Source organism: Danio aesculapii, chromosome 17 (assembly GCF_903798145.1).
Source record: "Danio aesculapii chromosome 17, fDanAes4.1, whole genome shotgun sequence".
NCBI classification, from domain to species: Eukaryota; Metazoa; Chordata; class Actinopteri; order Cypriniformes; family Danionidae; genus Danio; species Danio aesculapii.
In genome coordinates this window covers 25,604,673-25,676,761 of record NC_079451.1, presented here as the reverse complement: position 1 = coordinate 25,676,761, position 72,089 = coordinate 25,604,673, and the positions used below count along the sequence as shown (strand labels likewise).

General features: G+C 36.5%; 3 protein-coding genes across 4 annotated transcripts in view; 2 read left to right on the top strand and 1 right to left on the bottom strand.

Moving 5' to 3' along the window:
- The window catches only part of grhl3 (grainyhead-like transcription factor 3), a 12,097-nt gene extending 8,616 nt beyond the window's left edge, over nucleotides 1-3,481 (top strand). Inside the window, exons 12-15 of the mRNA XM_056477121.1 lie at nucleotides 1-38; nucleotides 127-212; nucleotides 315-379; nucleotides 2,477-3,481. The exon at nucleotides 1-38 is cut by the window's left edge and continues 80 nt beyond it. Of these exons, the coding sequence (XP_056333096.1) occupies nucleotides 1-38; nucleotides 127-212; nucleotides 315-379; nucleotides 2,477-2,594 (307 nt within the window). The 3' untranslated portion in view covers nucleotides 2,595-3,481. The remainder of the gene's footprint in view (nucleotides 39-126; nucleotides 213-314; nucleotides 380-2,476) is intronic.
- Nucleotides 3,482-6,776: 3,295 nt separating this feature from the next.
- cldn23l (claudin 23-like) lies at nucleotides 6,777-11,935 on the top strand. Its single transcript, XM_056477226.1, has 2 exons — nucleotides 6,777-6,964; nucleotides 9,648-11,935. The coding sequence occupies exon 2, from the start codon at nucleotides 9,692-9,694 to the stop codon at nucleotides 10,364-10,366; it is 675 nt and encodes a 224-aa protein (XP_056333201.1). The 5' UTR covers nucleotides 6,777-6,964; nucleotides 9,648-9,691; the 3' UTR covers nucleotides 10,367-11,935.
- A 3,131-nt stretch (nucleotides 11,936-15,066) lies between these two features.
- On the bottom strand, nucleotides 15,067-71,595 carry cnksr1 (connector enhancer of kinase suppressor of Ras 1). Of its 2 annotated transcripts, XM_056476966.1 has the most exons (21): nucleotides 71,376-71,595; nucleotides 68,609-68,766; nucleotides 61,008-61,210; nucleotides 60,797-60,881; nucleotides 47,384-47,425; nucleotides 44,801-44,920; nucleotides 40,715-40,774; nucleotides 37,838-37,906; nucleotides 37,439-37,558; nucleotides 33,174-33,262; nucleotides 31,335-31,447; nucleotides 28,823-28,941; nucleotides 28,553-28,586; nucleotides 28,280-28,455; nucleotides 25,306-25,379; nucleotides 24,869-24,940; nucleotides 21,314-21,378; nucleotides 20,363-20,436; nucleotides 19,544-19,646; nucleotides 19,255-19,433; nucleotides 15,067-15,993 (listed from the first exon to the last, which is right to left on the bottom strand). In XM_056476966.1, the coding sequence occupies exons 1-21, from the start codon at nucleotides 71,425-71,427 to the stop codon at nucleotides 15,667-15,669; spliced, it is 2,334 nt and encodes a 777-aa protein (XP_056332941.1). In that variant the 5' UTR covers nucleotides 71,428-71,595; the 3' UTR covers nucleotides 15,067-15,666. The 2 variants fall into 2 exon arrangements, with proteins under 2 accessions (XP_056332941.1, XP_056332942.1); XM_056476967.1 differs by lacking the exon at nucleotides 40,715-40,774.
- Between the last annotated feature and the right edge of the window lie 494 nt (nucleotides 71,596-72,089).

Sequence of the window (72,089 nt, the reverse complement as noted above, 5' to 3'; positions counted from 1 at the left end):
GCCAAGCAAACAACCCCGCCGAGACGAGCAGCAGAGAGGTACGGGACAAGTCTCTAATCAAATTAGAGATGCAGGAATCTTTTAACCCCACAATGTTTTGATGCTAGATTCTTTTTCCCCCCGCAGTTCTCCTGTACGTCAGACGAGAATCTGAGGAAGTATTTGATGCCCTCATGTTGAACACGCCAAACCTCAAGGGCCTTAAAGAAGCGGTGAGTTTTCAAACCTCTCTTTCCGTTAGACATATTCTCACCTCAACCCTGGAGAGGAACTGTACCTAAGACATGACTCATGTCCCCTTTCTGCCTTCTCAGATTTCAGAAAAGTATGGCATGCAAGAAGACACCATTGGGAAAATTTTCAAGAAGTGCAAAAGAGGGTGAGTGTGATTATTTTTAAGCCGAACTCCGTTGGGCGGAAACATTTGGGGACAGTTAGACGCTGTGATGAAGTCACGAACAGCAGATAGAGGGATGTCGAAACGCTGAGACGTTAAACCCTTTTTCTTACAATCTGAGCTCCATCTCGACAAGCTGCCAGGAAGCAAAGTCGACAGACCGGGTTGACAGGAGATCTATAGAGTTTGGAATGTGATGATTGCTGCTCCCCTTCAAAAAAAAAAAAAGATAGAGAGAGAAAGAGAGAGAGGGTGAATTAAAAACAAAACAAAAGAAGGACGACAGGATTTCAACAGGTAGAGTCATCTGACTGACTGAGGTAGTATCTTTTTTTATGTGTGGTCTATGAAGCTCGGAGAGAAACAGTACAGATTAAGGCTCTGATAGGCTGGCGTCTGGTTGTGTAAGAGACACTACGTGCAAACTAATAAGAACAGCATTTATCTCTTTGCTTGTTGATCACCCATGACACCATTTGCGCTTAGCTGTTCACTCATCCATTTCAGAGCATGTGTGGGAATAACTCACCTCGGTGCATCATAAAGTACAGGCATTAAAATAAAGCGTATAATTTGATGAACGTATTTCACACGCCTGCTAGAGCGTTTAAGGAGCGCTTGACCTAGATTGGTCAAAGAAACATGTCCAGGACTCTATTAAAGGCATTTTATCTTAATCATCCTAGCCTAGAGCTGTGTAACTTGGAGCTCGGCTTTCCTCAGGCCGTTAGTTGATGATATGGCTGAGGGAAAGCGACAGGTCGGGCCACATTCTCGCCCCAATCTTCAATCAGACTCCCTCCACCCTCAGGGCAGGGAGAGCTAGCACACAACCTCGCATTTAGTCTGTCATACAACCGCACACCATGCACACATTGGCCAGTGAAGACGACTGTTGTGCCAAATAATTGTTTGCGCAAGTCATGAGATAAAGATTTGTGTTTTTAAGGAACTAAATCAGGGTCTGGCCCCAGGGAAGGAATGATGAATGTATTAGAAGATTGTACAGGAATGCATTAAGGTTTCTTTCAGCAGTTGGTAGGCCACAGTTCATCCACACATCAGTCAACAGCTAAACACAGTCACAATGACTAAAATAAATATTGTGGAGTGATGTGCAAATGTCAGCGAACAAGTGTCAGAATGAAAGCGCAAATGCTTTTGTGTTGGTGAAAAGCACTCTGCAGTTTGGTTTTCGTTATCATATCAGATAATTAAAAAAGGATTTAATTTAATGGTACATGAAAAAAAAATCTATGTTTATATTTTGTTTTCACAAGTTTACATTTTGTAGTTTACACAAAGAAAAATCTGCGTTGTTTTCAATTTTGTGTAAATAAATGGCAAAAAACAAAAAGCATAAACATATAAAGCATTATTATATCAATTATATTTTGAAATGGAGTAGATATAAATTATTTGATGACATTAAACCTAATCTTTAGCAAATCTCAAAATACCCAGCAGGCACAGGACATCAACATGATATCAGATTGGGGCTATGCATTTTGTTTGGAACTGAACATCGGGTTGATGTTAGAACACAACACCAGGCTGACGTCAATGTCCAACGACCAACTTAAAATCAACCAAATATCAACGTTTAATGCTGTTACAGCTTGACGTTACTAATATGACGTCTATCTGATGTTGGATTTTGGTTGCCATACCTGACGAATAAATGTCAGTATTTGACGTCAATATGACGTTGGTTTAAGATGTTGCCCGATGTAGGATTTTGGCCACTTTCCAACAACCTAAAATCAACCAAATATTAACATATATCAATTATTTGATATTATGTTGTTACTGGACATCAAAATAACGTTGTCCTTAAACTAGACATTGAATTTTGGTCACCTGACATCACAACCTAAATCTAATATTAATGTCTTTTGACGTTGTGTGCCTGCTGGGTACATATAAAATTTTATTCTTTGCTGCATGTTGTCTAATTTTATTTGTAGCATTTCAAATACATAACATTTTTAGTGTTTAATTTTTTTTTCACTGATTAAAATAGTTTCAAATATGGACCAGAATTTTAATGACTCATTCCTTTTCTCTTACCGTCCACAGGATCTTTGTAAACATGGACGACAACATCATCGAGCATTACAGCAACCACTCTGCCTTCCTCATAGAGATCAGTGAAGTCATCGTTAACCACTACCAGGTCACACTTATGGAGTTATAGATGACATCATCGACTAACGACACCACACCTGGTGCTGCTGGCAGCCTCTCCATCAAAAAAGCAGGACAGCGAGCCACATTGCTACTCACCTGCCAGCTATAACATCTTCACTTTGACATCACTGCTGACCTGTGTACATATCATTTACCTCGTTTGTACCTTTTTGTTATTTTATCGACAATTATTTTATAACGCGAGCAATTATGATCAATAAGGTACATGAACTTTGTAAATATTTATTGTAAATAGACGTAATTATGATAATGTCGTGTGATGATATGATTTTAAAAGAGTAATATGTTATTATTTCAATGACAAACTTGCCTTTTTTTGGAGCTGACTCTTTGCTGCTTATGATAGGCCCATCATTTCCAGGACAGGATGTGACGCGTTTGTATCGCTTTTTGCTCTGATGGTGGTTTGCATGTTTATTATTCTTGCCGTGTGTTACTTCAGCATGCTTCCAGTCAGGGTGCTGTAACTATCAGCCTTTTAGTTTCACATCTGAGACACTCCACAGACACAAGAGTGTTTTAGACTTTAAAGTCGCACATTTCCACCCTCAAAGAGCCGCATGTCTGTCAGTGTTTCACTACATTTTAAAAACTGGCTCCACGCATTTCGAATCTGTGTGGCTGTAAGGACAACCAGCCCCTTTGTCCTCCAACATTTAGACGAAAAAAAGTTCGGATGAACCACTGCAACATCGAACTTGCCCCAATATCAGCTGAAATAATGGTGACTTTTCATTTTGTGTGTTTTGCTTCACAAAACTTGTACATTTCAAATGCTTTGTATTGCTGTCAAACAATATTGATATACTAAAGCTGTTTTCCCTTTTTTACTGCCTCTGCTTTTATAAGGAAAATAAAATCAAAATTACTTTACGTATTCGGGTCTTTTTGTCATTTGTTTTCTTTCTGGGAAAGTCATCCAAACATGAAAATTTGCTGTAGGGGAGAGCGGGGCACAAAGTAACACTTTTTGGTTTTGGCCGAATAATGACCAAAGTAAAGGGGTTAGACAAACCATTTTTTTACCAACAGCACACAAGCCTCTCCTACAAATGTGCACTGAAACTATGATCCCCGGACCTATGGTTTCTGTGCAGTATCGCCAAAAGTGCCAGGAGTAAAAATGTTACTATTTACCCCAGCTGCGGGGTCAGTTGTAACAGACAGAGGGTTAGTTGTAACATGCTTAAAAAGGCAAATTTTACACAGTTAATTTAAATTCCATTTGAATAGTATATTTCCTCAGTATTTACCTAAATTTCCTTTTATTCTACATAGCATAGCATGTTTATTTATTTAACTATTGGATAAACACATTTGCATTTATTTGCAGTATTATCCATTATTATACAATGCATTTATTTGCAATATTAACAATAAAATATATGTTTTTTTAATTAAAAATATTTTCTATTAAACTATTTAAAAAGTTCTCAACATTACACTTAACATTCAAACGTTATTTTGTTAGTTTGGTTGGTGTCCAACAGTGTGTGGCTCATTTGTCACACCTTGTTACAACTAACCTCGCTGTGTTGTTTTCTTCAAAACTGGCAAGCAGTCACTGTGTGTTTTTTACGTCTTTCAAAATGGTTCCATCTTTTAGCCTAGAAGACGATAATCGCAACAATATAAGATTTCACTAACATTTTCACAGATTTTTTAATATAAAAAAATAGCGATTGCCATATAAATACTTTTATGCTGCAAAAATGGTTTCTCCTGTGTTTCTCCTCCAAATTTCGTCAAACTTTTTCAATAATTGGCAGGTAGACGTCTGCTGACACTGTGGTGAAAACCTCGAAAGCATGGCATGGTTAACCTTGAGCAAATACCTTAAATCTCTGTGTTATAATTTACCCTGCGTTACTTTGTGCCCCGCACTCCCCTATTAGAACATTAAAGAAGATCTTGAGTTCAAAGGATGTTCTTTGTTGATTAATGAAATGCAAGTTGACAGATACTGGCACTTTGAAAAAAATTAAAAATAAATAATAATAATATATATATGGTATGTACTGGATATACTGGAAAAACTAAATTGGCAGCATCGTGTCTCAGTGATCAGCACTGTCACATTACAGCAAGAAGGTCACTGGTTCGAGCCCTGGCTAGGTCAGTTGGTGTTTCTGTATGGAGTTTGCATGTTCTCCTCGTGTTGGCGTGGGTTTCCTACGGGTGCTCTGGTTTCCCCCACAGTCCAAAGACATGCGGTACAGGCGAATTGAATAAACTAAATTGTCTGTAGTGTATGTGTGTGAAAGAGTGTGTATGAGTGTTTTCCAGTTTTGGGTTGCAGCTGGAAGGGCATCCACGTAAAACCTATGCTGGATAAGTTGGTGGTTCAATCCACTGTGGTAACCCCTGATCAATAAAGCATCTAAGCCGAAGGAAAATGAATGAATGAGAAGGAAAACACAAATGGGTTTGAACATGTGAAGGGTGAGTGAATGATGACAGAAATTTCATTTTTGGGTGAACTGCTTTTTTAGCTGTGTGGGTCACATTAGGTCGCGCAATCATTGACTGCTAAATTATTAAAATATAAGAAATATAGGCTACTAAATTTAGCGTAACAGGTGGGTATTGTTGTACTTACCTATTTCTACACATGTGCACTCAAAAAATGACTTTTTGCTGCTTGTTCAAATGACTTATTTAAAATGAGTTGAAAACACAATTCTTAAGTTTTTTTTGGAGAGACAACTTAATTCTTTTATGTTCAAGCAACTTAAACTTGTGAAAATGATTAAGGTAACAGCTGATTTGTGTTGAGACAACATGAAGGAATTGTGTGAACCCAGCATTTTTTACAGTGTGTGTCGGAGGTCACAGATAACAGCAGTGTTCTCATCACAGGCATGTTGTCCATGACAGATTAATACAGGTGTTCTCTTGCAGCATATTTTTGTTTGTGAGCAATAGAGAAATCTCTGGTGCTGTTTTGTCTTGTTTAAATATTTCTTTAGGGCTCTTTATGACATATAAAAATACCATATAAGTCATATTAAAATTTATTTAGTATCCGTAGGTTCAGTATTGGGCGACATGGTGGTTCAGTGGTTAGCACTGTCCTCTCACAGCAAGAAAGTCACTGGTTTGAGTCCCATCTGAACCAGTTGGCATTTCTGTGTGGAATTTGCATGTTCTCCCCATGTTCGCATGAGTTTCCTCCAGGTGCTTCGGTGTCCCCCACAGTCCAAAGACATGTGCTATAGGTGACTCGGGTAAGCCAAATTGTCCGGAGTGTACGTCCTGGTCCTCCAGGTTGGGTGTTGAGCGATGGGCTAATGACCCACCTCATAAGAATTAAATGTTAAGAAACACCAACATGGTGCAGCTAAATATAAACTTTGATATAAACGGGAGTAAGTAGGTAAGGTTCAGTATTAAAAATGAACCTGCCGCTGAGAATGCAGCTCTGCACAAGACGTTTGGCCAGCGGAGAAATTAAAATGGTCGTGCCCAACTGAGTCTGGTTTCTCTCAAGGTTTTTTTTCTTCACTTCCACCAATTAGTGAAGTTTTTTTTCCCTCTCCGCTGTCGCCACTGGCTTGCATGGGTCGGGATCTGTAGAGCTGCGCATCGTTGGATTTACTCTTCAGTGTTTGGACTCTCAGTAGTGATTATTAAACCACACTGAACTGAGCTAAACTGAACTGAACTTAAACACTGAAAACTGAACTACACTGTTCCTGTTTACTATCACCTTTTATGTGAAGCTGCTTTGACAATCTACATTGTAAAAGCGCTATACAAATAAAGGTGAATTGAAATTGAATTGAACGAACCTGGAGTAAATGTATCATTTTTAATGTATACATCATTTCTTCCATTGAACCAAAAAGAAAAAAAAAAGAAAAAAGAGAAGGTTAACTCATTTCAAAAGATGGACTAAATACTATCAAAGACATTAGAGGTCAAATGCATGTTTGTTCAGCAGGCAGAGTCTCCCTAAAGGTGAAAGTGAATGTACATCTACTGATTGACTTTTGTTGTTGTTGTTTTTTTACTACAATATGGTAGAGAGATTAATAAAAGAGCACGGGTTTTTAAAATCCCCATCCTTTTCTTTTCATGTCTCTGTTTTTTTCCCCTTTCATCAGATCATCTGGTTCAGCAGCCAGTCTGCATATTGCAGTCAGAACACGTTGGACTTGCTGTTTGTTCTGGTGCTCTGGTGCGTCTGTCTGTGTGTGTGTTAGAAAGAAGGACGGGGGTGTACGGAAAGCCTCATACACAAGACTAAAGAGAATCAGTGAGCGGGGGAGAAAGAAAAGACAGAAAGCAGAAGGATCCGTCTCAGAATTAACAAAAATTCAGCAGCTGAATGATCCCTCAGTCTTCTCCAGAGAGGTGAGTGCATGACTTCTCTCTTACGTCTGATTCACATAGACATGAAAATGTTGTAAGGTGAACACACAACCAGCTCAGCATGCATGTTGGTTTTCTCTCTAATGTGTTGATCAAGTCTAATTTTCTTGCTCTTACTCATAGATGGACTCTTAAAAATAATTTTGTAAACACTAAAACTCGGCTACTGCTTATGATCAGAATGCCATGCTGTTTTTCTAGATATTTAATAACTAGTATGGCTTGAAGACAGACGACAAAAGTGGCAGGTGCTTTCAGAATGGCAGTAGCCACATTTTTGTTAGTGTGGCAGGCTATGTAGTATGTTTTCATTAACACCCTGGTGTCAATGCGTCCTCTTAAATGTTTGTTTTTGGGTTGCCATGCAACACTAGTAAATAGAACAGGAAATCGATGAGATGTCATTTAAAAACATGCATTAGTTGACCAATATGTTAAAATATCTGCCCACACCTGTATCTAGGAGATACACCTGATGGTCATATTGTCAAGATGTTGTTTAATGACCAATTAGATGATGAAAACGCTCTGCAAGAAATAGAGGGTACACGTACTAAAAATATCCACTTTTTATAGCATCACGTCATTCCCGCTTTCTCATTTGTGATTTATGTGCGGAACAGGCATGGGCTTGCTCTCTGAGCACCCAGCCGTCTGACTTCCCGTCTACATATAATATCTCCGTTTCAAAATGTGTTCACAATCTCAGCTTGTAGGACAACACCACCACACATTTGCGTCAGAAGGCGATGCTCAAAGTCTAACACCTGTGGCTGGTATTTTAAGAACTGTTTCAGATGTACCACAAAAGATGCAGCTGTACCATCATCCAGGTTACTGTCTCTTAGCAACAGCGGGCCATTCACCTCCACTCTGCTTGTTGCCAGGAGCGACGATGTTTCTTAGAGCTCAAAGGAGAGCTGTCAGAAAACAAGCCGCGTATATGTGCACGCGTTCTCTTCCAGATCTGTAAAAGCAGGAGTATATTTTTAATGATGAGTATCTTCTAGAATCTGTAACCAGTGTTTCGCCATAATTTTCGTGATGAACAAGTTTCTACCAACAAAAACCAGACAAAAACTAAATAAAAATGATGTGATGATGACGACAATAATAAAAATGTACTGACATTTTCGCTGACTAATAAAATGAGACAAGAATGCGATTGAGGGATGTATTTTGGTAAATATCCAATGAGAATTAATCTTGGTGTGTGATGCATGACACACACACGCACATTTGAAAAGTAACTGGTCCACAGTAGACACGGGATACTACGTCATTACTAATTTAATCAGTGCTATAGCGAGCACCATGTCTTACAACACCAACTACAACAGTACAGCTTGGTATAGACCAGTGTTTCTCAACCATGTACCTGGAGGACCACTAGCTCTGCACATTTTCAACGTCTCCTTAACCAAACACACCTGATTCAGATCATTAGCAGAGACTGAAAGACCTGTGATGGGTGCGACTGGCAAAGGAGACATCCAAAACATGCAGTGCTGGTGGTCCCCCAAGAACATGGTTGAGAAACATTTTGCAAAAGTGGACTTAAACTACTTTAAGCCCTTTCAAAGATTTAATGGCTTGAAACACTTAAGCAGACTGGTCAAAAAGACTCGTAGTTTACCACATGAAAATAAAGGCTTCGCTGAATAATTGCACACTCCCGTTTTTTTAGATGGCTACTGTTCTCACAAGTGGATTGATTGCCGTCACATAATTTGACATATTACTTATTATATAAATAAACAATGCATACCTAAGTTTTTGTCCTCAATGGAAAAGCTATATTCTATATTTTAATGAGACTTGGAATATTTTATAATATTAGTTAGAATATTTTGTATACATAATTGTATACAATATTTTATTAAATTACACTTAAATTAAACCAAATATATTTTAGTCAACAAAAGCCCCTTTCACACAGTGATACGGTAAATATCCGGAAAATTTCTGGAATGGCTTTACTGGTAAATTCATAAAAACGGTGTTCACACAGGCACGGACGTTCCGGAATTTTTCCGGAAAAGACTATTCACACATCCATTCCAAAATACCGGTAAATTTTGACAGCATAAACACACAGCGGTTTATTATAAGCATTTTATCAATAATTTTGCACACAGTTGGCATTCAGAATGAACATAGAAACAATATCGGACTAACAACTAGCAGCTAAATGTGTCTGGAAAAATATTCAAAGACTTTTATTTTCTAAACAGCGCGGACGTGAATGCATCTGAACGATCTGATTGGCTGTAGACGTCTCACATCAGAGTGTTCTAATAGTGAACGAGCTCTTTCTAGCAATTTTCCTTCAGCGTTCAAACAGCGCAGCCTTCCCGCAAATTACCGGTAATGTTACAACTTCTCTTTCTGGAAAATTTAACAAATTTACAAAACAAAACAAAACAAAACAAATTTACCGGTATTTTCAAAAAGGGCCTGTTCACACAGACCTTTCCGAAAAATTGCCGGTAATTTTCCGAAAAGGTCTGCATGTGTGAAAGGGGCTAAAAGCTAAAATGAATCAAATATGACTAAAATATAACTAAAATTAAAATGGAATTTTAGTCAAAAGATAAAACTAAATCAAAATTTACTGTCAAAATCAACACTGTCTGTAACTAAATCTGATTTATTACATCACCAGGTTTTTGACAGTGGTTTCATCTTGAAGATATACCCATTGACGAGATGCACACTCCAGCATCCATGCTGATGGGGGTGGTGTTCGCCCCTCTAGGCCTTGTGCTGGTGTTCACTGCTGCCATCACGCCACAGTGGAGGGAAGGTCAGGCGCGGCTGGGTGCGGCTGGAAGGGGCGGGGCAACGGAGCTCCTCCTTCTCCGCTCGGATGGCCTCTGGGAGAGCTGCCTGCAGGTGGTGCACTCTGAGGTCAAAGAATGCTGGCCTGTGTCAGGGTCCTACCAGCGGGACTCTCGGGTCAGAATGGTCCAGGGCATGGTGCTGTCGTCTCTCTTCCTGTGCGGAGCAGGGATCGTGCTCGCCAGCATCGGTGTCCGTTGCTGGACTGATATCCCGCTGAGGAGTGTAGCAGCAGCTGGTGGCCTGTTGGTGGCGCTGGCTGGTGTGCTCAGTCTGGCTGCATTAGGGGTGTACACACGGCACCTTTCCAAGCTGGGGATTGACGTAGATTCGAGTTTATCAGAGACACAAGGACTCAATGCGCACAAGCCACCCCGGCTAACTCTACACCCAGCCGGGTCGCTGTACTTCGGGTGGGTGGGAGCTTGTGTACAAGTGCTGGGAGGGATCGCACTGCTCTACGGGTTCAAAGACATGAAGTGTTCATCCTGCCGCAAGCAGAGACTCAAGGACAGTACTGAGATGTATGCAGTGAACTGTTAGATGAACCAAACATTTCAGAGAGCTCAAGAGACTCTTAGGGGGCTTTCATGCTAGAATATTTGATTCACAACTGGGTGTCACGAGTTTGGATCAGGGTTGTCCAAAGTTGGTCCTGGAGGGTGCCTGCATGTCCTGCAGACTTTAGCTTCAACACACCTGTATTGAAGGTACTAGTAAGACTAGCAAGACCTTGATTAGCTGCTTCATGTGTGTTTGATTATAGACCCTTTTCACATTTTTGGGTTTCTCAGTAGCGGAAGTCGTCATAGTTGGGAAAACTTAGAGCGCAGTGAATGGGAGAATATAACAAATAATTATTTACAATCTTATTTGGTGAAATAATAAAAGAAAAACTCCACGATGATGTTATAAATACTTTCAGAAACTGAAAAAAAAATTGTGTGAGATTGATGACGGCAGCCAGAGGAGAGAATAACGTCAAATTCACTGTCCTGTCCCATAGACGCTGCATTAGAAACGCCTCACACAAGCGGTAATTCGTCTTTTGTAATTTGAAGCAAAGATTATATAATACATACATAAATATGTATAAATGTTCATACGTTTTATTTTTAAATCAAAATAATAAACTAATTAGTAACAGGCTTGTGACAAAGGTCCATAAGGATGGAGCTAAAATATGCTGGTCAGTGGCCTTCCAGGACTTAGATTGGATAATGTGACCTCTGAACTCACGACACACCTGTGAACTGTGTGGACTGGGATATGGGTTATGTAAACTCTGGTAAGGTTCACTTCTAATATGAACAGAATTATACTAGATCGTAGAAGTGAGCTATTATTGGTAAAATTGGTGGTTATTAGTTTACTCACTTGGTTTCCTGACACACTGAAAGAAGATTTTACCTCATTTCTGCTTTCAGAATTGCCATTAAATTTACGATAAATGTACATGTTCCATCCTATAATGGTGCTTTGGAAACTTACAAACTTACAATTTTCAAAATAGTAAAATTAAACAAGAATTGATTCATATAGACATCTACAGCAAAGATGATATATAGCAACAGGGCTACATTGCTGCTACTCTTATAACGCAAACGTATCATGGAACCAAATACCACACCATGTAAACACAATCTAGCATGGGCAAGTAAGGGGGGTGCCAATCAAATGCTGGTTGGGACCAGGCAATCAAAGCAAGTGTGAAAGCACCCTTAGAGTTCAAACATGGCTGATTGGAGTGCAGCTTGTAGTGTTTATGAAGTAATGTGAAACAGAACAAAAGCTTACTGAAGTATTAAACTGTTACCAGAAGCTTTAAAGGGATAATTCATTCAAAAATGAAAATTTTGCAATCCATTTCTTACTCTCCAAATATGTCAGAGTGTCTTTCCTATGTTAAACATAAAAGAAAATATTTTGAAGAATGTTGCAAACCTGTGGCCATTGATATAGTAATTTTCCTCAGTATGGATGTCAGTGGCTACTAGTTTCCTACACTGAACTGAACAGAAACGAGTTGAGTGAATGGTGAGTAAATTTTCATTTCTGCGTGACCATCTCTTTAAGCTCCATTCACACTTAGAATGACAAAAGTAATAGCCATATTAGCCATATTATTACTACGCGTAACAGCAGAGTAAATTCTGATTGACTCAATGTTTTATCATTCATCAGCAGCATAAATCTAGCTTACAATGATATTGTTCTGCTGTGTTGTTATGTTGATAAGTGGCGTTTGATAGGTAGTGCGCTTGAATCAGAAATATTAAAACATTTAGGGTATCATCCTCAGTGTGAGTGGGCCTTTTGGAACGGATCTTGCTGAATGCATTTTTGCATTCAATTAATTTAATCGTAATTCTGTGTAAACCAGCACTAGATCTTTAAACTACATTTCACTGCTTTTATGAATGTACTGCACATAAGTGCCATATTTTTAAGATATTACATCAAGTCTCGTCATCTTTGAAGCGTGCCTCACCAACATGCTATTCTTAATTCTGCAGTGACGTAAAGGAAGCACTCTGTGTTAATGGTCAGCAGATAAGGCCATAATGAATGTATGAGCTGTATCTCATTTAGAAGGCTGTGCTCTCTGAAGGTCACATATGCCATCTGATTTCAGAATAAATATTATAACATTATATTTAATATCATAACATTACAAATAAAAATGTGTAAAAAAAAAAAAGGAAAAATTTCAAAAAAAAAAAAAAAAAGACAATTTACTATAGGTCCCAAGAAATAATTAGCATTTTTATAATCACTGCGGGAGACGCGGTGGCGCAGTAGGTAGTGCTGTCACCTTACAGCAAGAAGGTCGCTGGTTCGAGCCTTGTCAGGGTCAGTTGGGGTTTCTGTGTGGAGTTTGCATGTTCTCCCTGCGTTTGCATGGGTTTACTCCGGGTGCACCGGTTTCCCCTACAGTCCAAAGACATGTGGTCCAGGTCAATTGGGTAGGCTAAATTGTCCGTAGTGTATGAGTGTGAATGAGTGTGTATGAATGTTTCCCAAAGATGGGTTGCAGCTGGAAGGGCATCCGCTGCGTAAAACATGTGCTGGATAAGATGGCGGTTCATTCCGCTGTGGCGACCCCTAATTAATAAAGGGACTAAGCCGAAAAGAAAATGAATGAATGAATAATCACCGCTTTTCTAAAATGAGACCTCCAGAGGGATAATCCTTTCCATATGAGACACAGCAGATTTTACTGTTCATCATGACAATACTGTATCATTCTTCCCAATGTTGTGCAATCTAAGCTATATGCTTCTGTCACAAGGTTGTAGGTATTTTGGGCTTTTCCCACAAGTGTGCGTGATCTGTGTATCGTGTCACTGTACTCAAGCCTTATGGCTGATAAACGTTTCATATTTGGACCAATGGTGAGCCTCTGTAACATGCTGATCTGTTATTAATTACTACCCATACTTGATAAATCGTTGTTGTAAATATTGATTAAATCTGTATGCGTTAGGCTAGTGATTAAACGTTTCAAAGCATGTTTTTTCTGCGTCTAATGTCATGTGAAAAGTCAGACTGCTTGACATATTTCAGTCATCATGCCTGCTCAGACTATTTTTGGCTTGTTATGCTAACTAATAATGATTTTACATCAAATGGCTTGTTTTGGTACATACACAACAGCCTGACCTGTACATTCCCACATTACAAGGAGCTAAGATCACAGAACATCAACATGTTTTTTTAAACAGGTCTACTTCTGTTTAGATGTGCACATGTTTTGAACTGAGACAATAACAAATTCGACTTGATTTATTAGGCTGATAGGTAGTTACACTAAAATATACACCAAAACATACCTGTTTGTATATAGCTTATAGTTTATTAGCGGTGAGAATAAACTATTTAAGGAGCATTTCAATTCCAGAGGAACAGATTGGCTTTGGCTTTGCTTAAATACAGTAATTGTACATTTTGTATAAACATAAGGCAACTGACTTAAATCTTATGTTTCTATTTCATCGTTCATTTTTATCTGAATGTCAATGCATGTGTATAAACTAAAATGAAAACAGCAGGATGAAATAAATTATAATATATATATGGGAAATCCAATTGGTCTACAGATGCAAGACTCAAAAACATGAATTATTTAACACTCACTGTTCACTTTCTCAATTTTCTCTTATTTGATACAACAAAATAATGACTTGATGGCTAGTTGTTGTCTTAAATGAAATTAAAATATAATTAAGTTTAGCTGTTGACATTTTAGAATTAGATAAAAAGAGAAGATTCAGGTGCAACAATATGAACATACAGTGCATATATGCACAAACATACACTTGTGATAAACACTAAAATTCTCAAAGGAAGATGTGTCTGCTCCTCGTGAACAAAACACCAGCGCCACTGTGTGGCAATTGTGGGGAAATGACCATTTCTGGGCATTCAATACAAACACTATGCACAATGAGGTATCCATTCTTTTCCCCAGGAAATATACTTGCTGAGTCTAACCTTGTTTTCAGGATCTGCATTACCAGAAAACTTATAGGCCTGTTTACAATAGGCATTAGGATGAGTTTTGTCCAAAAGATCACAAGAAGATGAAGTTTTACACTTTTAAATACCAGGTTTTGTCCACGTTCATGCTTTTTTTAAACAGTATTTGCTTTTACTGATCTTTTAATCTAATATTACAAATTTACATACTTTCATTTCTGCTCTGTAAGTTAGTGTCACAGAACAAGAGAACATTGAGGGTTTTTTTTACATTTTACTGCCTGAAAACCAAACATTTAAATCCTGTTTTGCTAATGTGGATTAAGAAAACTTTAAAGGGCACCTATGATGAAAATCATCTTTGGAAGCTGTTTGGAACTGAGTAGGTATAGTGTGTCCACAGTCATACTGGGGTGATATAAAGACAATAAGTCTCTTTTTTAAAATTTCCTGACGTTAAAATATGATCCAAATCCCTCCCGTTTTGAGGCCCACCGCAACATGATGTAGGAGTTGTTGAGATGTTAATACGTGGCTGTCAATCAATTCGGTGGGCGGGGTAACCGTGCAAAAACCAAGTCTCACTGGAAGAAGAGACAGTACTGTCTCATGTGATCTCCTGGCTAAATAAAATAAAGGAAATGAAAAACACCCTGACAGGCACGCCGGAACAGTGGGCGAGAGAACTAGCATTAAACAGCTACATGTGTTCAGAGCAGAAAAATCCTTCTGAAAGGTATAATAAATAACTTGATGGGTGAAAAAGGGGTAAAATAGTTGGCCTTTAATAATTAGTTCAGCAAGTGAAGATTAGGCAGTCTTTTGTGGTTGTTTGATAGGATTGAACACATAAACGCACCCCAGTTTTCAAAATCTTCAAGAAGTGATCAACAGTGGACATGCTCAAAATGCTTCAGTCCCCATTTGCACTTATATTCAGTGTTGTCTACTTGTGATCCGTTACACAAAAATGCATCTTTTTAATACCAGCTGTAAATTGAGCCCTCTGTTATAAAAATAATAAAATATATGTATAAAAGGAATACTTTCTTGTTGTCCTAATTATGCAAATCTCACATACTCACCTGAAGTAAAAACAAACATGTATCATGTCAATATAATTCATCTAAAATATTATTTAAAACTACAAACATCAGCATAATCAATGTTCTCAGCAAGTGCCTAAAGTTAGATTTGTTCTTTTGCAGACGTGTAAAGTAGTTCTGAACTCCAGATGACAGATCTTACTATGCAATTCAGATCCCAACAGTTATCCCAGTGTTGCACTTTCTGTTTTAGTTACGTTTGCCTACAGCGCAGGAGGAAAACGGTCACATTTAATTGTCGTAAGTTCTGTAGACGTGTCATATGTAAAAGTAGCTGTCTGGTGATGTTTCGTCTGTGTCTGTGCTCTGCGTTTGCATGGGCACCTGTGCATTTGTAGGAGTGGACTCTCCATCATCAGGAGCCTCTGCGTCCACTAGCTGTTCTCCATCACTCAGACTCAGTGCTCTCGCCTCGTCGCTTGCCTTGTTCACTGTGTCTGTACTGGGTGAGTCTTTTAGTTTTTGCAGTTTCTCGATGTCCTGCAGCAGCTCTTCATTGAACTGCTTCCACTGACGATACTTCTGCGGTGTGAACTCTGAATCCTCCAGGATCCTGTTGATCAGATGAAGCTCCGCCTCCTTTGCCTAGAAAGCACAAGCAGCCAATGAGAAATATTGTGTAATCCTGATAAGTTCATTTTTTGTGTGGTAAAAGAGAACATGAACTGAGAAATCAAAAGTTATTGATCTTATATCTGTTATGATCTGTTTATGATATACATATATGGGGTCATTGTACAATACACCAATGCATACATTTCAGAATTGTTTTTGTTGTCAGTCAAAAAAACTGCTTATATTGAAGCCAATCAGGTTGTGGAATGAATCCCTTAACCACATAATATTGTAGATAAACTCCGCCTCCACTGAAGATATACATCACTGCATGTTTAGTTCCTCCCACAGATTCATATTACAGTTGATAATGAGTGGAATATGTAGGTCAGCACAGAAAGCAACTGATAAAGTTCTTCTGAAGACATTCAGGGGTGAATTCTAGAAAGCAAGGTTAACTTAACATCTCCACTCTGAGTTGTAGGGATGTAATGATTCACCATGAGCCGGTTGAAAATCGATTCAAAATGTGACGATCCAAATCGGTTGAAATGTTGAATGAATTGCGATACATTTTTTGAACAGAAGAGGGCTCTGTGTTTACAGGCGCAAACTCGCTTTACCTGCACATCAACGGCATGCAAGAGGTGGGTTTAAAATGACAGTAGTAAAGTGTGCCAGACAAAACACAAACTGTGTGCAAATACTATGAGAAGACCGTTACTTGCACAAACAGAACAACAAATACGATAAACATAAACCATCAGCACAGTGAAAAACTACTGTCTCAGACATCTATACGCAAAAAATAACCTATTAATAAGCCAAACCATGCGGACCATATAATTTGCAGCTTCGCTTGTTCCTATGAGTGATATGGAGATCACAATGCATCGGTGTTTTAATAGCAAAAGTGTGGGGATGTTTTTCAGACTGAATGAGAAAATTGTTCTGTTACAGAACCAGGTATTATGTTATGTTTACCCTCTCCTTTTCAAATTAGTTTATGCATATTTTAATAATTAGCTCATTATTATTGAATATTTCAAGATTATCTCTTCTTGAGTGTATCACACTAATACTAATACAGATTAATTATACAAGTAATATTAATTCTTCACCTTCATAATCATGTTCAACTCCTGTCTCTATCCTACTATATAATTAGTCATTTTATAATCCGTTTTTTATGCCAGTGGCCAGAGGGCCTATTGACCACCTGTGTACACACTGCTCTCTGGTTTAGGAAAGGCTTTCCTCTCAACACCAACCATCTCAGTCCCTAGTGAAAGAGTTTTTTCATCAGCAGGGCACTTTGTTAATGTGCAAAGACCTCAGCTTATGCCACAAAACAGAGATATGCTGATATTTCTTTTTTAAATTGTAAAATCCCAGCACTGTCACAGTTTTACTTTGTTTATATTAATGAGTCTTCTTTAGTTTGTATTATTCTTGTTTTTTTTTAAATAGCAATTTAGTTACGGCAGAAAATATATTATTTTGCAAAAAAAGTGCAGCATTTAAGAAAAAATGAAAGGGCTCTTCAACTTAAATTTGTTTCAAATAATTCTGTTTAAAATCGTGATTAGATAGTGAGATTAGTATCGTGAATCGTATCGAATCGTGAGTGAAGTGAATCATTGCATCCCTACAAAGTTGATTAACCCTAAATCTCCTTTTTTAAGGCATGTCAGTTCAGTCAACTTAGCATATGTTAACCCTGAACATACAAGACATTCTCAATAGGATGTCGAAACCATGGGTCACCATGGAAACAGATGCTAAAAGCAGCACGCCACACCTCTTCTTTCTCCTTCTGTTCAGGAGTGAGCTGCCATTTTAATCACCCCTATTGATAATTGTACATTATTTTCTAATATGGATTTTTTGATATTGTTTTTCTGATAAACAATTATACTGTTTGTTAGAAGCTATTTATACATTGAATGAACTAATAATTGAAATAAAAACATGTCTGTGTTGCAGAATAATGAATAGTTCATGTATATATATGTGTGTGTATATAGTAATGTATATAAGACATTACTATATACACACACACTCACTATACAGACCCTAATAATATTATTTATCCATATCCCTTTTTGAGCCATAAAATTATTAATGCGGCTTCTTCTATTGATGAACCTTCAGGTAAATATTAAATTGCCATTGCTGTCTATTGAAGGTGTGTGCCTGCTGTCAACGATAATCGGGTAGGGCAGTGGTGGTTCTAGTTTAAATGACACCCTGGGTGAACCACCCCATACACCCCCCTCCCCCCTTAAATTGTTAGATTTGTTATTCAATAAATATAACAATTTATTTATATTTATTCTAAATAAATAAAATTTTTCTTAATATTATCACACAATTATTATTCTAAATAAATACCAGAAATCAATACTAAATGTTACTGGAAAACAATGCAAAACAACTGGAGTGATATGCTAAGACCACTTAAGAAACCTTTAGCATGGATATTAATTATGACAATTTTAAAGAATATAAAAAAAATATGTTTTATGGAATTATCTGTTGTCTTAGACCCGACTCATGGCCGATAGTTAATAATGTTATGAAGTCTTCCCTTCCTGACTCTTTATCCCTCCTTTCTGCTTTATAGCCATGCTTAGTAAAAGTTACATCATCATCATCATATTATATAAACTTTAGTTTAGTCGACTTGCAAAACTCGCTGCGTGCCGACACAGACACAAAAGTCTGTTACCTCGGTTTCACGCCGCATGAGCGGCGCGTATTTTATCGGCGTGCATGTAAACAACATGGATTCACACAGGAGTGCGTGAGGCGCTGGGGAATGCATTTCTGGGCGCATGCGTCATTTTGCTTTCACCAGCTTTAAACCAGCGCCGAGGGGTAGAGGTAGTGAATTAGCTAAGTCAGTGGCACCAACAATAATTTAGTGGCTCCATTTTATTTATTTATTGAAATATTGGGAATTTACATAAGTCCATTTAAATTAATAATGTCAACAGCAAAATCATATTGGGGTGGCCAAAGTTTTCCCACAGCCACCCCTTGGGGGCGCCCCTGACACCGCTGTCACACAACTTCTTTAAATAAAACAAACTGTTAGCCAATCACATTAGTAGACATTTACTTCCAAGTCTACAATCTGCTATATCTACTCAATTGATATTCTGATGATGAACAGTCAAAACAGAACAGAAAATAGCCTATTAACGCTAAATGATGATCTTAATATACCCCAGAGAACATTACAAAATACAAAAGGCAGCTCATAACCCTTTAAAATTGGCATCTGACCTTCAATGTGCTCTGCAGGGCACGGAGTGTGTGGATCTTCTCATTGATAACCGGGTTTTTGTTGCGTTTGATGAAGGATTTACGAAGCTGGTCGTGAGTCACCGGCTGATTCTGACCAATCAGAGTCACTCCTCCTTTTTTCAAACTGTTGAACATTTCATCCATCTCATCTACATTTCCTGAGAGTCAAAGAGAGCATTTGCTTGTTTATGATAGGCTTGGTTTATGGTTAGAGTTTTAGGCATGTGTAGATATAATATATAAAGTAGCTGATGGGCAGTTCCTTTACCTGCAATTTTACTGCCCGTTGCTTGTGAAATGGTTATTGGCTCTGACATCCTGTTCTGCTTTCCTTTCGTTCGAGGAAGTGTGTTTGATTGAGTTTGAGTTTTCTATGACAAAATGATGAGAACATTTTATTAAGCATTAAAAATTATAATTTTACTGAGGAAGATCATGTAAGTTGATCAAAACGGACAGTAAAGAGGAACATAAAAAAGCATCAAAGATTCCAGAAAACAAGAAATATGCACAAATGTTTTTGAAATTGATAATAAATGTTAATGAGCTCCAAATCAACCTGTTGATTTCTGAAAGTGTACAGTATGTGATACCAAATACTACAGGGTGGGCCATTTATATGGATACACCCTAATAAAATGGGAATGGTTGGTGATATTAACGTCCTGTTTGTGGCACATTAGTATGTGAGGAGGCTTGTAAATAACTCAGGAAAGAATAAAGTTTTGTCTAAAACCAAGCACACCATTGTTTTTCTTGTGAAATTCCCAATAAGTTTATTGAGGTGTATCCATATAAATGGCCCACCCTATGAATAATGACTGATTTGGTATCACATAAATTAATTTAAATATATTTAAAAAAATAATTTGTAATATTTTTTACTGTTTTTTTAAACAGCGGTGTAAATAGTGTGATGATGTTCCACACACACACAAAAGATGAAAAATGTTTTATCTTGAAGTGGTCTATCCCAGTAAATAACATTTTATTATTATCTGTTTTGGTGTGTGTATAGAACTGCATTTACATGTGTGTTTGTGAGAGTGTGTGCTCTGTTTGTGCATGCGTGTATATTAATCCTCACCGTATTGAGTTTCTTCCGATGAGGAAGTGGTGAACGTGATGATTCCTCCTCAGACTCAGTTTCACTGTAACAGTCTGACAAAAGAAACCTCAATCATTAATCCAGCACAACCAAAATTACACCAAAATCCTCTGACATTGAAAATATAACACAAAAGCAGCAAATGTAGCAAAACATAAGGCAGCACAGAGATTAAGTAAATGTATTTTACCAGAATCACAATCATATTAAAAATGTATATAATATTCTGAAGAATATTGCAAAAAACCAGGCATTGACATCGAAAGTAGGAACAAAAATACTATGGAGAGTCAACGGCTGATTTTTTGCATCATCTTCAGTTTGTCTTTCTTTGTGAAAGAAGAAAGAAACTCAACCAGGTTTGTAACAATAAGTAAATGAACTATTACTTTAAATAATTAACACAATGCTTTTAGCACATGCTTTACAATTTAGTGCACTTAATTATTTTTCTCATATTTCCTAACAACAGCTAATTTCTGCATTAAAAATAACATGGATGAAGTGATATCTCATTAGGACACGTAAAATAAACTGCTAATCAATTCATATTGTTGCATTTAAATATTTATTTATCTATATGTTATACATTTTATAGTGTTGTAAAGTATGTTGATGTTTCTATGAAATCCATTTTAGTCCTGGACTGCTGAATTTCCGGTGTGAACAACGAATTTACCTTTGAATACTGATAAAGACACCATGATCTTATTCTTTACAGACGTTTTGAAGCATCACAGTTTGAGTTTTAACAGACTTTCAGTGGAGGTACAGAAATCAGATGTATTTTAATTCTAATTTAGCAGTGCAGACATAACAGCTATATATATATATATATATATATATATATATATATATATATATATATATATATATATATATATATATATATATATATATATATATATAAAGAGTGTGTTGTTTCCATACCTTCTTCACTGTCTGGCTGACTCTGGGCATATTTCTTGTGTTTCTTGTGTAAGCAATTTATCCATCTGTTAAAAAATGGACAAGGAAAAAAACAGTATGAAAACACAAATCGATAACAAAGGCAAACCACGTGTCTCACAAGCTTGACGTTTGCACAGAACTTGTTTTATATTGTACTAGGTGATGACCAGTAGGGGGCATAGTTGATCTGTCAGAAAACCCGAATGCTTAAAAACGGACAAATACGTTTGTGTGCTGTCGAAAATAGAAATAATACGCAGGTAAACATAAAGTTGGAGTGTTTAATAGGTTAAAAGCTCTGGCATTCACTTTGTCTAGAACGCTAAAGAGCATCTGATCCAGCGTTTGCTGAATCACTGCTTTACTGAAGCTCACGAGGTCAAACTCATTAACAGTCATTTTAGAGATCATAGCGTTTCATACTGAGGCTTTTCATCGACCACTGCAACCTGGCAACAGAGTATCTGAACAGCTGTGCCTGGAAATAGTGGACATAAAAGGCATAAATCTCTTCAGATGAGACAAACTAAGTCACCTGAGCGGACTAATATTATCAATTGGCAAATGAGTGGGGAATGATACATGATGGCTAACCTAACTGACCAGGGCTCTCTCATGAACATCATATCACCAGCTCTATATTTAGAGGTAACAAGTACCTGAGTCTGGCTGGTCATCATGGGACAAATCCTGCAATGTGAAAGATCTTCAATCTGAAGTGCTTCTGTTATATAAACTGCTCAGGCCTGAATTACTGCAGAGGCTGTTGAATTATCTGACCGTGTACTAAAAATTATTGTCACAATAGGTTTTTTTTTCAGCAGTTTAAAAAGCAAAGAGAGGATTCACAATAAAATCAGTATACTTAAAAAAGCCTAAAAATTTTAACTGTTATTAATTATTCACCCTTATGTCCTTGCAACCCCCTGAGACGTTCATCTTCGCAACACAAAGAGATTAAATCCAGAAAAATACAAAACAAAAAACAAGTCCATGTGTTTTTAGTTGTTCAACTTAAATATTCTAAAGCTATGAGAATACTTTTGTGTGAACATTAAACAAAAATAAGCTTTTTTTATTCAGCATTTTTTCTCCTCAGTGTCAGTATAGGGCACGCACTCACATGTCCTGCTTAATTACACCTCTGACGCATTATCTTAGATATGCCTGTGCTTTATTTCAAACAGAAGGAAGTTCTGTGTGGGCATCTGGCATCCATTTTTGTTTTAAATGTATACAAAAGGATTGTCGTAGCTTCGTAATATTTAGATAGAATCACCAAAGTCATGTGGTCTGCTCTGACAATGTTTTTTGGAACCTCTATTGACTTTGAATAAGTCAGAATTATTTCTGTCTATGGAGGATGAGGGAGCTCTCAGATTTGATCCAAAACATGTATGGTTTGGAACAGGATGAGGCTGAGTAATTATTGACAGAACTTTCATTTTTGGGTGAACCTTCCTCAAGTATATTTAATTACAACATATGTAGCTCATATGCAGCTGATAAACTAAAATAAATGTACTAGCAGCAAATTGTTTGCTCTAGTTGTTTGCTCTAGTTTGCTCTAGTTGGATACTTCCTAGTTGGATACTATCCCTACATTTGCACAAAAACTTTCTATCAGCCAGTGATATTCTAGTAATCTAAGCTACCTAAATAATTATTTTACCATGTTTTCCTCTATAATATTAACCAGCAGACTGAGGAACAGCTTTTTCCCCAGAACTGTCTCCCTTTTGAACTCTGCCCCCCACTGACTCTTTTGCCCCTCCTCTTACACCCCCACACTCTCCTCATAACTTATACTCCCCATAATAACTGTACTAATTAATTTTCACATTTAAAATTGTACATATTCATTGCACTTTATTGCACTAAATATAGCTAACTTGTTAACAAAGGTTAGACAGCGGAACCACGCCACACTTTGTCTCCTTAACCAATCACCTTCTCCCTGAAAACTTATTTAAGGCAGACCAGCATCTAGCACTGTTCTTCTCGTCCTCTCGAACTCTCTCTTTACTCCTAGGTTGAATCTGAGGGTCCAATCACTCTACCAAAATATTACAGAGACGGTACCCCCGCTCTGAGTCTCTAGGCATCATCGTAGGACCCCTGATCAACCTACCTACCTGTTCACTGTTTATCCTTTTACTTCCCTTTCTCTTCATCCCACTGTTCCCTTACCATCCCTTTTATCCCTACAGCAAAGTCAGCACATACACATTTGTAATTATGTTCAAATATATCTGCATACTTCTGATTATTAATAGAAACCTGTACATATATTAATTTATTGTAAATCTCTGATCATAGTTAATACAACCTGTATATAATGTTCACAGTGCATCCATCTGTAAATATTACCCATAGTTGTTCTATAATTGCACTTTATAACTTATACCTAGGGCCAGACAGAATCTGCTGACATTTTTTGCTATTTCTGCTGAGAATTTTGTTAAAAATCTGTGGATTTATACGGAATGATTTTGGGAGTATCGTAACTAAAACCTTGATATATAAAATAAAAATAATACCTTTTTAACTTTTATTTAATGTTTACAATGCAAATCCAATTAGATTCAATTTATTTGGTAAACAAAGCAAGTCTCTCATATAATATATCTACTAAAAGACAGAAAATATTACTTTACAAACTGTACTGTAAATAAATCATAGGAACATTTTTATATTAGTCATTAATATTACTGTAATTCATTTAAAAACTGAATAAATATAAATAAACACATATTTACACAAGTAAATAAACAGAATCAATGATGGGCTAAAAATCTTTGGAAATCTGTAGAATTCTGCACGCGCAGATTGCGTGTGGGCCTACTTATACCTACATCCTACACTTGCTGTTATTGCACTCCTGGTTAGACTTAAACTGTATTCCGTTGCCTTATACATACTCGTACATGTGTAATGACAATAAAGTTGAATCTAAAAAAAATCGAATCTAATAAAATTAAGCGATTTGTGAAATAATTAAGAATGAATTGCCCAAGCTAGATCATGGTAGAATTAGCGCTCAGAAATGACCCACAAGATCTGGAATTATCATGCAAAGTGTGCTCGGCATAAATTTTGAGATTGTCTTTACACCATTACTTCATTTGCATAATTCATTTAATGAATAAAACAGTGCAGAGAGAGTAAAAAACTCAGCTAAAGCCGCACACTGTGTAATAGCTGTCAGTATATGCTATTTATTCAGAATTCCATTGAAGTTGGCCTTATTCTACTTGTCTTTCACACTAACCTAAAAATCCTTTCACATCACAGAAGTTGCAGACTCTATCTTTAAAAACCCAGCATCCCTGCATCTAATGAATCTATTTAAATTCAAAAGGTCAAAGCACAATCATTTGCACATGAGGAGAAGCTGCAGGTGTGCAGTGAGATCTACCTACCGTGACATTTCGCTACTCAATAATCTTTTTTGCAAAATGCTTTCTAACATATAATGTCAAGACTGGCTGTCGTTTCGAGAAAATGCTTGTTTATTTTTGCGGCCACACTCACTTGCTCATGTCGGTGACGTTATCAGCAGCGAAGAAAAAATTCTGGAAGCGCGGGTGGCACATTTTAAACACACTAGAAGACAAGAGAGAAGAGAAAGAGATCAGATGATAGTAATCATTAATCTCGTGGCAGAGGCTTTAGCAGCTTAATGAAAAAATGAAGAGTCATTTGTCATCATGGTGGCAGGTTGTGCTGTTCTGCGGGGGAAGATCCGAGGAATGTAAAGTGTAATTGTTTTATTCACACATCTCTGGCTAACTGCCCTCCCGCGTCTCATACTCTCACTCTCAGAGCCGACTTCTGTTTCTTTAATACAGTGTGAATACAAACAGCATCGCTGAATGGAGTTTAATGTTGTTCAGTCAACAGAAACGCCTGCAGATAATGAATGGGTAACCAGCGGCTGCGTGTTCTGTATAATGCAGGAAGATACTCACTACTTCCTCTTGTGCTCTCCTGCGCTCTCAATATTGTAGCTGCCGATCTTGATTAAGCCCTCCGCCTTCTCCTCCTGTAACACAAACATGGCTTCTGTAATTACTTTGTTGTATGTATAAGTAGATTTTCTTCAGAGTTGGAGATGCACTGATATTGTAACTCTGGCTGAAACAGATAAGCTTGATATAATAAACTGTTCAATTAAGATTAAATTAATCAAATTAAAACCAAGTTGTCAGCGGTTTGTGTGTTTTTTTGTAAACACGTGCAGACAAAATTAATATGACCTCCATTTTTGATTATTGCATGCATCAACTTAAATTGAAGGCAAATTTATTACCCTCCTTTGACATTTTTCCCAAGAGCTGTTTATTGAAGATTGTTTTTTTCAGCAATTTTAAACAATTCCTTTAATACCTAATAAGTTCTAATAATTATTTTTATGTCTTTGGCATGATGACAAAGTAATATCTTACCAGTTATTTTGCAAGATACTAATTCGGCTTGACAAGCAATTTCGTCACTGTCGCCACTGGCTAGCTTGGTTTGTGACTTTTGGAGCTGCGCATAGATGGATTTGCTCTTCAGTGTTTGGACTTTCAGCAGTGAAAATAAAACCACACTGAACTGAACTTCAACTCTGAAAACTGGACTGACGCAGTTTCAATTTACTAGAACTTCTACAGGTTATATGAAGTAATCCTAAAGGTAATTTCAATACCTTTTTAAGACTTTTTAAAGACCTTCTCAGAATATTTGAAGACCTCATCGCCACTTCAAGCTCTAATCAGTATCAAGCCTTTAACTTTATAAACAATTGTTAATAAACAGTTGTAGTAAAATAAATCAACAGAGCACGACCATGCTACAGAACTCAGAAGAAGCAAAGCTTGAAAGATTATTATGTTTATAAATTATGTGGTTGTTTTCAGCGATAGGCTTCAGCCACTGTTTAAACTTGTCTTTCTCCAACCAGGAGTACACAAACTTACATTTTCCCATTTTGTCGTCTGTTTTGCTGTATAGTTTCGCTACATGTGGAGAGTGTCACATCACCTTCTCACTTTTGTCGCAAATTACGCGACTTCACCCAGACGGAGGAGCTTTGCCGGACACGCCCCGGCCTGAACCAATCGTGTGGATCGAGCACGCCATTGTTAATATTAGGAGGAAAATAAATATATTTAAGCTTTTTTTGGAGTCAGACACTTTGGACAACGCCTGAACAAAATTTAAGACTTCATAAAATTGTGATTAAGACTTTTTATTTCTTTTAAGGGCCCTAATTTTCTCATAATCGATTTATCTACTTTTAATACTTTTTAAGACCCCGCAGATACCCTGTTCTATGTTAAGCTGCTTTGACACAATCTAAATTGTAAAAGTGATATAGAAATAAACATGAATTGACTTGGATTTAATTTATAGGCATACCTGGGTCAATTAGATTATCTGTGGATGTTAGGTTAATTAGGCAAGTCATTGAACAACAGTGCGTTGTTCTGTAGCCAATTGAAAAAAAATCTTACGGGCGATAATAATATTGATCTTAAAAATCATTAAAAAAAATAATACAGCTTTTATTCCAGCCAAACTTGAAGAAATAATTATAATGTCACTAACAGAAAAATATTATAGGAAATCCAGTGATTGCCAAATTTCCTTGCTCTCTCAAACATCACTTGGGAAATATTTGAGAAATAATTTCACAGGAGGGCTAATAAAATTGTTAATCTGCAGCCAAACCAAATTACCCTATTTGTGTGTCCCTACAACATTTAACAGCAAAAATACTACACTTATACTCAAAATCAAACATTCATTCATTCATTATTCATTTTCTTTTCAGCTTAATCCCTTTATTAATCAGTAGTCGCCACAGCGGAATGAACCACCAACTTTTCCAGCATATGTTATACAGATACCGGTCCAGCCACAACCAAGCACTGGGAAACTCCCATACACTCTTGCATTTACACCCACGCACACACACTATGGCCAATTTAGCTTACTGAATTCACCTATAGCCCATGTCTTTGGACTGTGGGGGAAACCGGAGCACCTGGAGGAAACCCACGCCATTACGGGAGAACATGCAAACTCCACACAGAAATGTCAACTGACCCAGCCGTGGTTCTAACCAGCGACCTTCTTGCTGTGAGGCAACAGCGCTACCCACTGCACAACCACTGACAATTTGTAATAACTTCTGATTGTGATCAAACGTAGGGTCTTATAATAAAACAGAAACAAGTTATTTTAGCATTGTTTGAAAAAGCTAAATGTTACACATGCTCAGCATTTCAAATGTAAACACGGGTTCTTCTCGAATAAATAGTCCAAATCACAACAATATTCACACAAAAAAACGTCATAATAGCATGTTGATTAGCTTGAGAAAAGCTGGAGAAAAGTTTATTAGGGGTTGTTATGTACATAAAGTAAGTAAGAGTAAAGTGAAAGTTCATCAGAAAACAAAGAGACAGGGCAGGTTATTAATGAGTGATAGATCTGGGGGAATATTTTATTCATTCATTCATTCATTCATTCATTCATTTTTCTTCAGCTTAGTCCCTTTATTAATTAGGTGTCACCACAGCGGAATGAACCCTCAACTTATCAAGCATATGTTTTACGCAGCGGGTGCCAGCTGCAACCCAGTACTGGGAAATATCCATACACACTCATTCACACACATACACAACTGCCGATTTAGTTAATTCAATTCACCTATAGTGCATATCTTTGGACTTGTGGGGGAAACTGGAGCACCCAGGGAAAACCCATGCCAACACGAGGAGATCATGCAAACTCCACACAGAAATGCCAACTGACCCAGCTGGGACCTGAACCAGTGACCTTCTTGCTGTGAGGCGACAGTGCTAACCACTGAGCCACCATGTCGCCTCTGGAAATATTTTAACAGAAGCTGAATTAAATTTGGTATTGAATTACAAGTAAATTCACACAAACCTGCTGGCTGTTATACCAATACAGCGTTGGACCTTTCAGGACGAACCAAAATCTCTGCCATTTCTGAGTCATGAAGACACCTGCTTCTTTTCTCTTCTTCCAGAGCCATCCATCACAGTCAGGACGACCGAGTTCACGACAGGACACCCTCCTGCGGCTCATCGCTGTCCGCATTCCTTAAATACAACACAAATCAACAAAGAGTCATTAATTTGCATTGAAAAAAAAAAACAACCCTTGAGAAAATAGTTAATGAGCATGTCCATGCCTGACCTTTAGTAGAGCTCTTCTTATTCTCTTTTTCCTCCTGTGGTAAAAAGAAACATATAATTAGCTGGCGATCACAGGATTTAAAACAGACCTTCTGCCGATGCCATCTGATCTGGCACAATCAAACACTTTATTATTAAATGACTCAAACAAATGGCTTTTCAATGACTCATGGTGCACTCAAGTGTACCACGCTGAAGGGTGAAAAATCAATACAGTAGCTCTCCAAAAACACATCTTGCTTGACTAGGAAAAGGTGCAAAGTGTTCTTACTCTTAGTCCTGCCATATCAGGACAAGAGCTGGTGCTGGAGCGGTTCAGTTCCTGTGGGGAAGGACTTCTTTCTGTAGATTTTTTTACTTCCAAACTGTTTCGACTTGCACGCGGAGAGTCTGTAAACAAGAGCAGGATTAATAAATGATATATCAGTTTTTGTTGTGCTGATTTTTTTAACATTCATAATTGAACAATACTTTGATTAATGTGTTTTTTGTGCTTGTATATTTGCTGGTTTAGGATTGTCAGGGATATACACAGTTGAAGTCAGAATTATTAGCCCCCCTGTATATTTTCTCCCCAATTTCTGTTTAACGGAAAGATTTGTTCAACACATTTCTAAACATAATAGTTTTAATAACTAATTTCTAATAACTGATTTATTTTATCTTTGGCATGATGACAGAACATAATATTTTACTAGATATTTTTTAAGATACTAGTATTCAGCTTAAAGTGACATTTAAACGCAAATTAGGGTTATTAAGCAAAACATTGTATAACAATTGCTTAAGGGGACGTATAATATTGACCTTAAAATGGTTTTAAAACCAATTATAAACTATTTATTCTAGCCAAAATAAAACAAATAATATTATATTCTTCAGAAGAAAAAATATTATAGGAAATACTGTGAAAAAATCCTTGTTCTGATAAACATCATTTGGCATGTATTTGAAAAAGAAATTGACAGGAGTATATACACTGCCGATAGGTGGTGGCCAGTCACTGTCTTCATGGAAAATGAGTGATTTAAAGCTATGTAGTATGATGGAATATAGGATCACCTTGAAATAAATTGGTAACCATAATAGATTAAATTCCATGTGTACTTGTAAATAAGTGGCCATGGCTAACTCACATGAAGCTCTGAGTGGAGCACTTATAGTAAGATTAAGTCAGCAATCTGAGATGGACTTTTTAGATGAACTGTTTTGCATCACTGACTTGAAATTGCAAACGTGAGTACAGAATAGCTCCATGTACAATATCCGTCATTGAGTTAAAATACCTTCTGTAGCACTTTAAACTCTGCTGACTAAGTACTAAATAAATTATGTTAAAAAAAATGCTATTTTTGTTTGATTTATTGCACAGAATATACAGTTGAAGTCAGATTTATTAGCCCCCTGTTGAATTTTTTTCTTTTTTAAATATTTGGCAAATGATGTTTAACAGAGCAAGGAAATTTTCACAGTATGTCTGATAATATTTTTTTTTCAGGAGAAAGTCATTTTTGTTTTATTTCGGCTAGAATAAAAGCAGTTTTTAATTTTTTAAAACCCATTTTAAGGTCAATTTTATCAGCCCCTTTAGACTATTTTTTCGATAGTCTACAGAACAAACCATCGTTATACAATAACTTGCCTAATTACCCTAACCTGCCTAGTTAACCTAATTAACCTACTTAAGCCTTTAAATGTCACTTGAAGCAGTATAGAAGTGTCTTGAAAAAAATCTAGTACAATATTATTTACTGTCATCGTGGTAAAGATAAAATAAATCAATTATTAGAAATGAGTTATTAAAACTATTATGTTTAGAAATGTGTCGAAAAAATCTTCTCTCCGTTAAACAGAAATTGGGGAAAAAAATAAACAGGGGGGCTGATAATTCAGGAAGGCTAATAATTCTGACTTCAACTGTAAGAAAAAAAGATTGACTTATTGACCCTGACATTAATCATACAAGTGCTAATTCAGTCTCCGCCCTATTAATCCTTTTTTCTTTACAGTATCTCTGCCAAGCAGCCTCCTGGGTTATAGTGACTGCCATATGCATAATTTATTCAGGGGCTGCCGTGTTACACTAATAAATATTATTAGTTGGTTGGTTCCGTTTAGAAAGAAAGCATCAATTGTCATAAAATCACAAGAAGCTCTTTATAATCAAAAAGCTAACACTTATGGGAAATAAAAAATGTAAATTAATCTGTAATTGAACACTTCTCATACAAAAAAGAAAAGCTAGCAGCATCAGCTCAGCCAAAATGTGTTTGAATATATCGGCAAAATTCAACTTTGTGCAACCATCCTATATTTAGGATGAAATAAAAAAGGTAAATTCCTTCTCAGTTATAAAGTATTTAAGTTCATTTATTATAACCTTGTTTGTTGATTTTCTAGAGAAACATAGTCAAATAATGTTTAAGAAATCATTTTTATATGCAAATTTCTGATCAAAAAATATTTATTATCATCAATATTGAAAACATTTGTTCGGTTTAATTATTTTTTGTGTAAACTAATGCATTTTTGTTCAATTAAAACATTTATTTGAAATTAAAAACCTTAGTAATATTATACAATTCTTTAAAGTCACTTTTGCCCAAGGTCCAAGAAGTCTTGTAACAAATGACTAAACCCAAAGTGTTGACTGGCAGTGTAAGTGATGAGTGCTGTACAAACTGCATTTACTATCATTATGTGGTAAAATTGTTTATTACTTTAGATAGACAGAATTGTAAAAGTCTGCACACTTTTTTTGTCCAGTCTGCAGCGACTCTTACCTGTTCCTGGCTGAAGCCGTTTTAAGGTGCCTGACTGATATTCATTGGAGCTTTGATCCGTAGTGAGAGCTGATTTCTCCCGTCTGAAATGATGTGTGCTGTCTGACGCTGATCTGTGGTACAGAAATACATTTACATTTAAGCATTTAGGAGATGCTTTTATCCAAGCAACTCACACTCATGAACACACACTAACTGGGCTATCCGGGGAACAGTTAGGGGTTTGGAGAGATCACAACTCCAACTGAAATCACAAGTCTAACTCTCTAACCATTAGGCCACAACTGCCTGTGCATGCATGTATTTATATATGTATACTTGCCGTATTACCCTAACCTGCCTAGTTAACCTAAGTAACCTATTTAAGCCTTTAAATGTCACTTTAAGCTGTATAGAAATGTCTTGAAAAATATCTAGTCAAATATTATTTACTGTCATCATGGCAAAGATAAAATAAATCAGTTATTAGAAATGAGTTATTAAAACTGTTATGTTCAGAAATGTGTTAAAAAAATCTCTGTTAAACAGAAATTGGGGGGGAAAATAAACAGGGGGGCTAATAATTCAGGGGGGGGCTAATAATTCTGACTTCAACTGTACATACATACATACATACATGAATACATACATACATGCATATATACATACATACATACACACATGCATACACAATTTACTAGCATATAACAACAGAAATCAACAAGACTAAGCTGCCATATGCAGTGCTAGATATACAAAAGCAGCTTTAATACTATGAAAACTGACTCAAACATACAACAAACACACTACAGCTCACACACTCAAAAAATGTACTGTTTGTTAAAACTACTTATTTAAAATTTGCTCTTCAGTGTTTGGACTCTCAGTAGTGATTATTAAACAACACTGAACTGAGCTAAACTGAACTGAACTTAAACACTACAAACTGAACTACACTGTTCCTATTTACTGTGACCTTTTATGTGAAGCTGCTTTGACACAATCTACATTGTATAAGCGCTATACAAAAAAAGGTGAAAATGAGCTGAGACTACAGAATTCTTGAGATTTTTGGGAACAACTTAATTGTTTTATGTTCAAGCTACTTATATTTGTAAAAACTAAGTTAACTTAATTCCTATATGTTGTCCCAACACAAATCAATGGTGTGGAACCCAGCATTTTTTACAGTGCATTCTAATCCAGTGCATCGATACTGTATGCACCCATGTTGGTATTGGTGATTTACAGGGATTCTTCATACTGTAGGTGTAATGTATTTTATACAGTTAAACAAACGCCAAATATAAAGCCTTAAACCACCCCTCGCCCTAAATCCAACCCTCACAGAAAACCTGTGGCAAAATTTGAATGTCAAAAGACGTTTTGAATTACAAGGACATCAGGCATAAACCACTGTAATAGAGTACAACTAGGTCATATCCATGTCATTATACAAAAAACTTGCAAACCACCAAAACCAGTACACACACACACACACACACACTCACAAACACACTTACACACAGACCTGAGATAGAGCAAAGCTCGTATGTCCTCACTGTAGCTCACAGAAAACAGTTATGAAACAAGAATTCAGTTTATGAAACACACATGTAGAGAAATGGAGACTTTCACTTCTTATACACAGAACGCTTTACTGTAAAAGAGTAAAAAGATGGAAAACAGAATCAGTGCTAAGCCTTCGAGAGAAGCAGGAAAAAGCGATCCTATTTCAACCTACCGTTTTGTAAAACCTTTAAATGTGATCATTTCTTCTCCTCAGTGTATGAACATAGGCTTCATTTTAGAGAGCTGAAAATCCTGTGAATGGATGATCAGAAACATGTTTGAGCTCACCTGAAGGACAGAGAGCGGACTGAAGCTGCCACCCTCCCCAAAAGAGAGTGTCTGTTTTTCTCCTCCTCTTCCTCCTCAGGCTCCTCTCTCTGAAAGTGAAGAATATGAGAGATCCATGTTTGGAAAAGCCCAGTGTCACCACACATACTGACTCAACTCCAGCGTTTTACTGTGGTGAGAGATGGAGGTGTGTGTGTGTTTGTGTGGCAGTGATGAGTTCATGTGCACATGTTCATGTCTTGTGAAGCATCATGGTAAGTATGTTGTGCCTCTCATGAGGTTTGTGTCTGTGTTTGTGGTTGTGAAGCAAGAGTCTGGCGACAAAAATGAAAACAACTTCATTTTAATGGTTTCTAAATTTAATTAAGAGTGTGATAGTTATAAACTGGTTTTAGGCAATGAAAAACTAATATTACATATATACATCTAATGAAGGAGTAAACATTTGAAACTGGAGAAAATCAGATTCTCCCTAAAAAAAGAAAGAAGACAAATTCTAGAAAATCTGGCAACATTTCATGGATTACATTAAAAACATAAATTCTGCAGGAAATAATTCAATTGAAGATGATTAGACTAATTTAGATTAAAACAGAAGGTCAGTATTTAGTTTTTTATATATTTATTTATTTATTTATTGTTGTATTTATTAGATTTTATTATTATTTATTTAGTTTTTGTAATTTTTTTTAATTTTTATTGAAATATTATTGTATTAATCTATTATCAATATACGTCTGTGTGTGTTGTCTGTATATTGCATGCTCTATTGTCAGTTGTTGTGAGAATGTTTGTTGGACTAAATTTGTAAGTCGTTGTGTTTGCATGTTTAAAAAACAAAAAAGAAAGTTTAAAAAAAGAAAAGAAAAACTAATATCTAATTTAGGATTATTTTAAACAAACCTTTGAGTTTCAAGCATTAATGGTATGTTGTAGCGAGGACGTAAACAAGGATGTAAACAGTGGGACATGCTGTTTTGCACCGTTAACAATTTAGCTTCAAATTCATATTTATCCGTCAAACCCCTGTAAACACCCACAATCTTTACCAGCGCTGCAGTGTCTCTCTGTGCGGTCACTTTCCTGCTGCATTCTACATCTCAAATAACAAACTCTCAAAAGACATGTCAACGTTTTATATTACTTACAATTGCTTATTCCGTATATATGTTCTCTTTCATCGCATTCAATCTGCCCAGTTGGTGGAATGAACTCCCTAACTGCATCAGAACAGCAGAGTCACTTGCTGTCTTCAAGAAACGACTAAAAACTCAACTGTTTAGTCTCCACTTTCCCTCCTAATCTGTAACTGCCTCTCTGGCTACACCACTAACTGTACTCTCTCAAAAAAAAAAAAATTCTAATGCTTTGCTTCTTAGACTTTACACACCTGAAACTTGTCTATAGCACTTGTTCACTGCTGCTCTTATAGTTGTGTAAATTGCTTCCTTGTCCTCATTTGTAAGTCGCTTTGGATAAAAGCGTCTGCTAAATGACTAAATGTAAATGTAAATGTAAATATATGTAAAAAAAATGGTCAGATTTTATTTTAGAAAGCAGGTGTGAGTTTCAGCTGTGTGCACTTCATTTTTCTGCCCGATTCAGGCAGTTAACGCTGCTAACAGCTTCTCTGACTGACAGTGTTTACACAGCGCAAAAGGACATGCTTGTAGGGGAATGACATGTTGACGTGGAGCCCATCCGCAAATCACAGCACATTATGTTTACTGACCAATGAGAGCCTCCTGAGGGCGGGCCTTTCGGAGGAACTAGGAAATATGACAGTCGTTTTCATGTTAGCTGAGTAGCAGTATTTAATCAAAGTAAGATTTATGAAAAAAAAACGTGATTTTCTACAAATAATGCGGGAGCATACATTGCTTTTCATCTTATAAACACAACCAAGCCTTAAAAATACACTCTGGATCCCCTCTTTATAATATAATATAAGGTACCATAATCATAAATAAAACAGCATAAACAGCACAAATTAACACTAAGATTACTCAAAGTCTTTCAAATGAAAGCAAAGACAAAACTGAAAAGAAAAGCATAAGAAAATGCTCATGACAGCTCAAAGTTTTGTGGGAACATCTTGTGTCTGAATTCATCAGCCTGAGGTTGGTGTGTTTGTGTGTGTTTGTCAGAAATCCTTGAGGATTCAGTCCCTCAGGGTCACGTCAAATCCAATCATTTTAAAAGCCACATGACTGCTATTACACACTACACACCAGAAACACACACACATATATTTATATAATTTTGTACATTTTTGTAGTCATAGGAGACTGATGTGTAGGAGGTAACTGTTGTCATGATGATGTCCTCAATATACACTGATTTCAAATTCTAATCTCTTTCATTTGTTCATTGTAATTGTGGATGTGAAATAAGAGAGTATTCGCTGTGGTGTCACAAAGAGGAAATGTGTGTATTGCTCGTTAAACAAACACAACCTCGTGTGACGTATGTACATGTGACGTCAATAAATTTGTTGCAAAAGAAACCGCTAAAAGAACCAACAGTGTAAAATGCTTGCAGCTCCTCACATGAGACTCATGTGTTCATCTCTAGCTGGTTATTAACTCGGTCAAAACACTCTGGCTTTGTTCATACATACTGCTAAAATTTGTGAATTCATATGCATATGGGAAATTTAAAAAAATAACATGAACAATTTGTAAATTATTGTAAAAAGCTATTACAAAACAAATACATGCAAATTACATTAAAATAAATGAATTTATACAGTGCTCAGCATAACTGAGTACACTCCATTTTAAAAATGAATTTTTTTATCCATTTCTCAGTGAATATAGGCAATATATTTTGGTGCATTTAAACAGAACTGATTTATTAAACAGATATATTTATTAAAATAATATTTTAGTCACCAAACATATTTAGAAATTAAAAGATAAAACAATTAAATTCAAGCAAAATATTGCGAAAACAAATTACAAACTACAAAATTTCAACAAATGTTCAATTTTTTTGCTTCTCCTGATTTTTCCTCTTTTTAAAATTTGTATTTAATATTTTCATATACATATACATTTGGGTGAACTCATTTTTGGACCGTTATCATAAGTTATTTTGTTAGATAAGCTCCAGATTTTACTTCAGTATGGACTAATCTAATGTTTACACAAAAATATAATATTGTATAGCTTCCTATTAAAAATATGAATTTAAAAGATAGATTTGTGAGAGGTGTACTCATATATGCTGAACACTGTATATGTAAAATTTGTATTATTACTAGTAAGAGTATAAAGAGTAAAAAAAAAAAAAAAACAAGTCCTATTTTAGACCTATTTATAATATTAATTTTACAAAATATCAACTGCGTCTTAATTCAGGAAACTATATAGATTGCTATTTCATTTTAGGATGGGAGCCTTTGCATGGTGATGATCATATTTGTTAAGAAGAAAATCCTGATTGTGTAAAGCGTAGTTATGACCAGTGAAATAACAAACACATAATTATGAGACTCTAAGTCATAGCATGAATTACTTTTGATTAATGTCATAAATCTGACTTTTTGTTATCAAAATTATGATGTAGTTACATGTAGTAACACATTTACTTTTTTAACACATTAATTAAAAAAACATCTCTTTCAGCCACATACAATGTCATAATAATTCAAATTTAAACTGTTCATAATCTCCCCCCCCCCCCCCCCCCCCCACTGACAGCTACTTTCAGTTGTTATATGTGGTTCCTTTGCAAAATAAGAGTGTACAATTTCTGGTCTAGACATCAGACTTGATAATCTTGTTGAGCATGTGTTATGCTGACATATTCTAAAACAAAGCCATTTTAGTATGTCTGAAACTACCGATCTTAAAGTCAAAAGGTTCCAAAGCTGTTCATTTTCTCTGCTGACTACAAAGGAAGACATTTTGAAGAAGGCTGGAAACTGGTAGCCATTGACATCTATGTATAGTAGTGCACAGTCCTGTGTTATGTTATAAATTTCTGTTGTTTGATGTAGCTCCTTGGTCCTGGAGGAACATTGTTTCGTTTCACTGTGTTCTGCACAGTATATTGTTGAAAGGAAAGTAAAACCAACTTGACTTGACATACATAGTATGAAAAAAAACCACTATGAATGTCAATCGCTAGGGGTTTCCAATATTCTTCAAAAATACAAAGGAAGATACTTCTGTGTTTAACATAAGAAAGAAAGTTAAACATGTTTTGAACAAGTAAAAGGAGAGTCAATGATGACAGAAAAAAGAAGAAGCCTCCAGTACCTCAGACTTGGCTCGGCTCTCCTTACGTTTCAGAAATCCCGGAAGCCTCCTCACAACCAGAGTGACCCCATCTGGATTCTCTTCTAGTTTTTTAACAAGGTTTTTCCTGTTCCAGCCAACCTGGAAATGGATACATCATTTACATTGCTTCAACGAGAGATCCAGTTTTATTTCACAAAGCCAATCAGTAATTACAGGACACTAGACCACAAACTATTGATGATCCAATTTAGTGGACAAAAGACATCTGCTCAAATACAGCATCGGGTCATCCAGTGAAATGAACAGTCTCACTGTGCTTCATTACACCCCTGTCTAATTTTATAGTTACAGCAGCCTTTATTGAAATAAACCAGCGTAACAAAAAAACATCATTAGCATTGAATGGTTACCACTTACCACTATCTGTCCGTTGACCTGAATGACTTCATCCCCCTCTAAAATCTTCTCACAGATCTCTGCTGGAAACTGTAAGACAAGATTTATGATTGTGTAAAAGGAAAGAGCACACTAATGCACAGTTCTGAGTACATCAGTACCAAAAAGGCATAGCAAAGGAGTACAATGGTTTAGAAGGAACCACCACAGGTAAAAGATCAATGCCCATTCGAACTGGAAAAGCAGATATCAACACCATTAGGCCTGGATGAAATGCAAAAGATGAGGTCAGTAAGATTTAAAAAAGCATCATGATACTTTTATTCAGGTGATTAATTTCTTTATTTCAATTGCTCAAAAACATTTATAATGTCACTTCGATTATTTACATTTTTTCTATAAATACTGCCCTTTAGAACTTTTAGTATTCTGGAATCCATTAATAGTAATGAATGTTTCTTGTGCAACAAATCAGAAAGATTTCTATAAAGGGTCATGTGACACTGAAGCACATCACAGCAATATATGCACTCACCGGCCTCTATTTTTTAGGTAAACCTGTCCAACTGCTCGTTAACGCAAATTTCTAATCAGCCAATCACGTGGCAGCAACTCAATGCATTTAGGCATGTAGACATGGTCAAGAGGATCTGCTGCTGTTTAAACCGAGCATCAGAATAGTGACGAACGAGAATTTAAGTAACTTTAAACGTGGCATAGTTGTTGGTGCCAGACAGGCTGATGACTATTTCAGAAGCTGCTGATCTACTGGGATTTTCACGCACAACCATCTCTAGGGTTTACCGAGAATGGTCTGAAAAAGAGAAAATATCCAGTGAGCGGCAGTTCTGTGGGCGCAAATGCCTTGTTGATGCCAGAGGTTAGAGGAGAATGGCCAGACTGGTTCCAGCTGATAGAAAGCAACAGTAACTCAAATAACCACTCGTTACAACCGAGTTATGAAGAAGAGTATCTCAGAATGCACAACACTTCGAACGTTGAGGTAGATGGCCTACAGCAGCAGAAGACCGCACCGGGTGCCACTCTTGTCAGCTAAGAACAGGAAACTGAGGTTACATTTCGCACAGGCTCACCAAAATTGGACAACAGAAGATTAGAAAAACCTTTGCCTGGTCTGATGAGTCTTGATTTCTGCTGCGACATTCGGATGGTAGAATCAGAATTTGGTGTCAACAACATGAAAGCATGGATCCATCCTGCCTTGTATCAACAGTTCAGGCTGGTGGTGTAATGATGTGGGGGATATTTTCTAGGCACACTTTGGGCCCATTAGTACCAATTGAGCATTGTGTCAATGCTACTGGCTGTACCTTACTATTGTTGTTGACCATGCCCATCCTCTCATGACCACAGTGTACTCATCTTTTGATGGCTACTTCCAGAAGTATAACACGTCATGTTATAAAGCACGAATCATATCAGACTGGTTTTTGAATATGACGGGGAATTCGCATCATGCAGCAATACTATCATGTCAATATGGACCAAAATCTCTGAGGAATATTTCCAGTAGCTTGTTGAATCTATGCCATAAAGGATTAAGGCCTTTCTGAAGGCAAAAGTAAGTCCAACTTAGTACTAGTAAGCTGTACCTAATAAAGTGGCCGGTAAGTGTACATAAAAACTAATACAGATATTTTATCAAAATAGACCATCACATTACTATTTTGACTTTGTTTTTGATCAAATTAGTGAGGTGAGGATATGATGCTTCTTTCAGAAACCTTTTTAAAAATCCTACCGCCACCAAATAAGGGTAGTGAAGACAGACTGACAGTTAATGAATGAAAAATGTTATATACTCTTTCCCATTTTCCGACACCAAGGAAGAAAGTTTTACTTTAAAGCATTCTTTTATTTTATTCTCTCAGGTCATTATATGAAAGAAAAAAATGGACAATAAATGTAAACCCAAGATATCAGTTTAAAAGGGAGTCCAGATACCTTTGAATGAGCTTAGACGCAGTCAATCTTCGCTCACTCTGTTCTGAGTGACATGTGTGGCGTAAACTCATTTACAGTTTTGTTTATTGCTAATGTCAAACACACGCTCATGTGTCTCCCAGCAGACAATTCAGCGGACGAGTTGAAAATAATTTTTTGATATTTTATTCACCCTCAGGTCATCCAAGGTGACTTTTTTTCCCAGTGGAACATTAAAAATAGATTGCAAGTCAATGGTTGCACCAATTGCACCTTAAAAAGATGGTTTTTATTCACTATTTACTCACCCTCAAGTGGTTCCAAATTTTTTTTTTTACGAATGAAGGAAACCGGTAAGCATCCAAAGTAGGAAAAAAATTTAATTGAAGTCAATGGTTACCCGTTTCCAACATTCTTTGAAATATCTTCTTTTCTGTTCTACAGTAGAAAGAAAGTCAAACTGGTTCGAAACAAGTGGAGGGTCAGCAAACGACAGAATTTTAATTTTCAGCGGCCCCTCTAAACATTTACAGCTAAAACAAAATGAATGCTGGAGGCTCCTGGTGATACAATGAGGTGATGTCTTATGAAGTGAGACAATCCGTCTGTGCAAGAAATAATGTAGATTAAAGGTAATGCTGTTATAAATGACAATCAGCTTCTTCCACAAATGAATATATCAGCTTCATAAAACCTCAATGTATCATATGGAGCCACATGTACTCATTTTGTTTTTTGACTATCCAAAGATAACCCTTTATACATACATTTATGCATCATTTCAATCTTTAATGTTCTGTTACAGTAAAAAGGCAACCACATCTTGGAGTGCATGAGGAAAAGTAAGCTAACCGTAAATAAAAAAACTTCCAAACTTTTTCCTTAAAAAATTACATTAGGAATTCTTTTGATTATTCTTTTACTTTGAATTTTGACAAAACGTGTGAAATATACCTCAGTTGGTGTTCCAGTGACAAAATGATTTCTGGATCCTGTGGTGGTGATCTCAATTCCCTATGTGAAAGAAATAATGTGCATATCAAGCCATGAATATCTTACACCGCAGCTGAACTACGAATCAATGGAATTGATATTGGATAATATAAGCGAGCGGAGAATATGGGCTGCTAATTGGTACGTGAACCCTGCTGCTTCTACTTTAATACTCGGCCCTCCTGCCATCAAGGTCAGCAGGAAATATGGATCAAAATTCAAAGGGGGAAATTAGGGAGCATGTTCAAACCGGTGCTGGTCAATGAATCGGCTGCAGTATCAAATGTCAGCTCGAGCTGGATATAAATTGTATTGATTCTGATGAAAATGTACAAAGACCTCCTGCTTTAGAGACAATGAATCAGGATAATCTAACCTCAGGCCACTGGATCCATTAGTATTTGTCAGATCAATAATTATCAATCATGTCCAGTTATTATATTTCCTGACTCTTGTGTTCTCCAAAGCATGGCAGCTTAGAAAATCAAAATATGGATCATTTGAGTTTTCCCACAATCGCTCTTTTGAAAACAAACAGAGACAGACATGTCTTGGCAAGAATAACAAGTTTTTTGCTTTATTTTGTCCCTGGCAATGAATTATGGATTGTGCACTTAAGAATGTAAAATCCTGTTATTGGACTTCCTTGAATGTTTTGTGCAAATGAACAGCTACAGAAAAAAATTATACACCACTTGCAAGTTCTCAGTTTCTTTGAATGTATGATTTAAAGTCTTTGAGTAAAACGTGTTTGAGTAAAATATTCACTTGTTTTGTTTTTCAAACTAATGATGACATTTCTTCAGAATTTATAATAAAAATTATGTCATTTAAAGTAATCAAATTGTTCAAAATAACAAATTATTTTTTTTTTTAAGTTTTACCAGCAGATGAGTTCAGAAATTAATATTTGCTGAAATAACCTTACAGTCATTTTCAATCACAACATTTGTTATTTTGTTCATCTGCCAATTTTAGAAAAAAAAAGCTCATTTTAATTGGGAAAAATTTTTCTTAGACCACTCCAAATAAAATAATATCGGTTTCATTATAAAATATATATAAAATTAACACTTTACTTAAACTCATACCCAATATAATGAGTAAATGCAGAGAAACTGAATAATAGTCTCTTATTTTTACCATAACTGTTGCCAAGTGTGTATTCATAATATATGAGGACAAACAAAACATAAAGGTGCAAACTTCGATTTAAACATGTCAAACAATCCAAGGCTGTGTCCAAAATTGTCTTTGAGGGATCAGCCATTTAGTGGTGTCTGAAATCATAGTGGACATTATAAAGTGCACTGAATCAATCCCAACAATGCACAATGTGCAGTGCAATAATGGGTCTACAACCGGTTTACATTCAACAGATAATAATGGACCCACAATACACTGAGAGTTTGCACAGCGAATGAATTTATATATCTGATCACAGAATCTAAACATCTGATCACAAGAATGTACAACTCAATCCTATTGGTGCACTGTAAAACCCAACAGTCAACTTTATCAAATGAAATGAGTGTAGTTAACTCAAAATTTACTGAAAGTCAATTCCACTCATTTGGAGAGAATTTTGAACACAGTGTTGAAGGTAATGAGTTAATTAAATACCTCATTGCTTCAACTTAAATCAAGTAAGTTCACAGTACTCATATAGATTTGTATACATGAAAGAAATCAAAATGCTTTGTTTCATTACTGATAGACAGCTTTCAAAGTGTTAAATAACTATCACAGGGTCTGACCAGTAAGATGAAAATCTAATCTTTCGTAGGGTTTATCAAGCAGCAAAACATAAACAAATCGGCATCCCTTCCGGTGCACCAAGTGCTCGAATTTACTTACTCCTTTCATTCAAACCCTCAAGTGGACTTTATTAGTGGACTAATGTAAGAAATAGTGAATGAGGGTATAGAGGGCAATTCCGGATAAAAAAAAAAATTCATTGGATTTACTACATTTCTTTCTGGTAAGTGGTTTTAAACAATTTATATGGGCTGAATTCAAACAAACAAATTAAGTTACATTAACATTACAAAATTTAATTTATTTGTTTAAATTCTGTGGATAAGTTGGCGGTTCATTCCGCTGTGGCGACCCCAGATTAATAAAGGGACTAAGCTGAAAAGAAAATGAATGAATGAATGAATATTTAAATTCAGCCCATATAAATTGTTTGCAACCAGTTGACAGGTCTCTAAGTGTTAAACCACAGGGTCTGACCAGGAAGTTGGAAATCTAATCCTTCTAAAGGATTTATCAAGCAGCAAAAGTTGAACATTACTAAATTCAATTTGCTTGTTTAAATTCAGCCCATTTTCGTTGTTTGCCATCACTTGCCTTATAAAAAGGCCATGAGCCTTAAAAAACAAACCAGAGTATAACTCATCTTATATGAACCAGTGGAAAATTAAACCAATTCTAAATGTCTTAATTGAATAATTTATCAGTCCACAGAATCCTTACTGAAGAGCTTCTCTTTGTGGAGTTGCTGATTGTTTGTGCTCAACACAGAGAAATGAAGAGCTTCACATAATTAAACTGTCTTTAAATAGCTGCACCCTTAGCAACATATTAGATTAATATAATACACAGTGCAAGGACTGTCTGGTTTGAAGTGTGTTTTGAAAAAGAGATACAGTGAGAGAGAGATACAAGAGAGAGAGAATGAAGATGGCTTTGTTTTATCTCCATCTGTCTTATATTTAAAAAAAACGATGGTTAGATGTTTTCCATTCGTAAAAAGGAGGACTCAATGAAACAGTACTAAAATATCCAAATGAATTATGAAGCTAGAAAGCCATTTGAACATTAAGTCTCAATTAGATGACAAGTAGCAAACACTAAATACAAGTGTAAACAGGATCTAAAATAGGGCTGCACAACATATCGTTTCAGCATGGATATCGCAATGTGCGAATCTGCAACAGTCACATCACAGGATATGCGATGTCAAATTGGAATTATAATTAACCAGAAAACACAGTTCAGAACATGCAGTTTGTGGAGTCGGTGGAAAGTTTAGCTATTATAATATGAAAGACTTTTCTTTGGATGTGTTTTCAAGGTCTGTGTGACTGAAAGATTTCAAGAGATGTTAAACCATTTGGACAAAGAAAAAATTATATAGTTTGCCCCTTTAATGAAGATGAATTGTGTTTAATTGTTTAATGCTCTAGAATACAGACTATCCAGAGTTATTTTACAATTGATTATTGAATTTCTATACTACAATACTGTTAAAGCCCAATGAAAATCATATAGTTTAATCATTCCAATCAATATAAAATAAGGAATTCTTTCTAAATAGAGTATTCTTGTTTATTTATTTTCATATCACAATATGAAAAAAGTCATTTCTTCCAGTATCGTGCAGTCCTAATCTAAAATGTTCTGAACATTTGACCACTTCCAATGTAACGGCAGCTATATCAGTATCAGCTGATAAATAGTTATTTTAATGTGATCATTATCAGCACAATGAGAAAAGAAATGACTGGCTGATAAATAGTGAATTATCTCCATAATTATTTTAGATTCATTTTTAGTTAGGCTCAAAACTGCATATGAAGATTTTCATTTATCTGTCTATATATAGTTTATTGGTGGATCAATACTGGTTTTAATGTTATAGTTCGTGAGCAGATAGGAAAATTACACTTGGCTAATAAATGATGGATTATGTCCATTTTCTTTTTTCAGAAAATGTATATCAATCAGTCATCTGTTGACCAATGGCCATTTTTAATGTTATCTTTATCAAGCCAATGAGAAATAACTTATGAGTTGCGAAATGGTTGATGAATTATGAATCATTTCCATATTTTATATTATTAAAGATCAGAATCAGAAAAAAACTAACTTCAAGTTTACTATTTATTAGCCTATACATTGCTTCCCAAATACAAAGAGTTATTGGTACATTACTACACACCAAACCATGATATTCATACTTCACAGTATTGCACCAATGTGGAGAAAATGACAAGTAGAAATAATAATGATTTATAAAGAAATTAAGTTATAAAAAATTACCACGTGATCTCCAGGTGAGGCTGGGACCAGGTCGACACTCTCCAGCTGTGCGGTGTGTGTAAGAAGTGGCAATGGACTGACAGTCAAAATCTCGTCACATACCGCTACCAACTGACGACACTGGAGAGAGAAAACACATCACTTGAGATGGAGCATGAAATTATGAAGGAAATCAGTGTAATCTTGAAGATGTCACACTTTATACTACTGTTACAATTTTGAGGTCAGTGGTGAGATTTTTGGGAGCTCTTTACTTTACAACATCCTTGTTTAACATGTTGCATGTACACTACCTGACAAAAGTCTTGTCGCCTATCCAGGTTTTAGGAGCAACAAATAATTTCTTGACTTCTAGTTGATCATTTGGTATCAGAAGTGGCTTATATGAAAGGCAAAGGTCTCTATATTAAGCTTATTTTACCAAAATAAAATATGATCATGCCTTGATTTTTAATTAATTAGGACAGTAAGGTCTGACTTTGCCTAGAAAAAAGTATTGTCCCTTAACAGAAATAATGTAAAGTATAGAATATAAAGTCATGGTGCAGTGGAAAAAGAATTAATATTGTGGATGACTCCCATGAGCTCGGAGGAATGCATCCATACATCTCTGCAATGACTCAAATAACTTATTAATAAAGTCATCTGGAATGGCAAAGTTCTTGCAGGACTCCCAGAGTTCACCAAGCTTTTTTGGATTCATCTTCATTGCCTCCTTCTTTATCTTACCCCAGACATGCTCAATAATGTTCATGTCTGGTGACTGGGCTGGCCGAAATATGAAAAGGAGTGCTATCCTGCTGAAAAAGTTGCCCTCTCCTGTGGTTTGTAATGTAATGGGCAGCACAAATGTTTTGCTACCTTAGGCTGTGGATGTTGCCATTAACTCTGCAGATCTCTTGTATTACCCCATACTGAATGTAACCCAAAACCATGAATTTTCCTTCACCAAAACTGACTGATTTCTGTGAGAATCTTGGATCCATGGGGGTTCCAATAGGTCTTCTGCAGTATTTGTGATGATTGGGATGCAGTTCAACAGATGATTCATCAACAAAATCTACCATCTGCCACTTTTCCAAATGATCAACTAGAAGTTATTATTTGTTGCTCTTACAACTGGATCGATGACAAGACTTTTTTTAGGTAGTGTACTTACTTTAGTAAGTGAACAAGAAAATGCTGCCTAATGATATGCAACTAACCAAAACCCAATACAAATACTAACTATATAGTAGGAACATATTGATATATGTAATAACATTATTCAGTACTTAAATACATCACTGACAAAGAGACAGTAAAACAGTGTAACAAAACAACAACAATACTTTTATTCATAAGGACACGTCAAATTGAAAAATAGTGACTTACAAGGATAACAAGTCATTATAAAAGATTCAAGTAAACTTGGACAATTTACACCAAGTAAACTTGTATCATTAATATTTTAGTATCGAGTAAGTTAAAATTGGTTTATAGTAATTTAGTTATTTTTTGTCACTTATATTAATTTTTCATATTAATAATAAGTATAAATCATAGAATTTTTTAAATAAAATTTTCTAAAGTAATCTTCCAGATACAACACAAGTTTGTCAACAATATACACTCACGGCCACTTTATTAGGTCCACCTGTCCAACTGCTCGTTAACACAAATTTCCAATAAGCCAATCACAAGGCAGCAATTCAATGCTTTTAGGCATGTAAACATGGTCAAGACGATCTGCTGTAGTTCAAACAGAGCATCAGGATGGGAAAGAAAGGTGATTTAAGTGACTTTGAATGTGACGTGGTTGTTGGTGCCAGATGAGCTGGTCTGAGTATTTCAGAAACTGCTGATCTACTGGGATGGTGGTGGTGTAATGGTATGGGGGATATTCTCTTGGCACACTTTGAGCCCACTAGTACCAATTGAGCATCGAGTCAACACCACAACCTACCTGAGTATTGTTGCTGACCATGGCCATCCCTTTATGACCACAGTGTACCCATTTTCTGATGGCTACTTCCAGCAGGATAACACGACATGTCATAAAGTGCAAATCACCTCTGTCTGTTTTTTTGAACATGACAATGAGCTTGCTGGATTCAAATGGCCTACACCGTCACCAGATCTCAATCCAATACAGCACCTTTGGGATGTGGTGGAATGGGAGATTCACATCATGGATGTGCAGCAATTGCGTGATGCCATCATGTCATTATGGACCAAAATCTCTGAGGAATATTTCCAGTACCTTGTTGAATCTTTGCCACGAAGGATTAAGGCTGTTATAAAGGCAAAAGAGGGTCCAACCCAGTATCAGTAAGGTGTACCTAATAAAGTGGCCGGTGAGTGTATCTGACTCTTGTTTAGGAATTTAAACACATTTTCTTCAACTTCACAATGCTTTAAATACTTAAAGTGCTACAACAGAAAATATAAACTGTACACTTACTTTAACAACCTCTTTCATTGTAAACTATTGTAAACTCACTCCACAAATCAGACATGCTGCATTTCACTGAAAATTATCTTTGGAATGGTAGTATTAAATAAAAAAATCAAGAGTCATGGAAAAGGTAAGAGTGAACTTACTATGGATATGATGTCCTTCTCCTTTTCAAACACAGCGGTTTCCTACAGGGAAGAGAGAACAAGAAAGGAGAATTTTACTAAAAATGCAAGCGCTTCCTCCACCCACTGAGTTTCTGGATCCATACACACTCACTCCTGCGCTCATTCACATCCTTCAGCCCTCTCAATGAAACATTTCCTTAATCTGACGCACCGCCAACAACCCTTAACAACACCTACAGTAAGAACAAGATTACACACACACACTCATACACACTCATGCGTGATGACTGGAACATGCAGATCATAGTCTAATTACAGGATTAGGTCGGCCGGTGAGGATCAGTGGCAGCAGAAAGTGTTTCAACCAGATTTACTCATGAGCCAAATCTTATGTAACATCCCTAAAGATAAACACTGAATCCCAGACCACCAACAGACTCACTTCAGCCAACAATACACACACAGCACTGGGCCATGAAGTTCAGTATATAAAAAACAAACCAAAACAAATAAAGGTTTGTATCCAGCCTCAGATCTGTTTGAATGAATTGAATGGATTCATCGTCGACCCATCTGAGTCACAGAAGTGTGTATTTATGGACGCAGGTGTGTGAGAGAGAGGATATGACATGACACGCGGTGCAAGTATTTCGTGGGAGGTGTGTATGTTTGTTCATCTGTATGTGCATGTGTGTATGTGTGTGTGACACTGACAGCTCTCTTCTCATTACATCAGTCAGGTGTGTCACTTCCCCTTCTGACAGAAACATGAACAGTTGGTACACAAATTTCATTTGAACTCCTTCATTTCCATTGGTTTGAATAAATAAATAAAGGTGGACTTCAGATTTAAAACAAAATGTCTGCGTCCAAAAGCTAGAAAGACATCAAGGCACGTCTCAATGCATTGGAAGGCAGCATAGATGAGTCCTTTATTACCTTCGAAAATCCACAATCAACAATAACGTCTCAAAACCCCACTTGGGCATCTATAGCGTGTAAATGTATGTTTTTGACCAATGTTTTCCACTTTTGATAGCATTTCTTGTGAGAAATTAGTATTGTAGTAAGGAAATGTTCCCTTTGGCAACACCAAAGAACTTTTGTACTACTTGCACTGTACACCACGCTGTTGTCATAACTTGAGTTATAACTTGACATTACTTAAAATACCAAGTTTTGGCATCAAAACTTAAACAGGTGTGTTTAACTTACTCATTAGGCAGCAAAAAAGCGTTTAATTAATATTTTAATTTCTTTAAACGATTCACCATGTCTCTTAAAATGATTGGTTGCGCTTGAAGTTCTGCTTTGACAGCCGCGCTGATTGTTCGATACTGTATGTTATATGACACAAGGTGGTCATTTTGCTTGTGATGCTGAATTTTGCTAAAGCGCAGCAGGACAGAGGCAATACCTGAACCCATCTGATGAAAGAGAAAAGTCAAATTAGTAAGTAGATATTTACATGCTTATATACATTTTTCTTAGTTTATATACACGCAGGGGCAACATGGTGGCTCACTGGTTAGGGATGTCACCTCACAGCAAGATGGTTGCTGGTTCGAGCCCTGGCTGGGTTAGTTGGCATTTCTGTGTGGAGTTTGCATGTTCTCCCTGTGTTAACGTGGGTTTCTTCTGTGTGCTCCAGTTTCCCCAACAATTCCAAAGACATGCGCTATAGGTGAATTGGGTAAGCTAAATTGTTCATAGCGTATGTGTGCATGTCCTGGTCCTCAAGGTTGGGGGTTGAGCGTTGGGCTAACAACCCACCTTGTAAAAAAAAAATTAGATGTTAAAAAACACTAATATGGTTAAACTACAGTTGGGCAACATTCTCAATAGCCCCTAAAAAAAGAAAATAATAAATCTCTCTCTCTCTCTGTATATATATATATATATATATATATATATATATATATATATATATATATATATATATATATATATATATATATATATATATATATATATATATATATATATACACCTTAAAACTATTTGTGAGTGTGAGTAAATGATGAGGAAATTTCCATTTTTGGATGAACACAGCCATTTAAATGACACTTTAAATGAGAGCGATGATCTGCTTTGTTCAAGGTGAGTGGATAAACATATGCTTGTGCTGCCAAACAGGTCTTTATGCACAAGTGCTTGCAAGTAAGATGCTAAAAGTGGGTGGAATGACAGGATCTGAATCTTTTTATAGGTGATTTGCTTATAACTGACTAGAGTGCCGGATCCTCATCTTTCATAATAAATGCTATCTTTATCACAAAATGATATAAACAGAAAATATCTGAATCTGAACTACATAGATATTAGGAAAATGGACCATTGTATTTTTAGACACATCTGCTACCACCTGAGTATTGAGTATTTCGTGACTTTATTTTTTTTGAGACAATTCAGACATGAAATAAAAATTTGATTTTTTTATACATGAAAAAAAATCTATTTGTGAATGATTCATACATGCATTTCATCATAGATAATTACACTAGATATCGCATAAGGACCCTGAGCATGCGTCAATAGCGCTGCCACATTTGTATAGTGCTCCCAGGACAAAAGTCATTCAACCACACTAGTCAAGACTAAAGCCAATGTAAAGATGCTGGACTTTAGCGATGTGTACGGGTGTAGTAACGAGCAAACAAAGGAAACAAAGCACAAAGGCAGAACATTTCATAGGAAAGATTTAGCTATTTACGTATTTGTTTGTTACGAACTTTTGTGCCAAACAAGTACTGATGATAATAGTGTTACTGCACTGACCATAAGTCAAAGTAGCACCAACTCACACTAAATACTAGTCTTATGCTGGTTTTGTTGAATAAAATCAGCAAACAATGTGACTGAAACATGACAACGAAATGCTATGGTGCTTGAAACTTGTATTCACCTGAAACTTGTGGATTCATACACAAATGAATCGCTCCCTCCGTTAGAATGAGAAGTGAAAGCAGGAGGGGGGCTGTTTCAGGACACAGATTAGATCAAATTTAACAGGGAGGGAGGATGATACATTTCCATGCCTACAAACACACACTCTTGGTCGGCAATGCCTGTGCAGTCACTTATCCATCAATATAGAAAAATGATCTAAAATTATAATTTTTGTAATTCAAAAAAATATTTGCATACTGACCCTCGGGAAAACTCCCGATCATAGATATATGTACATATGTCTATATATATCTGGCTCTGGATGGCCAGTCCTCCACTGCACCTTGGCCCCGCATTCATTTTAAAGGAGCGCTACCCTGTACCAAAATGACGGCCCTATTCACGCATTCCTTTCAATAGACAACAACAGCGTAGGAAACATCTAATGTAAATACCAATGCCATTTCATCAGTACTACTAACTGCTAGTGTTTAATTGATAGGTGTGAGTATCCTATCAATTAGAGATTATAAAAAGATTTGACATTTTTAGATTATAAAATGTATCTATATTCATGCTACAAGGACTTAGATACTAGCATACTAGTAGATAAAGGTTAAAATGACTTGCCAGATTACTACAAACAGATTGGTGTGATTGGACCAAAAATAATCATTTTCAAATAAACAAAACTGGCCATAGTGCATGAGTGTGTGTGTGAATGAGTGTATAGGTGTTTCCCTGCACTGGGTGTTCACGAGTTAGGGTACTCTCAATGCTGGGAGGGCTTCGGCTGCGTAAAACATATGCCAGATTAATTGGCGGTTCATTCTGCTTTGCTGACCCCTAATAAATCAGGTAATAAGCCAAAGGTAAATTAATAATTGAATTATCATTTTTAAAGCTGTAAACTCTTCACTATAAATTTACAACCAAACAATTTAATCAAAATTGTTTGCAGTATTTTTCTGGAAAAACACTTTATAAACCACATAAATGCAGCAAATAACTAAATTGCCATTTCAACATTTTTCATAAAATTTATATTTAGACATTAAAAAATTGTATTTTAACAATATTACAACAATAAAAACAATCTTTGTCAAACTTTATCATTTCAGCCGATTTGAATGTTGAATGGGTGTTATCAGTTGATAGATATGAGCTAGTAGGGGCCTTCTGTGCCTATTGGTAGGCGCAGAAGGCTATTATCATCCATACACGTGGTTAAGCGGCAATAGATGACACACGGCTGCAGCTGGAAGTTCACGAGAACAATTTAGATAATTTATTAAATTTCCCATTAATTGTATTTTATTAACGTTTACCCCTACCCCAACCCTAAACCCAACCATCACAGATCTGGATTCTTTTATATTAGTATAGCTGATTAACCATGTTGATGGATGATGACAGCCTTTTGAGCCTACCAGTAGGCGCAGAAGGTCCCTACTGGCCCATATCAATCAGATGATAACAGGGGTATCAAAATTAATTGTTCCTTCAATGCACCGTGATGCAGACGCGGGGAATACGGTATTGGTTCAGTAATAGATCATAACTGGTTATTACATACTGACGTCATTTATCTCATATGCTCTATATTGCACTTACTATGGCTAGAGAGGCGAACAAGAGTAATTAAAACGCTCCAACTACTTAAAAACTCAGAAACTGTGCACAATTCACTGAGTGTGTGTTTGCTGGACAGCAAATATATTTGATATATTCAAATATACCAGATATCATACATCTGCCTGCTTGTATTAAAGGACAAAGTGTATTACAAGTAGTATATAAATGAAGAGTTCAGATGCAAAAAGTGCCATCTGATATTTCCATTGAAAATGAAAATTTTTCGCAACCTCCTTTGTTTATGTTGAGATATTTCACTTTAAAGAATAGGAAAAGGACTTATTCTTTGCCATAAAAGTGATATTACTGAACATACACACAGGAGCCAGACAAGAATGCTAACTCTTTATACATTTTAATACAAGAATTGCTGTGCTGTGAAGTAAAATATAAAATTGTTTACGGATGCATCAATGCACCATGATGAACTGAGATATCGAATTGAACAGAATCGATGGCATGATAATCGTAACCAAACTGAACCATAAGAACTGTAGGTTCAATCCTCAAGCTGATAACACCGATTAAATTGATCATTTTATAACATCTGCTTGTTAAGTATGACGTCACACGAAGTCGCTTCCAGGTCCAAGTACTCTATCAAACTGTATGGGGAGACTCAAGAAATGTAATAATAAACGTTTACAAAGCTTTCGAAAATCACGATCGCAATATATGTAGCCATGCCTAATATCTGATGGCCAGAAAGTGATAAATCTTTTATAAATAGTTTTTAAATATTGACGCCTGTGATTCAAGAGCAAGTACAGAGACTGTCATGTACACTATGATTTTATATGAAATTCACTTTAATGTGTGATATGACTAAAAGTGGTCATAAACAAATAGTTTCTCAATTCAAATGAGTAGCGGTTTGGTCCCGGAAACAGTATTTCATGTCACCACTTAACAAGCGGATTATAAGTGTCATGTGTGTATATGACTGCACATTTTCTCTACTCTGGATGCATAATTAGTTAAGCATTTGTCTGAAGGGTGGACTTGCAACATTATACTATTATCTGGTATTATTACATAATCAGTGACATAAGATTTTCTTGAAATGAAATAATCATAATCATTTATCGAAATTGTTTCAGAGGCATTTCTGAGACGCACAGCACAAAAACCAGCTTTGCCCTTTTCAATTAAATCGATCTTTTGATATTTTCCTGTGCATTGCTTTGCCCTATTTGTCTTGCTATGCAGAGCAGAGTAAATATATACTGGATGCAAAACTACAAGTGAAAAGGAGAGACAGACACCTGATATTCATTTTCTCTCCAGTCCTGCTGTTTTTCTGTCATTCAGCTCTACTGAAGCTGATGTCCACACAAAGCGGCTCCATTCAGCTCAAAAGCTTTTACCTTGTTATCTTCTAAAGCTCCTCGTTTCACACTGATAATAATCATTAACTCTGTTTTGAGCACTGCAGAAAGAGAGTGAGTGATAAAGCACAGGTCAGGTGTTGTCTCTCTCTCTCTATACCTTCCTCTCCTTTTCTTTTCTGGTGATTTACTGGCATGGCAAATGACTGAAGTTGCAGCTGCATACAATGACAAACTCAGAGCAAAACAAATGATATAAATGCTGCAGTCTCTAGGCAGAGTCGATCAGGAGAATCAGTTACGGGTAACAGACCAGGAGACCTGATGATACTAAAAAAAGATCGGTCTTTCATCCAGCATGGATCCATTTACACCCCTCAAAACAACATGCATGCTTGTTTCCTCTCATGATAGGAGCTTTCCATTGACTTCTATTGTTTTTTTCCATAGTGATCTCATCAAATATTTTTTGCTGCAGCCATTTATGTGGTTTGAAATGTATTTTCCAGAGGAAGACAGCAAAAAATGTGTGTTAAATGTTGGTTGTGGGGTGACACGGTGGCTCAGTGGTGAGCACTGTCGCCTCGTAGCAAGAAGATCGCTGCTTCAAGTACCAGCTGGACCAGTTGGTATTACTGTGTGGAGTTTGCATGTTCTCCCCATATTTGCATGAGTTTACCTCTGGGTGCTCTGGTTTCCCCCACAGTCCAAAGATATGTGCTATAGGTGAATTAGATTAACTAAATTGGCCATAGTGTGAGAATGTGAGAGTGTATGTGTGTTTCCCAGTACTGGGTTGCGGCTGGAAGATAAGCTAATAGGACATTATTTGTAACACCGTACCTTTTTTTCTGAGAATGTGAAATTTAAAAAAAATCTTTTTCACTATGAAAATGTTTATTTCCGCATAATTCCTTCATGTTGTCCCAACACAAATCTTTTAACTTAACTTAGTCGTTTTACAAATTTAAGTGGACTCAAAATAAATCATTTAAGCTGTCCCAAATAAAATTCAAGAATTGTGTTGATTCAGCTCATTTTAAATAAGTAGTTTGAACAAGCAGCAAAAATTATATATATTTTTTTTAAATGTTGGCTTATCCTGTAGTTTGAATATGTCAGAATCTTCAAAATATGCATTTACTAGACATTTGCACAGTAAAAACTTTAAAAAATGTACTTAATAAGAGAGTAAACTGGTTGTAACTTGGAACTCTTAAATTGATTTAACTTAATTCCATTTTCTTTTCAGCTTAGTCCCTTTATTAATCTGGGGTTGCCACAGCGGAATGAACCACCAACTTATCCAGCATATGTGTTACGCAGTGAATGCCCTTCCAGCTGCAACCCATCACTGGGAAACATCCATACACACTCGTTCACATTCATACACTACGGACAATCTAGCTTACCCAATTCACCTATACCACATGTTTTTGAGTGCCCTATATTGGTCAAGGAAAGCCGAACAGGTTTGGAACAACTTGAGCATGAGTAAATGACAGAATTTGAACTATGCCTTTGCTCTGAGGAACTCTACAGAAGAGCCAACTTCTAAAATTCCACAACACACACTGTTAATTAAACAAAACCGCCATTTCCACTCCATTCAAACCTGTAAATACTGCACTAAACATTTCTAAGGCAACTTCAGTCATGAACTTCAAGGGGAAAGTGCATTCAAGGTAAAAAAGATAAAAAACAAGCACACGCAGAAACTCTCTCTGATCGACATGACCTTTTCTCTTTAATCCACTGATGTGTTATTTTAGTACAGTGTGTGTGTGTGTGTGTGTGTGTGTGTGTGTGTGTGTGTATAAATCTCATTTTGCCCTCTCTCTCCTACTCTCCACCTCTTATCTCACATTTAATTAATCTATCTTTCACTCCCTCACCTCTCCTTCTTTTAAAGTTCATTACTCCGCTCTATCTCACTCTCTTTCTCAATACAGACATCAGCTGACTGCTAATTATTCCACACTCCCCAAGGCAGCGCTGCCAATAAAGACAAACACATCAAAACATGCTCAGACGCAATTATATCTCTGATCATAATAGTTTCCTTTCATATCTGAGCTGACCCTGGAGACACTGAATATCTGTTCATCACACAGCCACCAGAGAGAATGAATCAATCACTATATTGTATGACACAGAACCTACTGGACAGAAAGATTTGCTTGACATGATGACCTTTGACTTCAGGTGACGTGGTTTCTGTGAAGAGTCAGAGGCCCATCTGTGTCCTAACACCTGTTTTAATGCTGCTTCAAATGTCAAAACTCATTAGAACATGAGCAGAATCAACTCTGTACACTGAAACACTTTAGAAATGCTTTAAATTATACCGTAATTGTTAATCAATAGATAGTTGAATGGTCTGAACTAGAAGCTCATATGGAAGAGTTGAAGAAATTATGTATATTTTTCTATCTTTCTAATTTCGTAACTACTTACTTAGACACATAACAATTCAAAAGTTTGGGCTCAGAAGTTTTTAACAATTTTATTTGAGAAATGATGCAACAAATTGATTATAGTATCTTTAATAACATTTATACATGTATAGTATAAATGCTATAGCTCTCTGCAACTCTCACATGGTCACCCACTGAAGCTGGTCAGTACCTGTATGGGAGACCACATGGGAAAGCTAGGTTGCTGCCGGAAGTGGTGTTAGTGAGGCCAGCAGGGGCCACTCAACCTGCAGTCTGTGTTAGCCTAATGCCCCAATATATTGATGGAGACTCTATATTGCTAAGTGAGCGCCAAAGTGTAGGGGTTTAAACCCCCATTCTGGCCAAATTTGCCCACTGGTTTCCTAACTATCCCCATATCATAACTGGCTTCATCACTCTGTCTCCTCTCCACCAATCAGCTGATGTGTGGTGTGCGGTCTATATGGCTGCCATTGCGTCATCCAGGTAGATTCTGCACACTGTTGGTGGATGAGGAGACCCCCCCTCCCCCCAAAAAATATGTAAGGCGCTTTGAGTGTCCGGAAAAGCGCTATATAAATGTAATGAAGCATATATTTAATATTATTATTATTATTATTATTATTATTATTATTATTATTATTATTATTCATTCATTTTCTTTTCAGCTTAGTCTCTTTACTCATCAGGAGTCGCCACAGTTTGGCAACTTAAGTTTGCAACTTATTAATAAGTTTGGCAACTTATTCAGCATATGTTTTACATAGTGAATGCCCTTCATGCCGCAACCCAACACTGGGAAACACCCCTGCATTCACACACATACACTACAGCCAATTTAGCTTATTCAATTTACCTGTATCGTATGTTTTTGCCAACACGGGGAGAACATGCAAACGCCATACAGAAATATCAACTGACCCAGCTTGGGCTCAGGACTCGACCTTCTTGCTGTGAGATGATCGTGCTACTCACTGTGCCACCGTGCTACCTATTATTATTATTATTATTATTATTATTATTATTATTATTATTATACATATTTTTTATTATTTTTTTTCAGAGGATTTAGATTTGAAATAAATGCTGTTCTTACTGAGAGTTCTGATATAAATGTTAAACATTTTCCACAAAAATATGAACCTATTAAGTTTCAACCTTGAAAATAATATTGAAATTTTTCTTAAGCACCAAAAGAGAATAATAGAATAATTTATAAAAAAAGATACTGTGACACTGAAGACTAGAGCAATTCATGCTTAAAATGCAGCTTACTATTACAGGAAAAATAATACATTTTAAAATATACCAAAATATATAAGTTTATTTTAAATTAAAATAAAATCTTTTAGTCTTTTCTTTCAAAAATTGGTTTTAATCTTTAAAATCCTAAACTTTTGAACAGGTGTATATAAAATGAGTATTTTCACTGTTGCTCACAGACTTTTGGACCCAACTGTGTGTATGCATGATTATGTAAGGACTGGTGATCCAGAACACTTCTCAGTTTAGAAATTAACTCTCCTTTTACAGTTTTTTTTACATTTACAAATTCCTTACTGCTTCATACACAAGAATGCATTAGCATATAATGCACACAGAGTTCTGTTTGTAGCATAAACAGGAAGCATAAAAACAATGCACTTAAATTTAAAAAAGATGCCATCAGCTTTAGGAAACTCATTGACAAAACAGCGCAGGAGAGAAAACAACTCCTTAGTGATTTACAGTGTGTGCTTGTGTGTGACAAAAATGAACTGATAGGAACAAGTGTCAACATTTAGTGTGCGCATTGTTTCTCCACTCACACACACACAAACTAAGCCTCTTTCTCATTTCCACACTTTCCTTCCCCTCTTTTGCAATGCTATTTGCTCTGAGAGTGGAGACTGAGTCACATCAGCAACGATTCAAACACTTGAATGCTATTTTCCTCTATGAGCACACAAACAGCCCAGAAAAGTCCTTGAAACTTTATGGCAACAAGTACATCTGCAAGAAATATGCAGCAAATGGTTCAGATGCCTTTCGAATGATAAAGCAAACAGACTTCTTGAAATAGATGCTATCTTCAACAACACCACGAGTGAGTCAACATGTTTTTTTCATTAGCTACACACATATTAGTTTCAGAATTAAAAAGAATTTTAAAAACTAGTTTAAGAGTGCTGTTAAACTTGAGAATCTTTCTTTATCAAAATATATCAAATGAATTAATGGTAAATAGACAAAAAAGTAATAATCATTAGAGCATGAACTAACCTTTCTGGTTCGAGTACAGATGAAGTTACTCTTCTGATGAACTGAATATTATGTGACCTTCTCTACTGTCTGCTTACCACAGGTGATTAACACACGGCCAAAACATTACTCACTTCTTATATTCTGACTCTAAATGTCCCTCCCCTTTTCTCTCTCTCTCTCTCTCTCTCTCGCTCTCTTTCGGACAGTCTAAGCACTTGAGTCCTGTGAATATGCGTAATTTTTTTATTTATCAGACAGTGCAAGCAAACAATCAAAACATTTACTGGACAACATGCAACATTTACCTGACAATGATTTAGGTGAGCAAGATGCACCAATAATAGCACTGACAGATGGCATGGTGTCACCAACTCAGACCCAATCATTCCCCTCACTGGCCAGCAGAGGTCTCTCTCACCGGACTATTAGCACTACATCCCCCAGAAGCCCCGTATCTGTCACTGATTGCGCTGCACCTGACTCTCATCACACACACACACACACATATAGCAGCATGCACTTCATTGCGAAGTCTTGTTTGCCCAGTCAACATTACCGAGCTTTATTCCCTTGTACTCCGTTTGATCTCCTGTTGCTGACCCGGACTGCTCTCGACCTTGTTTTCCTCGCTGCCTGTCCCGACCCTCTGCCTTCCGCTCCTTGCCAGCCCGGACCTATGCCTGTTTCCCCGACCAACGAGTGTTTACTGGCTGCCTTTCGACTTATGCCTGTTATTCATGTGAGTGTCTCAAACAGCGCTTGTTGGTTGTTTCCGATTCAACTGTGTTTAATAAATACACTGCAGATGGATCCCTCTATGTCAGCCTCCTCGCTACACATGGATTGGTGTAAAATCAGCAGAATGTCTTTTTAAAGCAAATTCATGCAGCCTTGGAGGGACACTTGTTCCCAAAAAAATTATTTAGTCAAATATGTGCCATTCTGCTCTATTTGTAGTTTTAGGATTGTAAAAAGTGTTTTTGAAAGTTAAATGTTTTGGCTGCTCTTTGTAAGCAGACTCGACACCAACATTAAAACAACTTGAGATGGCCAATCAAATCAAAAAAGTCTGGCTTTATTGTTCACAAAGTCACCAAACATATCCTGCGGCATAAACATTCAGGGGTCTTTTTTAACGATCTAGGCACAAAGTCTAAAGCACATGGCGCAAAATCATTAAGGGCGAGTCCGAATCCACTTTTGCTATTTTAAGTAGGCATGCACCGTTACCAATTTTTTGTAATCAGTCTGATCCTGATACTAAATTCTGAGTATCGACTGGTACAGATGCGTTCCTGTTACTGTGTCGTATTTTTTATATATTTTTTTCTATATTAGGTTAAATAATCTTCTGTTAACGACAATCCATATTGCACCTGTCAGTTTCACTTTTATTAATTTAATCAACTACTTTGAACACAATGAGCCAGACTTTACAAACTATTCGAAGCACTTAAAGTATTCCCCTCAGAAGAATAAACTCAGTCGGAAGGATGAGAGAACAGAAACTCATTGTGAGAATAATTTTACAGAGCCGGTGAGTGAATGAAGTGTTTAATTCATCACTGAGACACAGCCCTCCGGTATCTGCGGACACTTCCAAAACGGCACAAAGGGAAGAAGTCAGTGCCTTGAGGATCTGTCTAATGTATTATTGAGCCTTTTCTAATTGATAATTTCAGCTAGGCCTACTTTGTGTGTGAAGAGCAGGTAATAACCCTCTCTACGCTAGTGTTGCAAATGCGATCTGCTGATCCAACAGAGACAGCGCAACATGATTTAGAAACTGCAATGAACTCCTTGTTGCAGGTCAGAATGAAGCCATTTAATGCAAAACTAAATGCATTTCTCCACTGATTATTTAAACTAATAGGAACAAATAGTCTTGGAGAAAGTTTTGTGTTGTCATAAACGAACGCGACACACAGTTTAAATTGTGAATGAATGGAGAATGATTGACAGGCACAGTGGAGAAAAGTGCTGAATTGAACATGAATTTAACCACTTGAATATTCATCTGTACTTCACATTAAACTATAGAATGGCTTCAGAACATTTGGGATATAGTAGCCTACATGACAACTTTCTAGTGCCTTATAATAAGCTACCTTCATGGCTTTTGTTGGCTTACAAATTACACAGAATATATTGCCCATGGCGCATTTGCTATTTACATGGCAGACTTTGTAAGTGGAAAAACTGAATGAACGAGAATGTCTATCTCAGCTCTTCAAAAAAGCAACGTGCCAACAATGCGCCTTAACCACCTTCTTTTTAGAGACCCATAAGTCCACAAAGTGGCGCAAATGGATTTGCAATTTAAACAACATGGTGCAAAACGTGAAAATTAGGTTTGTGCAGATCTGAAAATATCAACAAATCGCGTCAAACATGTCTTGCGCCTTATTGCACCGGGTATATGATAGGGCCCTCAGATTTTAGTGGCAAAATAGTGTGGCATAAGAGTTTTGAGCATAATAAGAAAGATTGTTGGTCAAACTGTATTTTAAGGTTCGATTCTTACAATAATAAACCATTAAATAAAGGGTTCCACACAATTCCTTCATGTTGTCCCAACACAAATCAATTAAGTTAACTTTAAGTGGATTGAACATACAACAATTAAGGTATCCCAAAAAACACAACTCATAAACTCATACTTTTCATTTTAAAAATAGATATTAATGAAGTAGTTATGTAGATATTGGTTAGGATTAGGATGTAGAATAAGATCATGCAGAATATGTGCTTTATTAATACATATACTGTAAACAGCCAATTTCTTATGTAATAAGCAAGTAATTAATAGTGAGAATTAATACTTAAACTAAAGTGTTACAAGTAGTTTTAAATCTAACAACAAATGTAAATCCTCCGACATTAATATTCACACTTACTTTATGCACAGCGGTGTCCAGATCTTTACACAGAGCGGCGACTTTCACATTTGCTGTGTATCCAGTCTGCTGTTCAAACTGATACCTGTAAATGACATGCATGTTATGGCTGAGAATGAGTGAAATATCACACCGATCTGCTACATGATTTATATATGATGAACCCATAGACATAAACATTGTTCTGTGGTGTAGATTGTGTGATCCTCACCTGTTGAGCACAGACACAAGTCCATTGGATGCTATAACGACGTCCACCACCGCTTGCAGTACCTGTTGTGGCAGAATGGTGGCACTCTGAGCATCATTGCTATTGACACGCCAGCGGCCCTGTATGCTCATCTGCAGAGTATGTGCCACTGCACGCAGCTTTTCCGTCAAACTTCGCAAACTATCACCCCCAACACTGTAGGTCTGCGCAGACATGGGAAAAAATTGGTGATTTAACATTTTAAATGTACTTCTACAACATCCTAAATAATAAAAGATCACCAGGAGTGTTTTATTAGCATGAATATGACAAACTGTAAAAAGATCAAAGACAAATCTCCACTTCCTTCCACTGTAGAGAAGGGAAGCCAAAATGTCACAGCTTGTTTGCTGTTATTTGGAATGCAGTAGTATCAAAATCCCACAGACTTGACAGCAAGCACACAATCATGAAACCACACCCACCATACCATTGCGATATAATTCCTGAAATAATATGTCTCCTGATTTTTGTACAGTAAAGGAAACTAGGCCTGTCACAATAATTAATATATCGATTTATCGCACAACACATGGACATGACCTCAATTATTTTTGGTGATGCAATATTTATCACTCATAAATAAAATACATAAAATACCAATTCTAGAAACATTTTAGCTGATTGTGCAACATTTCTATCTCTATTGGAGGTGTGAGTGTTAGCATGGTTAAAAACACTATAGTATTTACTGAAAATTATTTTAGTATATTTTCATGTGGATGTCTGACAAATGAAAATCGATTTGATACCAGATATGACAGCCTCTATTCATTTTTACCTTGCACTTTTTTGTTAAAATGTATTTTTGGATATGAGTTTTCACATTTCACATGCGTTTTCACATTGTGATTCCAGTGCCTGATTATTATAACTATGTCTGCGCAATAGCCTAGTGATTAACAAGCGGACCGATTCTGATTTTGACAGATTCGAATCCCAGCTTGAGGGCATCTCCTGACCCTACCCCCTTCTCTCTCTCCCCTTTGCTTCCGGTCTGATTGCTGACCCATCTAATAAATGCAAAAAGGCCAAAACTAAATCTTTTTTTAAAAAATTGTTAAAATTACTATACTAAATATTCTTAAGAATGAAATATTATGTGTTCTTTGGAAGAATGCACTTGCATTGTCATGATAATATGTTGTCATTCTTGCATAATATAATGAGTGGCATAAAATGGTCTTGAAAAAATGACAATAATTTAGTTTACCACAAAATATTTTGGTGCAATATATACAACAAAGGGCGACGCAGGTAGTGCTGCTGCCTCACAGCAAGAAGGTCGCTGGTTTGAGCCTCGGTTGGGTCAGTTGGCATTTCTGTGTTGAGTTTGCATGTTCTCCTCGCGTTCGCGTGGGTGCTCCGGTTTCCCTCACAAGTGCAAAGACATGCGGTACAGGTTAATTGGGTAAGCTAAATTGTCCATAGTGAGTGTGTATGGCTGTTTCCCAGTGATGGGTTGTGGCTGGAAGGGCATACGCTGCTTAAAAAAACATATGCTGGATAAGTTGGTGGTTCATTCTGCTGTGGCGACCCCAGATTAATAAAGGGACTAAGCCGAAAATAAAATGAATGAATGAATATACAACAAAAAATACATGAAAGGCCTAGTAAATGTACAGTATATCCCAGCATGCTGGAACGGGAGATTAGCATTATGGATGTACAACTGACAAATCTGCAGCAACTGCGTGATGCTATTATTTCAGGACCAAAATCTCTGAGGTATATTCCAGTACCTTGTTGAATCTATGCCACGAAGGCAGATCTGAAGGCAAAAGGGGGTCCAACCCGGTACTAGTAAGGTATACCTAATAAAGTGGCCAGTAAGAGTACAAATATTTATACTTTTTTCACTCAGCTTCTACTTTTAATCTTACTCTGAAATGTCATTACCTTTCCTTCTTCTTCTCTCTCTCTCCCACACACACACACACACTCAACCTCAGCATATCTAATGTCTTCAGTTCCCTCCAAATCCTCAGCGACCTTCGTCTCTGACTTCTAAACTTAAGCTTCGCAAACTTAAATAGAAAAATAATAGTTTCATTCTCCTGCGATTTTCTACATAGAAAACCATCTGCAGTTGAGCCTGACGTTTGCTGTTACGAAACACAGGGAGTTCTGGCACCATCAGGTTCACATTAATCCTCCCAGCGGGCAAAACATTTACAGCACATGGAGTCCATCCACTGTCAGCTCAGGAGAAGCTTCAGTCAACAAGCCAGAATCACATTTATGCTCAGAAAGTGAAGCAAAAAGACAGCACTATTCATAATTTCTTCAAGCTTGTAATGTACACTATATAAACCCATGACTTTGCAAAGCTGAGATGACAAAAGGCAAGCGCAGAAGTGGAAGCAGTTTAAAAAATTTAAATAGGCCAGGCATTTGTGGAAGAATGTTCTCTGAGATTTGGCTTGGGTTGTGTTAGTGTTACAGCTAAAGTCAGCAGGGTGAGCAACTCTCACAGACGTAATGGAATTCCCTGAGAGAGCGAGAGTAGTTCGGTCACAGGCTAATGCTAAAACCATTCATTCCAATTCTATGGGTGTTTAAATGAAGATCCTGACTGATTTAAGAGCAAAACAATCCCCTCCTTCATAACAAAGGCAGAGATGTATAAAGTACTAGAGACCCAGACTTAAGTAAAAGTACAAGTACTCTATCAAAAAGTGACTTGAGTAGAAGTAAAAGTGCTCTTTAAGCACCATACTTAAGTGGAAGTACTAAAGTATTCAACATTTTTTGTACTTAAGTATTGCAAGTAGTTTATTTCAAAATTTACTACTCAAGTACTGAAAGTAAAAGTACAAGTATTGTGTAATGTAGTTATTAAAGAATGCAGTCAAAAGACATCATATTGTTTTGTTTATTTTAAATCTCTTTTTGGGGGCACGTCATTAAGCAGAACGAAAAGAAACATGACTTACAATACTGTTTTTCTCTCACGCTTGAACCACAGATCTGGAAGATTATAACAGCTTTAACACACACCTTTCAAAGTTGTGTGTCACAAAAACAGTCCATAATCCACTCAAAACGCTATTGAAACCCATTTTCGGAGCACAAATTACTGGTTGTGAACGCTGTAAACGAACGTTCTAATTCAGTTGATTTTGATTTTATTGTAAAAAAAAGAAAACGTGTATATTACTGTGTTAAATGAAAATCTGAAATATTTTATGGCTTATGGCTATGATTTAGTATTCAAAAATGTTTCATTTTGATTATGTTTTAATTAAACTGGTCTTAAACTTCATATTTTTATAGTATATTTATTCATTCTGGTACTTTTACCATAAACCAACATCTCAACCATTTGGTAGAGGCTGATATTTTAGAAATTATGGGATGTGTTGGGGGAAAATGTATTGATTGTGTTAACTAGCGACATTAGGAGTTAAGAAATGCAATAAATAAAAAAATTCTATTGGTTTTTTTCTTGGTGTGACAGTTAAATGGTTACTTGTAATACAATTGTGTCCTTTAATACAGCAGTAAGATATACTGTATGAACTGTACCCTTAATTTGACCCGCTCAAAGAAAACACTCTTTCTGAATGTATCAAACAAAACTCATGCACAGAAGACAGCATGAGCATTTATAGCAAATAAACTAATGTAAATATTATCCCGCCTGCTTTTTAAACGCTGACAGGCGAGGTCTTACACCCCTTTGACTGGTTATTGTCTTCACCTTCTCAACAGAAAGGGCTGCTATCGGCTTTAGAAATGAAAGCGTTGTTCACTGATGGCGGGAAGAACAGCCGCGGTTACAGTCTATGTATGTATAATACGCGGTTATCACAGGTAATCTATAAAGTTACCTCACAAACAGGCCAGCGGGTCAAATGTCCAAAGTGAGAGAGGCAGAGATGGAGTCTCACAACATTTCTCTGTAGTAGTGAAATAGCGGCTCGTGTGCTGTGCCGCCTTCACTCGCCCTCGCGCCTCCGTCCTTCGCCATAGTATTGCGACACCGCACATAGGAGATAAATGACGTCAGTACGTAATAACCCGTTATGATCTATTACTGAACCGATATCGACCATTTTGACACCTCTAGTAACGAGTAACGATGCAGCTCATAAAAAATCTATCGGAGTAAAAGTATTAAACTCATCGAAAATATGTACTTAAGTAAAAGTGGAAGTATGAGAAAAAAACAATACTCCAGTAAAGTACAGATACTGCCTTTTAGTACTTAAGTACAGTAGTGAAGTAGTTCTACTTCGTTACTATACATCTCTGAACAAAGGCTCTATTACAGGCCTATGATACAGTACATAAACTGTCATTCTAATAATAGTTATACTAGGACTGAACGATATTGGAAAATGTAACAATAGGATATTTTGTTTGCAAAAATATATTGAGATATGAATTTCAGCAGAAGACTTGAATATTTTTAATTGTAACTAATTTATCATTTTACCTAACCCTGTTTCTGGAGCCACACCAACAGAACATTTTTGGATTTCTCCCTTATCTGATACATTTATTTAAGGTATTGCAGACTCTTCTAAAGTTGTGATGTGTTGATTCGGATGTGTTTGATTAGGGGGAGGTTGAAATTGTGTATTGTTGGTTTGCCTTCATGAACAGGGTTGAAAAACAATGTTCTAGCACATCAACCAGACATTTATAAAATTACACATCAACAAGCAAAGCAGTCCAGATGCAGAATGAACAAAACAGTCCAGAGGCAGAGTAAGCAAAACAGTTCAGATGCACAGTGATTAAAGCAGTCCAGAGGCAGAGTGAGCAAAGCAGTCCAGAGGCACAGTTAACAAAACAGTCCAGAGGCAGAGTGAACAGAACAATCCAGAGGCAGAGTGAACAGAACAATCCAGAGGCAGAGTGAGCAAAGCAGTCCAGAGGCAGAGTGAGCAAAGCAGTCCAGAGGCAGAGTGAGCAAAGCAGTCCAGAGGCAGAGTGAGCAAAGCAGTCCAGAGGCACAGTTAACAAAACAGTCCAGAGGCAGAGTGAACAAAACAATCCAGAGGCAGAGTGAACAAAACAATCCAGAGGCAGAGTGAACAAAGCAGTCCAGAGGCAGAGTGAACAAAGCAGTCCAGATGCAGAATGAACAAAGCAGTCCAGATGCAGAGTGAGCAAAGCAGTCTAGAGGCAGCGTGAACAAAGCAGTCCAAAGGCAGAGTGAACAAAGCAGTCCAGATGCAGAATGAACAAAGCAGTCCAGATACAGAGTGAGCAAAGCAGTCTAGAGGCAGAGTGAACAAAGCAGTCCAAAGGCGGAGTGAACAAAGCAGTCCAGATGCAGAATGAACAAAGCAGTCCAGAGGCAGAGTGAACAAATCAGTCCAGATGCAGAATGAACAAAGCAGTCCAGAGGCAGAGTGAACAAAACAGTCCAGAGGCAGAGTGAGCAAAGCAGTGCAGAGGCAGAGTGAACAAAGCAATCCAGAGGCAGAGTGAAAAAAGCAATCCAGAGGCAGAGTGAACAAAGCAGTCCAGAGGCAGAGTGAACAAATCAGTCCAGATGCAGAATGAACAAAGCAGTCCAGAGGCAGAGTGAACAAAACAGTCCAGAGGCAGAGTGAGCAAAGCAGTGCAGAGGCAGAGTGAACAAAGCAATCCAGAGGCAGAGTGAACAAAGCAATCCAGAGGCAGAGTGAAAAAAGCAATCCAGAGGCAGAGTGAACAAAGCAGTCCAGAGGCAGAGTGAACAAATCAGTCCAGATGCAGAATGAACAAAGCAGTCCAGAGGCAGAGTGAACAAAACAGTCCAGAGGCAGAGTGAGCAAAGCAGTGCAGAGGCAGAGTGAACAAAGCAATCCAGAGGCAGAGTGAAAAAAGCAGTCCAGAGGCAGAGTGAACAAAGCAGTCCAGAGGCAGAGTGACCAAAGCAGTCCAGATGCAGAGTGAACAAAACAGTCCAGAGGCAGAGTGAACAAAACAGTGCAGAGGCAGAGTGACCAAAGCAGTTCAGAGGCAGAGTGAACAAAGCAGTTTATTTTTCTTAAAATGTCAGAAAATCCTTAAAAATTATTATATCACTTAAAGCAACAAAAATACTTCCTACATTTTGTCAAAGTGCTTATCATTTATGTTTATTTAGAAATGTGCATTTAAACTGTAGGTTATTACAGTTTTATATATATAATGTAATGATATTAAAATTTTCAAAATATGAAAAATACTTAGTTTTAAATGCTAATTTATTATCATCCATCATAAAAAACAAACAAACAAACAACAAAAAATGGGAATCTGTTAAAACTTATAGGCAAATAGCCTATAGGCAAATAACAAACTGGCCAGCTCATTTCCTCAGTCACAATTTGTCCATTTAAATAATAAAAGCCTTTATTCTTCTTAAAGCATTCTTCTATTTGGTTATTTTCACAATTTTTCATGGCATTCTGTCAATCATAGGACAAATGAGCTCATATAGGGGTCAAATTCTGGACCAAACAAAATAAAAAATGTACAAGCATAGAAAGATACCATAAAAAGTTAAATATAAATAAAATAAACAGTTTTTATTGTTTTTTGAGGATTCTAACAGTATTCAAGTACAATAATTGAATGATCAAATGTAAAATAATAATGCATAGTCTCTGTTGTATAAATAATTCAATAAAATCTATCGTAATTAAAGTTATTTTGTTATACAGTTTCTAATGCCTGAATGCTTTGAAAATAAAGGTCACAATAAAGGTTTGAAAATACAGGTTTTGAGGTCACAGGCCTCAAAAACACATGCATATGATAAATCATAATCCAGAATCCAGACATATCCTGCGATGTGACTATTATGAATATTCACATTGCAGTATCAATGCTGAAACCATATATTGTGCAGCCCTAAGTCATCCATTCTTAACAGCAGATTATGAAATATCGGAAAGATTATAACAGTACAAACAAACACCTGTTTTCACAAATCACACACTCAAATCCAAACTTTATCCTCTTTAGAACTCTCCATTCAAATTAGTTGCTCAAAATAGAATCTAGTATTAAATAGGCTAAAATTAGTTATAATAAACATACTATGAATAATGGGATTATTTGGTCAATTGGTGGCATTCATCCTTAGAGTAAGGCTGCACAATATCTGAATTATAATAGACCAGGAGTTACAGAATTGTATTTCTACAGAATTTACATAATTTATACAACAAAAAAAAATTCTTATTTAGAATTTTTGTCTTGTTTCTAGTCCAAATATCTACATTTCAAAGAGGAATCAAGGCAAATAAATTTGTTTTTGTGAAAAGTGGGTACATTACATAGGTTTCCATTCATTTTATACGGTCCAAACCGTATATTGTATTGCCCTCACCCCACCCTACCCCTAAACCCAACCATCACAGGAGACAGTGTGCAGCTTTACTCTCTGATTAAACTCATCTTGTGGGATTTATAAGCTTTTTGAGAAATGAGGACGTCACCAATGTTCTCATATTTCACCTCCTTTTTGTAATACCTGTGTCATACCTATGTCGTTATATAGATTTGTGTCCTGATATGTCACAACAACACGTACACACACACGCACACACAAACACAATTCTAGAAGGTCCTACCAAAGCACAGAGTTTTTCCACAGCCTCCAATATGAGCTCTTGATGTCCAATTTTGTGCACTCCAATATTCTCCAGCCTGGAGGAAGAAAGCTGGAGCAGATCTGAGCCGGAGAGCTGCCATTCAGAGAGTGGGTACTGCTGTAGAGGAGCATCCAGACCTGAGGAACACACACAAAAATTTTAGACAGAATAATCAAAGTAAATAGGCACAGAAACATCATATTCACGTTCATGAACAGTTCTAATTAAAGTTCACCACATTGGTGGAGGTTAGGGGTAAGAATGTAAAAAATTATGGGAAAAATATAATAATTTAAATAATTTTAAAAAGTGGTTGATTTAATATGGATTATCAAGAGCCATAAATGTTTTTAACAGGATTTCGGCAGGTTTCACTAAGTCAAATTTAAGACTTTTTAAGATCTTCTTAAGACAATCAAGGATGACATTTTTATGACTTTTCTTAATGGCCCAGCAGAAGAAAAAAAAAAATACTTGCCCCATCTAGAAACAAATTCTAATTAGTCATTTTTGTCACATATTTTGCCAAATCAAGCAGACCCTAGTTGCACACATGCAAATTATTTTTCAACTTAATTTTTTCTGCTTTTGCCTCATAGCAATTTTATGTAAATAATTATAATGTTGTGTATATGTATTTATTTTACTTTTGTTTTATATCAAGCCACCCGTGGACAGGTGTTGAGAATTACCAAGTCTAATAAAACACTTAAACAAATGCATTTGGTTCGTCCAGTGTAATTGTGATGTCCATGTCAAAAAACAATAAATACAATAATATTAAAATAAATAAGAGTTTTGCTAAAAGTTTTATTGAGATGGATTGTTGATGATTGGACATTGGTTGGACCATTTGGGTAGCTTAACATAAACAAAGAAAATTAACAACAATATTTCAGTGAATTTATAAATTTTTAAGACCTAAAATTTAGTAATTTCATATGTATTAAAACTTGAACATGTGTATAAAACGTGTATAAAATTTAACTGAATCAAAACAAATGGGGGCATCTGATATGAATCAATAGCCAGCTTAATATGTTTATTATTATTATTATTATTATTATTATTATGTTTTTATTCAGCAAGGATGAATTAAAATGATTAACAGTAAAAACAAATTGAGAATTTTAGTTTTTAGTTTTCTACTTAAAATAAAAAATTGATTTATTTACTGAGTGTTTATATGTACCCAAGTGTGCACGTTTTTGCCATTGCATTATGAAAGACAAAATAACTTGAAGCATGATCCAGCGACCAATCCACACACAAAAACAGATAAAAAATAAAATCCATAGTCCCATTATAATGAAAGGAAATTAGTGGCATAACATGAAGAAAGTGACCAAGGAGCATCTGGGTCAAACACACTGAAGCTGTGTTGCAGCTGTTATTAAAGTCAACACACAACTGCTGTGTGTTTACTTTACAAAAAAACACCTTAAAGCTCTGATAGTACATTAGTGTCTGCTGTTAATTCTGGATTAATCAAGATTAAAATCTATCTGCAGAATTAAGATTTGTCATCTACAAACTGTGTATTTTAGTGTAAACTACTGCATGCTCATGTCTGTGTGAACCTCCTAGTGAACTTTCAGGGTATAAGCTTATTTCTCTGAGCTGGTGAAACACAAAGGTTCTGGGCCCTGAAGGAAATTCCTTTGTGTAAGTTTTTTTTACGCAATTACATCCACAGCCACAAGATCTCATAACTGTTTGACACCATTCTCTAGTCCAGACTCACAATACAGGTCGAGCATTTTACCATGATCCGTTCTACAAATATAACATGTAATCTAAAAGCATTGCATAAGGCTTTGCTATCATATAAGGCTTTGATGATATTTTTATTCTGCTCTGGAGATCTCATAAACTGATCTCTAAACAAGGATCCAAATGATCACAAGACAGCCTAATGCCCAACATTTGCCACTAAGACAAACAAACAAGTCAGGTGAGAGATACTACACTTAAAACATGGTTTAAGATGGAGAATCAGTATAACCACAATAAAACCATACAAATACATAATTTTCATGTTTAAACACCTTTACACTAAAATTATTACTGTTATGTCATCTAAACAAAAATTACATTAAACCACAGGGACTTTTTATTAGCTGGGATCTATATATTGAATAGGAAATACTACAGTATAAAATAAGCCCATAAAACAACAGAATAGGTACTGGCAGCTGTATAGTACTGAACATTACATTAACTACTGAAAGTTGCATATTTGAATGCAGTTTTCAAGGGGTTGATTTGTAATGTACGCGCAATAACACAGTAGCTAGCTAATAACGTAATTACGAAATAACGAAGCGACACAAACACGGTTGTAAAGTAATAACATTGTGGCGAGGACGAGCGTTAAAGCGAAACGACAGAACGTGGGTCAGAAAATGAGCAACAGAGACATGCGCGTTCTATGCGCTGAGGGCCAGTCTGAACTCGCCGAGAATGACAGCAGCAGATTTTATCGCTTTGCATAAGAGGAAAGACGCAACAATTCAGTGCTATTTGTGAAGTTAAATCGCCACTGGACTGACCAGCTGAGAGTTGGTTGCGGGCGAACGTTCAACAACAAACACAAACGCGCTTCCTCATTCCGCGAACACCTCCCGTTCCTTAAGGATTTGGGTTGTTCCTGTTATTCGGCCATCTCTCTTTCTGTCTGTCGACTGACATATAATCACCTGTCGGTCTTTAAAAACACAAACACACACATAAACCCAGCCCGTACCTTTAAGCCACTCGGTGACTTTCTCTGTACTCCATGACGCTACGGGCTCCATGATCTTAGGAGCATGAATTGAAATCCCTGAAGTGGATCAGAGTAAAGAAAAGTTCATCCTGCTGTCCGCCTGGCACACCTTCTTCAGGTAAAGCTGCGCTCTCGGCCAATGGTGTGCGCCGCTGCTGTGCGCGCGCACTGCGCCCGTCTCGGTCAACAGGGAGGGGTTCACGAAACTCTTTATTATGTGTCCTGAAGCCTGAATAAGTTTTCTCGGTTCGCCTGGATCCCTCCCTGAAATATTTCAAGTGTTTTGATCAGCGTAATTAACCCTTTGGGACCTTTATCTCATCCATTAATTTTAAATATACCATTTTTAAGTAAAGATATAGTAGACTGTAAAACCCAACAATCAACTTTATCAAATGAAATGAGTGTAGATAACTCAAAACTTAGTTATTTTACTAAGAGTTTCGAGCTCAGTGTTGAAGGTAAAAAGTTAATTAAATAGTTTATTACTTTAACTTAAATTGAGTAAGTTCACAGTACTTTATATTAGTTTTTAAATGGTTTGTTGCAAACGTTTCCTCAAACGGTTTAAGTTGCCTTAACTTATTGGGTTTTACAGTACTCAATTGGTTTGAGTTCTCTTTACTTATTAGGTTTTACTGTGCTCAAATTGCTTCGTTTACTCAAATGGATTAAGTTCGCAGTACTCATTAG

Excerpts from the sequence above, each read along its gene's own strand:
- cldn23l (XM_056477226.1), top strand. The coding sequence starts at position 9,692 with ATGCACACTCCAGCATCCATGCTGATGGGGGTGGTGTTCGCCCCTCTA.
- cnksr1 (XM_056476966.1), bottom strand. The coding sequence starts at position 71,427 with ATGGAGCCCGTAGCGTCATGGAGTACAGAGAAAGTCACCGAGTGGCTT. Across the intron at positions 31,448-33,173 it reads GTCCGCTCTCTGTCCTTCAG|ATCAGCGTCAGACAGCACAC; the intron begins GTGAGCTCAAAC and ends TCTGTACCACAG. Across the intron at positions 25,380-28,279 it reads ATTGGTATAACAGCCAGCAG|GAGGAGAAGGCGGAGGGCTT; the intron begins GTTTGTGTGAAT and ends TTTGTGTTACAG.